Below are 64,838 nucleotides of genomic sequence, written 5' to 3' on the forward strand. Positions count from 1 at the left end.
AGATAGATTTGTTGTGATGCCCATGAGTTATAGGATCCATGCACAACAGGCCTCCTTCTTTCTTGAGAAATGTAAAAGTGCCTGGAGTGCTATACGCCTTCTGCATAACAGTCAACCCGTTCAGGTCTCTTGAGTGACATCCTGGCCACGTGGATCATTTACATGATACTTTACATTCCATGGTCTTTGAGGGGATCCCCAGGCCACGTGGATCACTTATGTGATACTTTACACTCTGTGGTCTTTGAGGGGATACCTAGGCCACGTGGATCACTTATGTGATAGTTTACACTCTGGTCTTTGAGGAGATCCCCGGGCCACGTGGATCACTTACATGATACTTTATATTCTGTGGTCTTTGAGGGGATCCACCCAGGCCACTTTGGATCACTTACGTGATACTTTATACTCTGTGGTCTTTGAGGAGATCCCCGGGCCACGCGGATCACTTACATGATACTTTACACTCTGTAGTCTTTGAGGGGATCCCCGGGCCACGCGGATCACTTACATGATACTTTACACTCTGTAGTCTTTGAGGGGATCCCCGGGCCACGCGGATCACTTACATGATACTTTACACTCTGTAGTCTTTGAGGAGATCCCCAGGCCACGTGGATCTCTTATGTGATACTTTATACTCTGTGGTCTTTGAGGGGATCCACCCAGGCCACTTTGGATCACTTACGTGATACTTTACATTCCATGGTCTTTGAGGAGATCCCCGGGCCATGCGGATCACTTACATGATACTTTACACTCTGTAGTCTTTGAGGAGATCCCCGGGCCACGCGGATCACTTACATGATACTTTACACTCTGTAGTCTTTGAGGGGATCCCCGGGCCACGCGGATCTCTTATGTGATACTTTATACTCGGTGGTCTTTGAGGGGATCCACCCAGGCCACTTTGGATCACTTACGTGATACTTTACACTCTGTAGTCTTTGAGGAGATCCCCGGGCCACGTGGATCACTTACGTGATACTTTATACTCTGTGGTCTTTGAGGGGATCCAATTTATGAATAAGCTAATGTCTCCCTCCAAGTTTCTTCTCCTGACCTAAATCTACCATTTGGGGACTCATGACATCCATTTTTTTTAGAGTGTTTCACTTGTCCCTGGCACAATAAAACTGCTTTGTATTGGGATATTTCTTGTCTTAATAGAGACTGTATACTTTCTCTTTTAAGAAGGAGCTTGAAACTTTTGATTCTAAAAAGCACTACCATTGAAAAGATAGGCCCACAAACACGAATGAGAACTGAGCATTGCTGATTTTCATGTCTTTATGTATAATGCTCTCACATGTGGCACCTTAACACTGTACTTTTAATAACTGTGGACACATGGTCAGAATAATATATGGAAATTATCTGTGATTAACTCTAGAAACCTGTGTGTGCCTGTGAATATGTCATATGTGTATGTACAGGATCATGGGAGCAGACCAAAAATCAATATCAGATGTCTTTCTCTATTGATGTCCATTTATTTATTTATTCATTCATTCATTCATTTATTCATTTATTTATTTACTTATTTTTTGAGTCTCTCACTGAACATGAAGCTCAATTCAACATGAGTAGCTGACCAGTAAACTTAAGGGACCCTCCTGTATTTGCATCCTCGGTCCACAGAACCACACCTAGATTTTTATGTCAGTGTTAGGGATCTGGATTTAAGTTCACGGTTTATTGGCCAAGCCATCTCCCTAGCCCCACATAGTATTATAGACCTACGTTCCTCTTCAGAAAACTTGCCACAACATTTTGCTTTGGGCTGCCTCCTACTGCCATCTACAGGTTACAGGTGGGTTGTGTGGGATACCCTTCACTGCTCTAGTTTAGGTAAGCTGTAGAAATACCAAAGAGTACCAGGAGCAGAGCTGAAATTTTCCTATGAAAAACATGGTCATTTTACAGTTTCAAAAACTGCCATTGGCCAGGAATTATCCTTGGGAATAGTTTGCTTGGCACTAGATAGCTTATTTTCCCAGGATGACCTTAGGATATAATTTGGTAATGAGATCATTTGGCAACTTGGGCTCCAATACAGTGAAATTAAATAATTGAATTGGCAGTGGCTTTTAACTTACTCTTAGTTCTCCGATGTGGACTTTGGCCAAGATTATGAATAAATGTTTGGGCCTTTAAAACTTCTATTTTGTAATTATAATTTGAATAATATGCAAACAAAAAAGCTCTGTAGCACTGAGTGCCTTTATACGGGCAAGTAAATTCCTTCACTGTATCCAGTTTCTGCAGCACAGTTCAGGCCCAAATTTGTTGTGCTCTTTGAATCCATGCATTTCTTACTTCTCGTTTTAACTCCTGAAGCACACATTGTGTTTTTTGGTCATTTGAGGGCACAAAGGCTGATTTCTGCTTCATTTTTCCAACTGAATACAGATTTTTCAGGAAGAAAGGACCATGTTATATTTCTCCTTTGAATCTATTTGACATCAGTTTCAAGTGTAGCAGAGCCATCAGAATCCCAGCCAGTACTGGTTGTCTAACTAGTTGAAAAAATGGCATTGGTTCATACATAACTGTGTCACCAAGTCTAATGCCTGTTCTTGGAGTCCTTTCCACACTGAGCATTCTCCCTTGCTGGAATGTTTGCTTATATGTCAGAGTGTGATCACTGTGCCTTCCACTGGAACCCAGTGGAAGGAAAAAACTGACTCCTATAGGAGCAGAAGCATGCACATGCTTACATACCACACACACATGCACAAAAATACATAAATATACACACATACATACATGTAAGCATGTATGCATGCACACACAAATAAAATAAATTTAAAAGAATTCCATATCGCATGTTTTAATCTAAAATTCAGCCTCCTTCCAGCTAGTGCAGGAACAGGAATATGAAATGTCTACCTTAAAATACTCGGAAACATCAGCTCCAAACAGTTCCTGGGTTTGTCAGTTTCTATTTTTTCATCTAACCATTTGAGCCTATCTCTTTTCTAGGTTTTATTTTTATGTATCTATGTGCAAGTATGTACCTGCAAGCACAGGTGCCTGTGGAGGCCAAGAGAAGAAACTGGATCCCTTGGAGCCAGAGTTAACTGGTGGCTTTAGGCTACTTGACATGGGTACAGGGACCTGAACTTAGATCTTCAGCAAGAACACTACTCATTTGCTCAGCCATCTTTCTCGTCCCCCAAATCTATCTTCACATATTACACACAGAAGCTGACCACTCATACAGTATAACATTACCAGACTACTCATTGTAAGACTGCTCAAGCGGACCTTTTCCTCGGGGGGTCACTGCTCAGTCTTCATATACTCTGTCTGGAGTACTGCCTTCACTTAAAAACTCACCAAAGGGCTGATTAATCAATGTTCAGCTAGTGACTGACTCATGAAGTTTCTCCATGTGTTCTACAAACAACTACAACCAATTTGTGCTTTTTCATGGGAAAAATTAAATCATTTAAAAAATATTTATAGTTGAGGATTGCTCAGTGGTTAAGAGCACATTGTTCTTACAGAAGACCCAAGTTAAACTCCCAGTGCCCAGGTCAGGTGACTTAAACCACCTGTATCTGCAGCACCAGTTAAGCTCCCAGTGCCCAGGTCAGGTGACTTAAACCACCTGTATCTGCAGCACCAGTTAAGCTCCCAGTGCCCAGGTCAGGTGACTTAAACCACCTGTATCTGCAGCACCAGTTAAGCTCCCAGTGCCCAGGTCAGGTGACCTATAACCACCTGTAACTGCAGCACCAGGTGATTCACTCCCTTCTGGCAACTGTGTTGTGGGAAGCTGCTTGTTTGTCCTGGCCGCCCAGAACCTAAATAGCCACACAAAACTGTATTAATTAAATCATTGCTTGGCTCTTTAGCTCTAGCTTCTTATTGGCTAACTCTTATATCTTAATTTAACTCATTTCTATCAATCTGTGTATCGCCACATGGCTGTGGCTTATCAGGTAAAATTCCCAGCTTGTCTCTGGTGGCTCCGTGGCATCTCTTTGGCTCCACCCTTCTTTCTCCCAGCATTCAGTTCAGTCCTCCCCACCTACCTAAGTTCTGTCCTATCAACAGGCCAAGGCAGTTTCTTTATTCATTACTGGTAATCACAGCACACAGAGGGGACTCCCACATCACAGCTATACTCACATGCACATTCCCACATGCATAAACCTCATGAAGATGACATTTAAAATTGGTCATCAGATCCTGTTTCAAAAAAGTTGATAGTATCAAGAACTGATATGTGTTGACATATGTTCATGGACTTTGAAAAGCGAAAGGAAGATGTCAGCAAAGCCAAGGTTTGGACAAAGATTTGCTTGACATGGGTACAGATGAGGTAAAGGAGGGCCAAGTGCACTGTTTCCAGAAAGAAAAGCACACTGTGACAAAGTCAGGCTGGCGTCTTCTCTGGTGTGGCGCATGACTGCTGCTCTTATACTGCATTCCCTTTGTGTCTGTTAAACCCTGCTGGGTTGGCTTGATTTAAAAATCAAATGGAAATGCGAACCACTAACATGTACTATATTTCCCAGGAAAATGTTCTCTCAACTCAGAGAACAGCATGCCAAATTGCATTGCTCATGTCGATAGTCACTAGCTTAATGATGACATTGTCACTATTTAGGAGATCATGCTATTCAGTGCTGAGTCATCCTATGACTGAACCTCGGTTCCGCTTCTGAAACTCTTCATTAATAAGTAAATGAAGGATGATTTTGAACTAAAATGATTCCACCCCAATTTCTTCTCTGTTGCTGTGATAAAATATCCAATGAAGCAACTTAAGGGAGAAAGGGTTTATTCCAAAGTTCGAGATACAGCCCATCATGGCAGCAGTGAAGGCAGCAGGAGCTTGAAGCAGCTGGTCACTGTTGTGTACACTCAGGAAGAAGAAACCAATGAATACTTGGTCTCAGCTCACTTTCTCCTTTTAACTGTTCATGCTCTGAGCATAGGAAATGGTGCCACCCAGAGTGGGCAGGTCTCTCCACCTCAGTTAACTTAATAAGACAACCCCCACAGACACACGTGAGGCTATTTTCCAGGTGACTGAGTCTAATCTTTTGAGGTGACAGCTGAGATCAGCCATCCCATGCCCTCAGCCCACATATCTGTGTTAAGATGGTGACAATGATCATAAAGGAGTCTCCTTTCCTAGTAAAAAAGACAGCTGGAAAAGTTACTCTGAAGTTGTGCTCAAAAGAAAAATAAAGCTATTATGTCCTTTATGATCAGGATCGTAGTCCCTGGTAAGGTGCACAAGTGTCTGTATACAAATGCCACCCGTGCTCCTGTAAACAACCCTAATAAACCATAGGCATCTCTCTCTCTCTCTCTCTCTCTCTCTCTCTCTCTCTCTCTCTCTCTCTCTCTCTCTTTCAATACAGAAAAGTAGAAAGAAGGCTAATTTGGAGAAGTAGAAGTGAACATGATAAAATTACACTACATACATATATGAAAATGTCATAGTAAAATTCCTTGTTACTTTAATTAATATGTGCTAATAAAAACATTCAAAATGCTTTTTAAAAAACTTCTGTGAAGGTTGGAGAGGTTGCTCAATCAGTTAAGAATGTTTCCTGCTTTTCCCAAGGACCCAAGTTCAGATCCCAGCATCAAGTGGTTCACAATGACCTGTAACTCTAGCTCCAGAGGATCCAGCGCCCTTTTCTGCCCACCATGGATACCTGTACACACAAACAGAAAGTTGGAGAAGGTGTTATTGAATAAGGGGGTCATGCTCCAGCCCCAGCAGCAGCAGTACTTACCAGTTTTGGCCACATGGTCCTGGCTTTAGAGTCAAAGAAAGAAGAAAGGGGATATGGAATCTCTGTGTGACGAAGGAAAGCTGCAGAAGCCAGGCACATGTCAGGGGTGTCGCTGAATGCAGGCCTAGAGAATTCATTGCATGAAGCTGTAAAGTTGAAGCCTGGATTGCCTTAGAGATCCCAAAATGTTGGAAATGCCAGATCTGCGGGATACCTGATAAGAAATGCTGCTAACAAGGACTAGAACCAGCCCAGGAGGGAGAAGTGATGCAGTCAACGCAACTGAAAGAAGCTGGAAACCTGAAGAGCTCTTTGATATCAGACATGGAGGTGGAGAGTTTGGAGCTTGCCCAGCTAGTTTTTTGGTATTGCTTTGGTCCTGTATTTTCTTACTGTGCCCCCTTTCCTCCATTTATGAATGGTAATAGATATCCTGTGTCATTATGTTGGAAGTACGCGATCTGCTTTTTTTATTTTATAGGGGATTACAGGACCCAGGTTCAATTCCTAGCACCTACATCTTAACTTCAGTTCTGGGAGATTGGATGCCCTCTTCTGACCTCCACAGGCATCAGGCAAGCATGAAGTACACAGAAATACAAAACACCCAAACACATAAATAAAACAAAAATTTAAAAAGAAGTAAAACAAGTACCCTAAGTTGAAAGGGCTTGGTTTTCACAATACTTTAGTATATTCAGAAAGGTGTGCCTCTCTGAGTGGGCCAGCAGGTTTCTAGCCTGAGAATGTGATGGAGGAAGGTCATTGGTTAAATTAAAAGAAACTGCTTGGCTCTCATTGGTTAGGAGATAGGTGGGAGGAGTAAACAGAACAAAACGCTGGGAGGAAGAGGAAGTGAGGTCAGACTCCGCAGCTCTCCTCTCTGGAGCAGAAGCTTCAGAGAGACACCATGCCCAGCTCCCAGGCAGATGCACGTGATGAAGCTCTGACCCAGGATGGGCTTAGGCTAGAACCTTCCCGGTAAGACCGGTGCTATACAGATGATAAGAAATGGGCTAGTCCAGGTGCGAGAGTTAGCCTAGAAGAGGCTAGGTAGAAATGGGCCAAGCAGTGTTTAAATGAATACAGTGTCTGTGTAATTATTTCAGGGCATAAGCTTGCCGGGAAGGCGGCTGGGGTTTTGGGGACACAGCCCCGCCGCCGCTCCCCATATTACTACAAGAATGCCCATGAGTCACCAGTCACAGGACCAGCCCTGCCAGTACTTGGCCTGCTTATCAGTTGTAGTCCAGGTCATGAGAGAGATGGAAACTCAACAAGTAGAGACCTGACTTGTGGGTATGCATGGGTGGCTGTGCAGGGTACAGAGAAGGTTTTACGACTATGCACTTTAAGTCTTCCACTTAAGACTGAGATGGATTCTGTTTATGAAACTGAATTTCATGGAAAACTCTTTGAAAGGCTGAATCCATAAACACCACCCATAAGATCCTTTCATTTCCAAAATTCCTGAAACCAGAAAGTGGTTCCCTGAAAGGTTTCCCTTGAGGAAGGGAAGCTTCTTTGCTCAATTAACTTTGATTGTGTGAAAACACAATCTGTGGGTGTGTGGCAAGGTAAGGGCAGAGGGAGTTATAAGTCCATGTAAGGTTTAGTGCCCAGGGGATTAGTCTAGGAAGGTGAGGCTTTGGAGATCTACCCCTAGGAAGGAAGGATACTAAGCCAATGAGGGTAACAGATTGTTTTCTTATTCATGATTCACAAGCACTCAGCACACATCTAAGGGGAATTCAAGTTCCAAGGTACAGTGAGAATGAAGAAATTTCCAAGACTTCATGAGTAAGTAACATTGGAACAGACACTTGAAGAATTTCTGTGTGTTTATTTAACAGGCTGAGCTAATCAAAAGCAATTGAAGAAAATGATCTACTATTAGCCAAACCCCATGAGGTAAGAAGTAAGCTTTGTGCCCCAGGAACACAAACAGGGAGTGTCCTGTTGGCTCTATGCCCTCTCTCCTGAAGTGTAGAAGCAAGACATCAGGTACTTTATCCTATTACCTGCTTTCTCTTGATCCATTCTACAAGCGATACTCAGATCCTTCTTCATAAAGCCAATATCCCACCAGTCTAGAAAGACCAACAATGCTAGGCTTTCCCAAATCCTACTGGCTGCAGGGAAAGTCTGACACACAAAGCCTTATGCATCCAGAAGCATCTACTGATTCATTTCTAGCGTCATTTCCTTCTTTTCTTTCTCCAAAGTGCTTCTGCTCCCTGCATGCCAACAGCCCATAAATGTGTTGGATGACTTCCATCTGTGCATTTATTCTATCCTGACTGCTGTCTGAAATGGCCTGGTCTGGGGAAATCAATTTAAGAATTTGATATTCTGTTCAAATGACACTTCTCGTAGGTATCCCTACCCAAGTAATCAGAAATGAGCAGCCTCTCTACTGCCGTGGTGCATTCAATCTCTAGTTACCTGTCAGTTCTCAGATGATATTGTCCCTGAAGACAGGTGACCTGGGTTCACTCTCCAGCTCTGCAAAGTGTCTCCTTGATCACTCAATTAGCTTCTTTATTTATAAAAATTGGACACTTACTATCTTAATTAGGGTCTCTATTGACAACAAATATAATGACCAAAAAGGAAAGTTGAGGAGGAAAGGGCTTCTTGAGCTTACACTTCAGCATTGCTGTTCATCACTGAAGGAAGTCAAGACAGGAACTTCAACAGGGCAGGATCCTGGAGGCAGAAGCTGATGCAGAGGCCATGGAAGGGTACTGCTTACTGGTTTGCTTCCCATGGCCTGCTCAGCCTTTCTTATAGATCCTAGGACAACCAGCACAGAATGGCACTGCCTAACATAGGCTGGGCACTCCCTTATTTATCACTAAGAGCCTTTATTTTATAGAAGTTTGCAAACTTGGTCTTTCTGGTGTCCAACATATTGGAATAATTGGAGAGCCCCGAGTTAGTCAGAGTTAGGTTTTTTTTTCCTTTTTTTTAAATTTATTTATTTATTAAAGATTTCTGTCTCTTCCCCGCCACCACCTCCCATTTCCCTCCCCCTCTCCCAATTAAGTCCCCCCCAGCCCGAAAAGCAATCAGGGTTCCCTGTCCTATGGGAAGTCCAAGGAACCCCCACCACCATCCAGGACTAGTAAGTTGAGCATCCAAACTGCTTAGGCTCCCACAAAGCCAGTGCGTGCAGTAGGATCAGAAACCCATTGCCATTGTTGAGTTCTCAGTAGTCCTCATTGTCCGCTATGTTCAGAGAGTCCGGTTTTATCCCAGGCTTTTCCAGACCCAGGCCAGCTGGTCTTGGTGAGTTCCCAGTGGAACATCCCCATTGTCTCAGTGTGTGGGTGCACCCCTCGCGGTCCTGAGTTCCTTGCTCATGCTCTCTCTCCTTATGCTCCTGAATTGGACCTTGAGATTTCAGTCCTGTGCTCCAATTTGGGTCTCTGTCTCCTTTCATCGCTTGCTGAAGGTTAATATTCAGGAGGATGCCTATATGTTTTTCTTTGGGTTCTCCTCTAGCCATAAACCAAGGACATTGAGCTTATAATTAGTGATCCCAGAGTTAGGTTTTTATAGTAGCAAAGGAGATCTACTCTGTTGCGGGAGGTCCTTCCGTTCCTCCAGCCTATAGCCGCTGAGATACCAGCCCATTGGGCCGTGGTCTCTCTCCCTTTAAAAAAGGGGCTACTTCCCTTTTCGCTTCCTGCTCTGTTTCCGGCGACTAGACTCCTTCCTGATTGTGCAGAGGGCTGTTGTCTGGGACGGTTATCTGTAAGTTTTTTCCCCTTTAAATAAATACCACCCTATTAATCATAATTCCAAACTGGTGTGGCATTGTTTGCGACTTACGCCATCACCTGGTGCCCAACGTTTGATCTTAGGACTTCTCCTTCCCCGGCTCGGCTGCCGGCCATGAGTTCGGCTTGGCGCGAGCCCCTCCCTTCCTCAGCCGCAGCCTGTGCCTTGTGCGTGGAGCCAGCAGTTTAATATAAATTACCATGCAGTGGCTTTTCTTGCTGCAGTTCTTTATATTTTCCCATTAGACACCTCAGATTGACTTCAAGTCCCCACACACCCTATCGTCTGCCTCCCCACATGGATTTAAACTCCACAGGCCCGCGTAATCTCTGCCCGCGTGGTTTGCTCTTTTCTGAGTCCTTTTTAAATCTCCCTTGCAAGCACAGCTCTTAAGTGGCGTGAACCAGAGCACGTGGTTGCCGGTTGCCAAAAGCTGCAACCCCTCAGGGTGACTCTGTCACATGTGGAGGCATAAGCGGCTTCTAGGTTGCTCTTATGGGTTTCTGGTTCCATCTATGAAATTGATTTAATTACATTTACTTTGTTGAGAAACTCGCATTTTCCAGTTTTTAACATCTACTAAGGCACTGAAACAGGATCCCGTTTCATTGAGACTCAGCAACAGCGCCACCTGCTGGATAATAGGTAATATGGCAGTTTTCGTTTCTAATGCAAATTTTACTGCTTTGTTTTCACTAATACAATGGATTAGTAAATTTATATTTACTAATACTATGGATTATGTCATACAAGGTTTATATGATTGTGGGGATACCTTAATTTGCTTGTTACGAGGTTTCAGTTTTCTTTTCCATATTCTATCATTAAGGAAGAATATGGCACTCCTAAGAACTATAGAATCTTTACAAACTAATAATGAACAGAAGAATATGGCACTCCTAAGAACGATAGAATCTTTATGAACTAATAATGAACAACTAATTGACAGGATTAAAATTATTGAAAATCAGAGGTTATCTGAACAAGTGGATACTATGACAGACAAAATTGACTGCATATCCAAGGGTATTAGAAAGTTACCTGAAGGGGTTCAGGCTGTTGAATTTGACGTTCAGACTTTATCACAAAGTTTTGATAAGGTAACAGACAGAATGTACCTCCAAGATGGGAATCTACATGATATACAAGAAAAGTTTAAGGAGGACATGTTATCTTTGAAGGAAAAAAATTAAAGCTTTGGAATCACAGGTGCAGAATGTGGACCAAAAAATTGATACCTCAGTGAAATCACTGGAAACATATACAGGTCAAGAGATTCAGGATTTAAGAGAGACAATGATAAAAAGATTTGAAAAGATTGGAGAAATTATTAGAGCTGGTGAACAGAGTAAGGAGGCACAAGGACAGGATACAATGCCTCCACCAGCTATTAGAACTGGCTTACCCAGGGTTCTAGTGGCATACCCTATACTTAATTCTGACAAAGCATTAACTTCTAAAGGCTCAAAGGGAGTCAAAGAAGCTAGATGGACGCCAATAGCAATGAATGATCTGAAAGAAATTAAGCAAGCTGTTGTTAATTTTGGCTTGCACTCTGCATATGTAAAGGAAATGATAAGGACTTGGGCTTCCAATGCTAGAGCTACCCCCCATTGATTTCCATCAGTTAGTGTCTGCAGTTTTAGATAATGGACTTTCCTTGATGTCTGGAATTTATTTCAGAGAAGAATCCAAACATATGGAACAGCAAGGAAGAGAAAAAGGTGTTGAGGTTTCCCAAGATCAAATTCTTGGTGCAGGAGAATATGCTGATCCACAGGTCCAAGCTCCTTATGACGATGAAGTACTGTGTCTATGTCACCAAGCAGCTTTAAATGCTTGGAATAGGATACAAGATCCAGCAAAAAGGGTTGAATCATATACCAGAATTAGGCAGGGAAAGAGAGAACACTTTATTGACTTTTTGCAAAGATTAATTAAGGCTCTGGATATAGGGGTAACAGACCCAGAAGCTAGACGAGTACTTCTTGAATCTCTAGCTTTTGAGAATGCAAACATAGAATGCAAAAACATAATTGGACCTTTAAAGTCTAGATCAGCACCTAGGGATGAATGGATTCAGCATATGATGAATGTTGAGACGTTTAGCTATAATGATGAATCTTGGGTAGGAGAAGCGATTTCCAAAGCGATGAGGAGACATCAAACTGCCAGGTGTTTTAATTGTGGTAAATTAGGACATTTGCAAAGGGATTTCAGGCAAAGAATTTCTAGGAATAATATCTCTTCTGGGAATGACAAAAATAGGAGACCTTGGCCTTCAGGTATATGTAGGAGATGCGGTAAAGGCTGACATTGGTCCAACGAATGCAAGTCAACAACAGACAGACGGGGCAATCCGATATCATCGGGAAACTCCTTGAGGGGCCTCTCGCAGGCTCCCAAGCCAACAGTGGCCCAGTCATTCCCAGTCACAGTGGAGAACGTACCTCACCAAGAAAATTAAAAGATCCAATTTCTGCTGTAAAAAGTAATACTGGTCTAAATGATGAATTATGCGTGGAGGATGAGTCAAAAAACTCAGTAGGACAGAGTAAACATATATTTTGGCAGACTTCTATTAATGATCAAAGACCAAAGTTAAGAGTCTGTATAAATTGCACTTTTATTGAAGGCTTATTAGACACAGGTGCAGATGTAAGTATCATTACCCCAGAATCTTGGCATCCGAATTGGCCTCTTCAAGAGGTAGATGTTCAGTTCCTAGGAACTGAAACCCTATCTCATGTAAAACAAAGCACAAGATGGGTTGAATGCATAGGGCTCGAAGGGCAAATAGGAAGACTAAGGCCATATATAGCCAATAGTGCCATAAATATATGGGGCCGTGACCTGCTACAGCAATGGAATACCCAGATTAAAATTCCCGTACTTCCAGGAACTCATACTTCTGGGAAAGATATGATGAGGTATTATGGAAAAAGGTCACCAGCCATTCAGGTTGTACAAGAACATACAGCAAATACCAAACCTTTAGAGGTACCAATAGCCCTAGCTTTAAAATGGCTAACTGAGAAGCCAATATGGATCAAACAGTGGCCTCTAGCTGAAGATAAATTACAGGCTTTGGAACAGCTGGTGCAAGAGCAACTAGATGCTCACCATATTGAAGAATCAACCAGCCCTTGGAATTCTCCTGTGTTTGTTGTAAAAAAGAAATCTGGTAAATGGAGAAAGGTGACAGATCTAAGAGCTGTCAACAAAGTAATTCAACCTATGGGCATACTACAATCTGGAATTCCTTTGCCTTCGCTGTTACCAAAAGGATGGCCTCTTATAGTTATTGATTTGAAAGATTGTTTTTTCACTATACCATTACAAGAAAAGGATAGAGAAAAATTTGCCTTCACAGTGTCTACTTATAATAATTCTCAGCCTAATAGGAGATATCAATGGACTGTCCTCCCACAGGGTATGCTCAATAGTCCTACACTGTGCCAATATTTTGTAAGTAAGCCATTGGAAATAATTCGTAAACAATTCCCCAAGTCCATAATTTATCATTACATGGATGACATCTTGTTATCTGATTCAAATAAAGATACTTTAGAAAGGATGTTTGAAGAAGTAAAGAAAGTCTTGCCTAGGTGGGGATTACAAATTGCCCCTGAAAAGATTCAAAGAGGAAATTCTATTAATTACCTAGGTTACAGAATAGGGTTAGAGAAAATTAAAACGCAAAAGGCACAAATTAGGAGAGACCGGTTAAAGACTCTTAATGACTTCCAAAGATTGTTAGGAGACATTTCCAGTGTACGACCAGCTGTTGGGATAACACCTGATCTAATAGTTCATTTAAACAAAACCTTAGATGGTGATAAAGATTTGAATAGTCCAAGAAAACTGACAGCTGAAGCAGAAAAGGAACTGACAATGATTGAGGAAAAATTACAGGAGACACATGTGGATAGGGTGAACCCAAATCTTAGCTGCATCCTAGTCATATTGCCTTCCAGAATTTCTCATACAGAGATTCTAATGCAGAGGGAAGATATTATTTTAGAGTGGATATTTATACTTAATAAACCAAGTAAAAAATTAAAAACTTATGTGGAAAAAGTCTCTGAATTAATTATAAAAGGTAAGCTGAGATTTCGTCAACTAGCAGGTATAGACCCAGCAGAAATTACAGTGCCTTTTACTACTGAAGAAATAAAAAAGTTATGGGAAGACAATGAACCGTGGCAAAGAGCTTGTGCTAATTTTTTTGGAGAAATTAATAGCAACTATCCAAAAAGTGGTAGACTTAACCTCATAAAAAGAACTTCTTGGATTCTTCCTAGAATTGTACGTGATGCTCCAATTAATGGAGCCCGTACATTCTATACTGATGCCAATAAATCAGGGAAGGCAGGTTACAAATCAGATGGATTGAGTAAGGTGGAACAAAGCCCTTATAATTCTGTCCAGAAGGCAGAATTATATGCCATTCTTATGGTGCTAAGGGATTTTAAAGAACCTCTTAATATAGTTACAGATTCACAATATGCAGAAAGAGTTATCTTGCATATTGAAACCGCTGAATTTATACCAGATGACACAGAGTTGACTTCATTGTTTATCCAGGTACAAGACATAATCAGGAACAGGCTTTGTCCAATGTACATAAGACACATCCGGTCCCATACAGGTCTGTCTGGTCCTCTAGCCCAAGGCAACGCTGAGATTGATCAATTATTGATTGGAAGTGTGTTGCAGGCCTCGGAATTTCATAAGAAGCACCATGTCAATAGTAAAGGCCTAAAGAAAGAATTTTCCATTACTTGGCAACAAGCTAAGGACATTATAAAGAGATGTCCTACTTGTTCTTTCTATAATCAAACACCGTTGCCTCCAGGGAGTAACCCAAAGGATACTAAGAGAAATGAAATCTGGCAGATGGATGTGTTCCACTTTATGGAATTTGGTAAATTAAAATATGTACACCACACCATAGACACGTATTCAGGTTTTCAATGGGCTACTGCCCTGAGCTCAGAAAAGGCTGATTCAGTAATCACACATTTATTGGAAGTTATGGCCATCATCGGTATACCTGCACAAATAAAGACAGATAATGGTCCAGCATATGTATCTAAGAAAATGAAATGTTTTTTGATTATTATAATATAAAACACATTACAGGTATACCAAATAATCCTACAGGTCAGGCAGTTATAGAAAGATCAAATCGTACTACAAAGGATATGCTGAACAAACAGAAAGGGACCCAAAAATACCCCCAGAAATAGATTACACAATGCTTTATTAACCTTGAATTTTCTTAACGCTAATGAGAAAGGAACGATAGCAGCAGAGAGACATTGGATAATGGAAAAGTCTGCTGAACTAAATCAACCGATTTATTTCAAAGATGTGCTGACCTCTCAATGGAAGCCAGGAGATGTGCTACGTTGGGGAAGGGGTTTTGCTCTTGTTTCCACAGAAGAAAATTTGTGGATACCATCAAAATTAATAAAGTTTTGATTTGAAGAGGAGAAACCTCTTGGAAAGGAGAAATGACAACTCATCCACAATGATGATATTCATACAGATGGTAAGAAAAACATATAGAATGGGGGCAGGGTTCTGTTCTTATCTCCACAGGAAAACACTCATCTTTGAAAAATTCAAGGGACCCTGGATGTTTGGATACTGACAGATGGAAAAATACCTGCCCAATAGGAAATATCAAGAAAACTGAAAGGGTTGTGTAAGTAATATTAAACCATATTTCTAAATTTATAAAGCTGGTTTTGAAGTTGGACTCTGGCTCAGTCCCTCTCCAATTCCAAGCCTGTTAGTAAGAGAAAAACCCAGAGTTTCTGGAGTTTCTGTCTCATGTCAAGAGCCATGATATGGGACAGAAAGAAATATGAGTTTAGAAAACATCTTTGCTTTTCTTCATATCTATCATACTTTTCATTGGATATATCTATCATGCCTTTCATTGAATATATATATATATATATATATATATATATATATATATATATATATATATGATTAATGTTTAAGTTTTTCACAATGAACAATGAGTTTTTTCCTGAAGTGGCATTTGAAGTTTCCAGGAAGAAGATGGGGCTCCATAACAACAACTCCACCTGGTTGATATGACGTCATGATACTGATAGCGCTACTACAAGACCTGCTTTGGGTACCAGCTGCACAAGACAGTTCCAACTTGGTTAGCTGAAATGGTGCACATCTTATACAACATTTTGGCCAGTCCTGCACAAAATACTCAGAGACTATTTGCAATTTTAAAAGACATTGATCTTGAAATTTAACCATCATTTTACTTTCACAGGATCCCCCAGAAAGAACGTCGCCCCCATGACAGCTGGAAGTAATTCTAGAGGACGACGTCCCCTCTCCCAGTAAAGTTTGCCCTTGGGTTTAGGGACATCATTTAGGGGTTGATTATAATTAGTATATGATTGAGGTTTGGGGAAGGAATTTTATAAGCTCAGGGATCATTTTGAAAAAAAAGGGATGATGGGACAATAGATTTATAATTGTGAGTTACTGTTTTTAGACAAATATATTGGTATTGATTCTTGTATATTGATACAAAGTTAAATTATATTGATTATTGTATGCATGCATGTTTCTACCTCTGTTTAAAACATTTTTTATGTATTGACATATATTGTATTGATATATATATTGTATATATTTACCATATTGCAGTGTACATTTCTACCTATGATTAGGATACTTATATAATATTTCTGTATTGATATATATTTACCTACTGCAATGTATATTTGTACATTGTTTATATTTGGAGGTCATTGTCCTCATTTGTTTCACACTCGTTTATTGTCTTAGTCTTTAAGTTAGATAGATATTGAGAATTATATAGATAAATAGTCATCTAAATTTGTCATTTATAATTAGACTAATCAGGTTCCTTAGATATATAGAGATTATACTCAGTATAGATAGATAATCTTCAACTTCTTCAAAGAGCTGTAGAAAATGGCCTTTAATCTAACTCAGAGTTTTGTGGTAGTGAGACACAATTACTCCTGGCAACACCGCTCTATTCCCGAGAGAATGTTGAGCACCAAAGACACTCCACCTGGAGCCTTTCTTTTTGACAGAACTGGCCTTTGGGCAAAGAAATGCCCATACCTCAACCACTGACAGAGATACAGAGCATGCATCAATGGATAAAACAGGACTGTCATATCCTGCCAAGACAGGGTAAGATAGTTTTGAAAAGTTGCTTGCCTTTGAAAATGGTGTGTCAGTTATGTTCGGCCTTAGCTAAAGTTGGTTGCTTCAACGCTGCTAACGTGATTTTGGGTGATTGCCCAGGTAGCTAGTTGTCTCTGTGATCTGTTGCATGTTTTGGAAGTTGTTTTACTGAACTTCCTAATTACCCAGGTAACATTATTTCCCTTCTCAGATCTTTGATGGGGTTGAAGACTATATAAATGTAGTTACTTTCTCTCATGACTTGGCCAAGTTATTTATTATACAAGACCTAAGCTAGTTAGAATAGGATATTTGTACTTATTGTATATAATTTCATAGTAGGTTTAGAACTCTCTTATTTAAACAAAAGGGGGAGGTGTTGCGGGAGGTCCTCCCGCTCCTCCAACCTATATCTGCTGAGATACCAGCCCATTGGGGCGTGGTCTCTCTCCCTTTAAAAAAGCGGCCACTTCCCTCTTCTCTCCTCTCTTCACTTCCTGCTCCACAGGCGACTAGACTCCTTTCCTGGTTGCATAGAGGGCTGTTGCCTGGGACAGTGATCTGTAAGTTTTTTCCCCTTTAAATAAATACCACCCTATTAATCATAATTCCAAACTGGTGTAGCATTGTTTGTGACTTACTCCTTCAGTGTGTTGATGCCTACTTAGCATTTGTATTTAGTTTCACCAGGTATTTAGGAATTGAAAGGCTGAGGGTACAGTTTATTTATGGAGGGCATGCTTAAGGCAAAGGATTCTTGGAGTCAACCTCCATCAGTGCACAAAAGAAAAATATTTCAGAAATGGAACTGATAGGTAAGTTAGAGTCTGGTCATATTTTCAGGAAAAGCCAAGCTTATTTGGCCATCACTGGGAACCAGTAGCTGATTTTAAGCAACAAATTAAGCAGCTTACTAATTATCAAATGCCCTGCATCCTCAGGTTGGGTTTCCATTGTACTTTATTGGGAAAGGAGAAACCAGAAGCAAGAACTAAGTTGCAGGGCAGAGGGGTGAGCTCTGAGCCTTGAGCCTGAATGAGGCAAGTTTGGTGATACCAAACAGAAAGCAAAGAACAAAACTTGTGGTAGAAGGTAATTAATTTGGCTTTGACACAGCAAATAAAACCCTGTGGATGGATCTTGGGAAGGACATAGCAAATGCAAGGCAGAGGACAGAGTGGGCTTCAAAAATTTGATTTTAAGACATTTCTGTGTCCATACACTTTCAGTAAGAGGATGAATGGAGATGGTGTAGCGGGTAGATATGACTTGAGAAAATTCGGCACCTAGAGGAGGGTGAGTAGGAGCCAATAGAAAATGTAGGAGCAACTATAAAAGAGCAACTTCAAGGGTGGTTGAGCACGATATTAAAGACGGAAAGACAGTCCGTATGATACGAAACGGGTAAGCGCATACAGAAGAAGTACAATTTTGGAGCGATAAACACCTATTCTACTCTGCTCTAAGAAGCCTAGCCAGGAACAAAGGAAGAAAATGGGGATTGTGCAGTGAACTGAGGAAAAGAAATATTTCATTTCTGCTTCTAATCCTGATATGTACACCACTGAGGTCGTTACCCTCTGGAGCCAATAACTTACTTTGTATATTATAACTGGTATTTTATATACTCGGTCTGCAAGACAGGTTTCAGCAGACTGCTTCATCGCCAGATCTAAAGAGCAGAGGCAGTGGCTGCGCAGAACGTTTTCACACAAATCTTCCAAAGCTTCCCGAGCCAACAGCGCGACCAGACCCATCACATCCTCACGACGAATAAAAACATTTAAAAGAAGTTTCACACACCCGTGACTGCATTACCCTGTCACTGCAAGTCGCCCCACCCTTCAGGACTGAACTCGCCCTGAGCTGGCATTCGCCCTCACTTCCGCCAGGCTTGGATTGGCATCTTGACTTCCTGTTCTTATCTCGCGCGAGCTCATCTGTGGCGAGATGCATCCTGGGTGACTAGTTAGCGCGCGTGTGGATGACGAAGCGGAAGTGCCGGCCGGGAGGCGGGACCAGAGCCCAAAGGGGCTCGGGATTGCGGAAGTTCTGTAGGGAGGGTCGGGTGGCTGGCGGAGTCCGTCGTAGATTTACAGCTCCAGAGCCGAGGCTGCTGCTCGGGGTCTCAGAGCCACTGCATCCGGCGGAGTGCGACTGTGACCCGAGCGCGACTCGACGGTACCGCTGCCGGTGGTCCTCGGCCCGCGCTCCTCCCCAGGGACCCGCCTCGGAGCTCCACCATGGCGTCCACGAACACCAACCTCCAGGTACTTCGGCCCTCCTCAGCCTCTCTAAATAGCCGGGCCGGGGGCGGTGCGGGGAGGGTGGAGGCGGGGAGCGGCAAACGGCCGCGCCCCTGTCCCGGGCCCAGGCAGGCGGGGACCCTGCTGCGGAGAAGAGGCACTTCCCAAACGGGATGGCCTTGCTGTCTCCCGTGCCTCACCGTGGTCTGTCTGGAGCACTCTTGATTTGCTGGTGACATTGAAAAACAAACCAGCAGAGTTGGGCCGAACTGGGCAGATCTCTCCAATCAGGAAGAGCTCCAGTTTCTCTACCAGGAAGAAAGGAAATGTATAATTTTGGCAAAGCACTACTCTGGACAGTTTGGAATAGGGTCGTCTTGGTTTCTCATGCTGATAAACACAAAGCTCTTCCAGGTCAATGTAAATACGCAAATAGCCCAAGAACCTGAGGTTGGAGCCACCCCCGTGGATTCGTTAAGAATATGTTTTTATGTATGTTCTCCCAGATTGCATTATTTAAGACCGGGGAGTATTTTAATCTGTATCTTCACTTCCTGCCTTCACTGAAAAAAGAAAAAGTGTTTTGTATGTAAATTTTGGATTCCTAAGATAGCTAATGTTAGGAAAAGATTATTGCTCCTTCGTGGGACGGCATTCATTGACAGATGTTTGCGGCACTGTCTGCCAACATGGGATTGTCAGTGGGATTGAATGTGCCTTGGTATCCAAGACTTCTAGCCCAGGAGGTTAGTTATTTGTCAGAGAGTAGAACGAAATACCCTCCAATCGATCTTTTGGTAGTTTCTCCAATAGTTACTTGTTGAGTGTTTTGTATAAGTAGCAATGATAATGTAAACGGAGAATAATTGATTGTGAAGAAATTCCACCTGAAGGAGGGCCCTTTAAACAGAGATCAGTACACACAAAGAATGGGTGGAGAGGCTTGACTGGTGCTCCTGTTGGGAAGTTCAGCCTAAAAGATTATTAAAATGTTTGCTATCTTTAGTAAACTCTAACTGCAAACATGGTTATTTCTGAGAATTGAGTTCACTGTTGATGTGTGTGTTTATCTTTTCTACCAAGTTTTTGTAAATCTATTTTTTTGTAACCCTATTCAGAAAATGTTGTTTGGATCTAGTTTGATTGGTTTGGGGGTTTAGGGGCTTTTTGTTGTTGGTGGTGGTGGTTTCAGCCGGCTTTTCTCCACCAGCCTTTTCAGCTTTCTAGCTGGGAAATTCAGATGGAGAACTGCTAAATGAGCAACCTTCCCAAGGAACAAAGCAAAACATCTTTGTAGACACTTTCAACCTAGTGCAGGATGCAAAGAACTAAAACAAAAAATGGTTCCATAAGTACAGTAACAGGATTAGAGGTTAGTGTGGGTCAGCATCCAGGGAGGTGCAGCTCACTCTCCCAAGGACAAATGAGAAACGTTTCACAGAGAGGTGGTGTGATCTCAGGTAGAGTGAACTAGCTCCTGTCGTCTCAGTGTTGGATGTGATCTCATTAAATCCTCAGGACAGCTCTTCAAGCTGAATGCTACTCCAGTTTCACGGGATTAGAAACTTGAACTTCTCGATCCTGTGGTGCTGAAAGACATGCAGCTAATTAGTGTTGAGGTTAGTTTTGATCCAGGTCTGTGTGCTTACAAGCATGTGGGGTTTTTTCACTGCAAGATTCTGGTTCTTTGAAGAAGAATGGTGAATGCTTTCCAGGTAGAAAAAAAATGCAGAAACATAATTTTTAAAAAAAGTAAAACAAAACAAAAAACCTTGTAGAGAGATGGAGAAAACTCCAAGTAAAAGAACATGAAGTAAAACTCAAAGATGACCCAGTCCTAAATATTTGTTGTCCATATAAAACTGTTAAGATTTGGGGAATTGTGTGTGTGTGTGTGTGTGTGTGTGTGTGTGTGTGTGTGTGTGCCCACATGTGTGTGCAGAAAGCAACTGACAGAACACAGTGTAATCATTAGAAACATGTACAGGCAGTCATAGGAATCTAAACAAGTTGGTTTTGGGGAGTGTGTTGCACCAGGAGGGCCATACTAGCACTGAAACCTTGAGAAGCTGGGGTTTTACAGGGGGACAATGTCAGGATCCTTTGTATGTATGTCTTGTGCCTTGGTTTGGGTTATACCAGCATAACAGGAACTCAGTGTGCAAGGAAGGAGCCAGAATTCCTAACAGTCACCAGGAGTTTGTGCTGCATCTTATGTTGGGTCCTCATTCTGCTGTATGTGGATGAACAGTGGAGAGGCATTTTCATGCTTTTGTTTCAGAATCAAACTTTAATCTGCATACAGTAACATCTGACTGGTAGCCTGAATGAAAGGAGACCAGTTACAAGACAGGGATCTGTGTGGTGGAAGGTGGTGACTGGCCAAATTAGGGTGGTCCCTATTTTAAATACCCAAGAAAGGCTGATGCAGAGAAAATTTTAAGAAAGAAAATAGTTCAGTCTGTGTCTTAAATTAAAAAGTGAGAGAGGAGGAATTAGAATCTGGGTTTTCTATAAACATTCTGGGCTGACTATTAGAATGGATATAAGTTGGTTCTGAAGATAAAGACAAGCATGCATGGAGAGAAGAAAAAGAAATTGAGTTCTGAACTAAGTTTGAAATGTTTGTTGAGACAGCCAGATGGAAATGCCAAGTGAGCATTTCATATATACGTGCTTGGGGACTGCACCAGCAATAAGGATCTGGAAGTTCAGCAGAAAGGTGGTGGACACAGAGAGTCCCATCTTGGAGAATTTACAGAATGAGAAGAATATAGCGTGTATTCTATAGCATATCAGAGACACTGGAAAATAATCACAGCACAGTAAGTATCTGGTGGTGTAATAAAGACCAAGAAAGGAGATACTGTTCAGTATTTGTTACTAGTGCTGTGTCCTATAGAGAGGAAGTTGGATGAGCAAGTGCATTCACAGTCAAAAGACAGCATTTCAGGAATAGGAGCTAAAGAAACTCAAATGAACTTGGGGCTTCCTCTGGGACTTTGTTGTCGAGGTGCTAAGGTGGCAGCTAGAGAGAAGTCTAGGATCCCAAGAAAGCTGGTGTGTTATAGTGGAATATTGTATCTATTGATCTGAGACAGAACTTAAACATGTTTTTCTACAGGGGAGGCCCCAACCAAAAAGGGAAGGGCTGGGCAGAACAGTCCAGTGGTGTGTCACTAATGGAGTGAGTAAACATCAAAGGGTATGATGGAAACGGACTCTTGAGCATAGAGGAAAGTCAGCCTTTGCAGATGGGGTTGGAACGTCTTTGTCCGGATGCTATTTTCTAGGATAGATACTCCATGGTCTACTCAGAAAAAGCCAATCTCGGATCTTCTGGACCTTTGTACTTTATATTGATGGCTAGGACCTGACTGACCCTGGGGCAGTGAAGTCACTCGGTCATATGCCAGCCCTATGCTGATGCATGAAAAAGTGAAGGCATAACCCCTGACTTTGTGAAGCTTTTCATCTAGTGAGGGAGACAGAGAGCAAAGAGACAAATAATTATAGCAACCTGGAACATTTTATTCATAGGAATGATGTGGACATCGTGATCAAAATGGAATAAATTTGGAAATCAACTTCATAAAGATTGTCAGCCCTGAGTCCTTAAAACATTCCATGTAGAGAGGGCATAAATAGAACCGAGGCTCAGACCAAATTCTGAGGGAGGGATGTCAGTCGCAGATGTCAGGGTACAAATCCTGAAGCCAAGCTGCTTGTGTGCTCTCGGAAATACCCAGAGAAGAGGGATTGTTGTTAGGGATGACAGGAATAACCAAAGAGCAGAGATGCCTGGAGTTTCCCCCTCATTGAGCAACTTAACAGTGCGCCCATCATTTACAGTGCCATTCTGGGCTCCAAGGCTCTCAGCAGAGAAGTCTGTCTTCATGGGATTACTGAGGAGGTTGCCTGTGAGTGCAAACAACAGCCGCTGCATCCATAGTGATGGGAGAAAAGCGGGAAAGAAAGCTGACAGAGGAATAGAACCCAGCCTGAGGTTAGAAGGTTCAGGGAGCCTTTTCTGAGGGGTGGCCAGCTGAAGTAGGACTAGAATGATCCAGTACAGAGCTAGGGACTGTGGCATGTAAGGCCATATATATAGACCATGCTCCAGCGTTTATATTCTGCTGCTTGCAGCAAGGAGCCATCAAAGTGTGGCAAGAGCGGAAGCAGGCTGACTGCCCACACCTATGTGGGAGTCACAGCAAAAACGAGTGTGTTGGGGTGACATGGGGGAAATGCAAAGAACAGCTCCCTCTTCAGAGACATGCAGGACAGTTTCACGTGCAGGATGCCACCAAAACGCAGGGCCAAATGGGGCATTCATCACCGATCAGACTTTAAAAGGATTCAACGTGCAAGAGTGTTTTAGACTATGTTTCCATACACTGTTGGACACCAGATACCTAAATAAGAATTGTGCTGTAAGCTAGGCATGGGTGAATGTTACGGGAGGTCCTCCCACTCCTCCAGCCTATCGCCGCTGAGATACCAGCCCCTTGGGGCGTGGTCTCTCTCCCTTTAAAAAAGCGGCCACTTCCCTCTCCTCTCTCTCTTCACTTCCTGCTCCGCCGGTGACTTGACTTCCTTCCTGGTTACGCAGAGGGCTGACAGTGATCTGTAAGTTTTTTCCCCTTTAAATAAATATCACCCTATTAATCATAATCCCACATTGGTGTGGCATTGTTTGTGACTTACGCCTTCATTTGGCGCCTATTTCTAAATTTATAAAGCTGGTTTTGAAGTTGGACTCTGGCTCAGTCCCTCTCCAATTCCAAGCCTGTTAGTAAGAGAAAAACCCAGAGTTTCTGGAGTTTCTGTCTCATGTCAAGAGCCATGATGTGGGACAGAAAGAAATATGAGTTTAGAAAACATCTTTGCTTTTCTTCATATCTATCATACTTTTCATTGAATATATCTATCATGTCTTTCACTGAATATATATATATATATGTGTGTGTCTATATGATTAATGCTTAAGTTTTTCATAATGAACAATGAGTTTTTCCTGAAGTGACATTTGAAGTTTCCAGGAAGAAGATGGGGCCCCATAACAACAACTCCACCTGGTTGATATGATGTCATGATACTGATAGCGCTACAACAAGACCTGCTTTGGGTACCAGCTGCACAAGACAGTTCCAACTTGGTTAGCTGAAATGGTGCACATCTTATACAACATTTTGGCCAGACCTGCACAAAATACTCAGAGACTATTGGCAATATTAAAAGACTTGATCTTGAAATTTAACCATCATTTTACTTTCACAGGATCCCCCAGAAAGAACGTCGCCCCCATGACAGCTGGAAGTAATTCTAGAGGACGACGTCCCCTCTCCCAGTAAAGTTTGCCCTTGGGTTTAGGGACATCATTTAGGGGTTGATTATAATTAGTATACGATTGAGGGTTGGGGGAGGAATTTTATAAGCTCAGGGATCATTTTGAAAAAAAAAAAAAAAAAAGAGGGATGATGGGATAATAGATTTGTAATTGTGAGTTACTGTTTTTAGACAAATATATTGGTATAGATTCTTGTATATTGATACAAAGTTAAATTATATTGACTATTGTATGCATGCATGTTTCTACCTTGTTTAAAACATTTTTATGTATTGACATATATTGTATTGTATATATTTACCATATTGCTGTGTACATTTCTACCTCTGATTAAGATACTTATATAATGTTTGTGTATTGATATATATTTACCTACTGCAATGTATATTTGTACATTGTTTATATTTGGAGGTCATTGTCCTCATTTGTTTCACAGTTGTTTATTGTCTTAATCTTTAAGTTAGATAGATATTGAGAATTATATAGACTAATAGTCATCTAAGTTTGTCATTTATAATTAGACTAATCAGGTTCTTTAGATATATAGAGATTATACTCAGTATAGATAGTCTTCAACTTCTTCAAAGAGCTGTAGAAAATGGCCTTTAATCTAACTCAGAGTTTTGTGGTAGTGAGACACAATTGCTCCTGGCAACACCACTCTATTCCCGAGAGAATGTTGAGCACCAAAGACACTCCACCTGGAGCCTTTCCTTTTGGCAGAACTGGCCTTGGGGCAAAGAAATGCCCATACCTCAACCACTGACAAAGATACAGAGCATGCATCAATGGATAAAACAGGGCTGTCTTATCCTGCCAAGACAGGGTAAGATAGTTTTGAAAAGTTGCTTGCCTTTGAAAATGGTGTGTCAGTTATGTTAGGCCTTAGCCAAAGTTGGTTGCTTCAACACTGCTAATGTGACTTTGGGTGATTGCCTAGGTAGCTAGTTGTCTCTGTGATTTGTTGCATGTTTTGGAAGTTGTTTTACTGAACTTCCTAATTAACCAGGTAACATTATTTCCCTTCTCAGATCTTCGATGGGGTTGAAGACTATATAGATGTAGTTACTTTTCTCTCATGACTTGGCCAATTTATTTATTATACAAGACCTAAGCTAGTTAGAATAGGATATTTGTACTTATTGTATATAATTTCATAGTAGGTTTAGAACTCTCTTATTTAAACAAAAGGGGGAGGTGTTACGGGAGGTCCTCCCACTCCTCCAGCCTATCGCCGCTGAGATACCAGCCCCTTGGGGCGTGGTCTCTCTCCCTTTAAAAAAGCGGCCACTTCCCTCTCCTCTCTCTCTTCACTTCCTGCTCCGCCGGTGACTTGACTTCCTTCCTGGTTACGCAGAGGGCTGACAGTGATCTGTAAGTTTTTTCCCCTTTAAATAAATATCACCCTATTAATCATAATCCCACATTGGTGTGGCATTGTTTGTGACTTACGCCTTCAGGTGAATGTATGTGTTAATCCCAGCAACTCTGGAGTATAAGACTGGAGGATTGCTTGAGTGCATAAGTTTAAGACCAGCTTGAGCAGCATAGCAAAATCTTGTCTTAAAAAAGTGAAATAAGGTTTTAGCATGTCATACTGGGCTTGTAGCAACCCCCAATTGCCCACTGTGGGCTAAGTGACTTAAATGAGTGACTAAAGAAACATAGCATTTCACGATAATCTGCAGAAAATTTTGTCTGAATAAGGACAATATTTATTTCTGCCTTGTGGCCTAAGCACTAAGCCCTTAGAGCATATGGTTGTGTGCGCTGTTGTCCTGAGCACCTGGTAACCATGTCTATGACTTTTACATTTATATCCTGCCTAGTTAAAACATGGGAAAACTTGCCCTCACATTCTCACTGTTTGACCTGTGAAGCATAAAACTAGTTCCTTTTTGTCAGTTCCAAAACATTGTAAGAGAAATGTAGCCCCACCTGCATCTCTACATCAGCACATGCTTCCAAGTCTAATGATATTCCTGCATGTGAGTGGCTGTGGAGTTTTGAGTGATTTTCATATTATTTATGTTCTTATGTTTAGTGTAGCCTAAGAGTATTATTCATATATTCTCATTCCCCATTTGTTCTTATTTCTGTTAGATACAGTTTACTACCTAATTTAACCAAATTAGAATATTTTACTTTGATTTTTTAATTATGGCTTTTGTGTGTGTGTGCCACACAAACATGTGACTTAGGAAAGGTCAGAGGGTGACTTTGAGGAATTTACTCTCATTTTCTATCGTATGGTTCCCAGGAATCAAACTCAAGTCATTAGTGTTGGTGGTAGGCACCCTACCCACTATGCCAGCTCATCAGTTCCATGCCTACACCCCCCACCCATTGGAGTGTTTTAATAATACAGGCTCTTTATTTTCATATGTCTGCAAATGTTTTACATTAGAATTTATTTTATGTGTATGGGAGTATTGCCTGTATTGTGTCTGTGCTTCCTTTGTGTTATTAATGCCCATGAAGACTAGAAGAGGGCATTGGATTTCCTGAAAATGAAGTTACAGATGGTTGTGAGCTATGGATGGAGGTTCTGGGAACTGAATGCTGGTCCTCTAGAAGAGCAGCGAGTGCTTTAACGTCCCCCCCTATGTTTCTCCAGCCCCTAAATTACAAAGGTTCGTCGGTGTTATTTTGACCTAATGTGCCATTGTAAGAAGTGTGAAGTATTCAGTGTACTCTTCCCCTAGTTGCATGTTATAAACTAGTACAGTCAGGATATTGATGTTGACACATTGAGTAGCTCTTACTCATTCCCCACTTTAACGTGTGCTTCCACTTCTGTGAGGCCAGTTTTAGGCTCTACACTGATCGTGTGGCCAGCATATAAGCAGGCATCGCACTTTAGAGCAGCTCTGTGGGGCCTCATGCTGCTCTCACGTCACTCTCCGTTGTCTCTTCACTCGCGGTCCAGTTCCCTGGCAGAATTCATTCCTGCTCATCTCAGACTTTGACATTTTGAGAACATTAGTTAAATGGAATCATTAATACGGAACCAGTAGCATTGGCTTTTTGTTTTTTGTTTTTTGAGACAGGTTTTCTCTGTGTTGTTTTGGAACCTGTCCTGGAACTAGTTCTCATAGACCAGGCTGGCTTTGAACTCACAGACATCCGCCTGGCTCTGCCTCTCGAGTGCTGGGATTAAAAAAGTGTCACCACTGCCCTGCAGTATTGGCTTTTTGCAGTAAGCATAATAGCCTCAAGATTCATTCAAATCTTATATAGCAATAGTTCATCGCTTCTTATTGCTGCCTAGTGTTCCTTAGTATTTTTATATAACTGTTTAGCTATGATACCATTGAAGGCTATCTGAAACATTCACTCATACGCAGTCTTTTTTGTGAACACAAATCTTCCTTTCTTTGGGCGATTGTCTAAGAGTGTAGTTGCTTTGTTTATATATTAGCTAAATACTTTGTTCTGTAAATAAAAGCCAGTTTTTCAGAATTTCTAAACCATTATACATGCTCAGCATCCCTTCCAGCGTTGATGTTGTGTTTGTTTTTACTTTTAGCCATTGTGATAGATGTTTGGTCTTTTTCATTGCGGTTTTAATTTGCATTGTTCAAATGTCTAATGATGGTATGCCGTCTACAGTCTCATTGGTGAAATTATGTTTCCCCATTAACTAATTGGATTATTTTTCAAGCTCATGCTACACTGTTTTGGGACAGCTTACAAGAATAGTTCGTTCTCTTCTACTGTGTGGGTCTCTCAAATCAACCAAGCTGGGTAGCAGGACCCCTTATTTCCTGAGCCGTCTCACTGGCCCGTTAAGATTCTTTTTGAACTGTTATGTCTTCAGGATCCCTTTGTGCATTCTACTAGATGTTTCTTTGTCAGGTGTTTCACAGTATTTCGTCCAGTCTGTACTGTCTTTTCATCATTTAGTAGAATCTTTTAGAGAACAAATGTTGTTAAATTGATACGTTTGATGTTAACATCTTTTTATTCTATACACTCTTTTTGATGTTAAATATAAGAATTTTTCTTGTTTTTTTTCGAATAAGTTTTATGTTTAAGTCTCTGCTCATTTTGAGTTAGCTTTTCGAGACAAATGGGATTTAAGTTAATATTCCTCTTTGTTCCCGCATAGCTGTCCACTTGCTACAATGCCATTTTAAAAGCCTACTTTCCTGTTGTTGATTTGGTTCTGCATGACTTTAAATATTCCTTGGCTGTGTTTGTATGGCTCTATTTCTGAGAAGGTCTTCCTTTTTAAATCTTTATGGTAGTTCCCATCATAGATGTGAAAAGGTAGAAAATGAATCTTTGTCAAATCATCAGAAAATGCCCATCAGAAATACTTTTCCTGTCATTGTTTTAATGCTCTTTTAATATTTCTTGATGTGACACTATTTTGGTTTATTTTTCATGGCAGGGTTTCTCTGTGTAGCCCTGGCTGTCCTAGCGTGCTCTGTGGACCAAGCTGGCGTTGAACTCAGAGATCTGCCTGCCTCTATCTCCTTAGTGCTAGGATTAAAGGCGTGCACTGCCATGGCCCAGCGCTAGTTGTTTTTTGTTTTGTTTTTTTTGTTTTGTTTTGGTTTTTGTTGTTGTTTTTAAATGTTTTTGCTCAGTATAGTTTTTGGAAACTTTTCAGAGTCTTGATATCTCATTGTTCCATGGGGGTTTTATCTCTGTGCATTAATGTTTCTGCTTTAGGAAACAGCACTAGGCATTTTCAAATTCTTTAAATTTATTTTATGTGTATGGGTGTTCTGTCTACATGTGTATTTGTGTACCTGGTGCCCACGGAGACCAGAAGAGGTCGGATTCTCTAAACTGGAGTTACAGACATTTGTGATCGGACATGTGGGTGCTAAGAATTGAACCCTGGTCACCTAGAAGACTAGCCAGTGCCCTTAACCTCTGAGCCATGTCTCCAGTCCAGCAGTTACTTAATTTTGAGAATTTCCCTAACCACTCCTTTTTAATTAAATCTCTCTGCCTCCCCCATTATGTGTGTTTGGGGGGGGGGGGCATTGTTTGCTTCAAACTTAAGATTTATGCTTCCATATTAAGTTTATTATTTTGCCTCCCTCAAACAGAAAGCAATAGATCTTGCAAGCAAAGCAGCCCAGGAAGACAAGGCTGGGAACTATGAGGAAGCTCTTCAGCTCTACCAGCATGCTGTTCAGTATTTTCTCCATGTCGTTAAGTGTAAGGCTGCTTTATTTTATTTAAACCTGTGCACTAAAAGGGAAAAAATTGTTACATGTATAAAAATCCAAATCCAAAGCCAAGAGAATTTAAAGATCTAAGGCCACCAAATAAAAATAAAGTCCCCTTTCTCCTGACTTTTAAGTCCTGCTCACACAGGTGACAGCTGTTATAGTTGTTACTTCATACAACCAGTATCTTTTTGTGTATTCAGTGGAGAAACCCTTGTTAGATAACCTATACAGATTACATGATTTGAGCTTAATCATTGCCTGAGCATATGCTGGAAATGATTTTGTTGTAAAAATAAATTGGGAGATACTAAGTGTATCTTACAGATGCTCTATTCTGGGAACTGGAGATTCGGCACTGAGAAACAAGTGCATGAAAACCTGTAAGGTCCATCACTAATCCTACACTCAGTGTTTTGGGTTGTTTTAATTTGTACTTTCCCATTTAAGTGGAGGGGAGGGGTTATGCTAAAGAAAAACTGAAAATGAAATAGAACATATAAGAGACATGAGGATAATACTATGCATTGTCTATATTGTTCAAGTCCACATTTCAAAATAGCCTGATAGAGGCCGTTATGTAATACAGTTACCATGTTGTTGGTCCACATAATGTGTGTGATTTCTGTTACTTAGTATACTTTGAATAAAGCAGACAAAGATGTTAATGAGGTTATTACTGCTTTACTTCTGGTTATCTTTTATATCTTAAAATTTTTATTCACTTGTATTAATTTTATTTATCAACATACGCGTGCAGTGAACAGAGAGCAAACCAGCTCCTGGTTTTCTAACTCCACCTTCCAGCCTTTAGTGATCTCCATGCAGAGTTGTGTGTCGTCTCTCTTGTGATTGATTCTGTGGAAGACACACAGCTTTCAGCTATCTGAAAACTGTAAGGGAAGAATTTGAAATGTATAGACTATTAAATACTTTGCTACTATAGAACATTAACTTAAAATATCTACCGTTTTGCTCTGAGGTTTTTTGTTTGCTTTTAAATTCACACTGTTGGCCTCCAGCCCTGAACAGGAAGGAACAGAAAGGGGTGGTAATCATTGGATACAATGAGTAAGAGATGGAGTTCCTAGTTAAAAGAGTATCTCTAAGTGTGAACCTTTCTCCACTGAGTACTATTATTAGCCTCTTTTCTGATGTCCTGATAGAATACCCTGGGGGAAAACAAGTTAGGAATTCCTGAGAGACTGACTTCATTCTGCTTTATGTACAGTTCCAGAGGGAATCCTGCTTGTCATCACAGGAAAGGCGTGGCAGCAGGGGTGTGGCCAGTCTGGGAGTCAGGAAGCTGACTGATCACAGACCGTCAACACATAGGAAACTAGACAACAGAAAGCAGAGCTAGATCCTAAAACCTTAAGTCCACCCCGGTGACACAGTTCCTCTAGCAAGGCTCTACCTCCGAAATGTTCCATAACCTTCCTAGGCAGCACCAGCCACTGGGGTCCAAGTGTTTGGATACCTGAGCCTGTGGGGAACCACAACAAACGCTAATGAAATAGTTTCTCATTCCCTTCACAGATGAAGCACAAGGCGATAAAGCCAAGCAGAGTATCAGGGCCAAGTGTACCGAATATCTTGATAGAGCAGAAAAACTGAAGGAATATCTGAAGAAAAAAGAGAAGAAACCACAGAAGCCTGTGAAAGAGGAACAGTCAAGTCCAGTTGATGAGAAGGGGTATGTATTCTCAAGTGTTAGGTTTTATATCTCATAACCTTTTATTTGTGTCATGGGTTTCTTTGACTAAGCCAGGTATTTTTCAACCCTGAGTCATAGTCCAGAGGGAGCTTGTTGCCTATTTCAGTCATTAAGTTTTATTGAGACACAGCCTTGCACATCTGTTTATATACCGTCATCTCAGGCAGCTCTTGTACTGTAACGGCAGAGTTGAGTGGTTACAGTAGGGATTGTATGGCCACAAAACCTGAAGTAGTACATGAAGCCTTTCAAAGACCAAAGTTTGCCAGTGTGTGCTTACTGCTTTTTACACCTCCCTGACTGTTTTTGAGTAACTGAGAAAATACTGTGAGCATGGCACTAATACACCCCTGTCAGTTCAAGTGATCTATGAATTAAATCTGACCCTCTGGACAAAATGAACACAAATTCCAATAATGTCATTAATTTTTATTTATGCAAAGTTTTTAAATGTGGATTTGCACTATGTCATTGTGAAGAAGGCAACAGCACAATTTTTAAAAACTGAGCTCAGGTTTTCACTGTCTTCCTAGATGCATGAGGTGTCACAAATATAAAGAGCATTTATTGCACTTTAGTGCATTCATTCCCAGCTCTCCTCAGCGGGAGTGTATACTCTAGCTTGATTTGTTTTCAGTGGTTCTATGAATGAATGTCAATGTGGTTCCAGATGACATACTAGAAAAATGACATTCCAGGTTGATGTGGCCAACTGGATTTGAAGCACTGAGAATCTGGTGAACTCTGGAGCCTATGATGCCCACAGTTTGTGTTCTGCAGGGTACAGGTTTCTTGGATGATGCCCAAGGTCATGAGGGAATGAGGGATGGAGCCCAATAGCCAGTGCTCCCCTCCCATGTTTACTCATGAGGAAATTTTGCCTCTTTACTAGGCATTGCCAAATTTAAGGACAGGAGAAGAATAAAATTTACAGTTGACTGCCTTAACCTGTGTGGCAGAGTTTGAAGAATATGATAAGCTCAGAGTATTATGTTCCTTGTTGAGACATGGTTAGGAAACAGTTTCTGTGGCACACCAAGAGCAGTTTATGCCCTGAAATAGTACAGTAGTTCCCAACATGAAGTGCACAATTCATCATGAGCATATAGCTCACACATTTCTGCCAGCCAGGGACTTTGATTGTCCCTGTCTACTGGGACACATGCTGTGTTAGTGAGGACCTGTTCTGCAATGGCTGCCTGACAGGGAGAGTCAGTCTTTCTTCCCTGCTAAATAACAGTCTTGGTTACAAGTAGCAGGAGTCACTTTGGCTGGTTATATTTTATAAGGGATTACCTTACAGAATTTTGAGGACAGAAAATAAACCTTGAGTTCCCATCATTAAGAAAACTACCCAGAGCCGGGCGGTGGTGGTGCACGCCTTTAATCCCAGCACTTGGGAGGCAGAGGCAGGCGGATCTCTGTGAGTTCGAGACCAGCCTGGTCTACAAGAGCTAGTTCCAGGACAGGCTCCAAAACCACAGAGAAACCCTGTCTCGAAAAACCAAAAAAAAAAAAAAAAAAAAAAGAAGAAAAGAAAAAAGAAAAAAAAAGAAAACTACCCAGGATACCATATGGGGACATAGAATGAATTCATCCCTGTGGGATTTTATGTTCAAGTAGAGATCTTATTGCTGCCACCTCCTCCACCAAATATTCCTAGGGCTCAGAAATACACAGCAAGACCTCTGCCTCGGTTTCCACAGGGCAAACCAGTGGTCTTCCCTGAAGATATGTTCTTCATGTAAGCAGCCCTCACCTTGGCGGATTTCAAGTCTGATGAGAATAAAGGTTGTCTGTAGGAAACTTATGAAACACAGTTGGTTTTCAGTGGTTTTTGCAGCACTAGAATCTTGAATAGGAGACTGAGCTATCAGACTCAGCTCATGGAGTTACTTCATCCATAACCCTGCCATTCTACAGATAACCAAGGCTTTCCCACCCTGGCACAAGTCCTATCAAGTTTTTTAAATCCTCTTTGTATCTCTCTTTGTCTTTTTTGTTTGTTTGATTGTTTTGTTTTGAGACAGGGTTTCTCTGTAGCTTTGGAGACTGTCCTGGAACTAGCTCTTGTAGACCTGGCTGGCCTCGAACTCAGTTATCCAACTTTTCTTCTCTGTCACTTTATCACTCAACATTGTATCAGGAACATTTTCCATTAATTGTTTTTACAACATTGTTTTCAGAGGCTGTAACGTATTCTGTCATAAGGCTCATCTCTATAACTGAACATAGATTCTTTTTTCTCAGTGTACTGTAGATGTAGCTGCCCTTGTAGTGAAAATTTAAAATTATCTCTTCAATATAAATCCCTAGATGTGAAATAGTGCTGTTCTAGTTTGTTTCTCTGTTGCTATGCCAAATACCACGAGCTAAAGCAATATGGGGAGAAAGGGTTTAATGTAGGTAAAGGGTATAGTCTGCCACCAAGGGAAGCAGGAGCTTGAAACAGAGACTAATGGAGGGATGCTGCTTACTGATGACTGATGGGGGATGTTGTCCCTTGCTTGCTTAGTTATTTTTCTTGTATAGCCCAAGCTCACCTGCCCACTGAGGCACTGCCTATAGTGGGCTGGGCCCTCCTACATCAATTAGTAGTAATCAAGGTAGCGTCATACACATGTGCCCACAGTCCGAGGCAATTCCTCAGTGAGATTCCTTCCTGGGTAGGCTAGGTTTGTGTCAAGTTGGCAAAAGCTAACCAGCACAAGTGGGTTGGCCTTTTTTCTTGGCATTCAGAAAATACTCACCAGCAAGCTTTGTCTGTTGGGGGACCTTAGGCTAAGGGTTATAGTGTAGATAATTGTGTATTGTACCTTTTCTTCCTAGCAGTGAGTCTTGTTATATTTGGTCCCGACAGTTTTTTCTATAGTTGCATATAACTTTCCAAACCCTTCATTGAATAGTGTGGGCATACAACCTGCAGGTACATACATGCATGGGTGTGTGTTATGAGGATGGAGGTGTATCTGACTTCATCCTGGTTTTGTCCATTTCCAGTGCATAGTTCCCTATTGATTATCTGCCTGCTTCCTGTTTTAATATATTCTTAAAAGCATCATTTGAAAGGCTTAAAGTAATGTTTAATGTCAATGTCTTTTCTTGCTTAAACACTCCAGGTTATCTTTCCTTCACTGTTGCATTGTTTATTGCAGTGAGTGATCTTGTGCATGTATTCATTTCTTTTCATCAGGAATGAAAGTGATGGAGAAGCAGAGTCTGATGACCCTGAGAAAAAGAAACTACAGAATCAACTTCAAGGTTACTCTGGATTTCATTCTTAAATTTACTTATTGAAAAGACTCATTGCTTGAATTGCTTAGTTTCCCTTTATTTCATTGAGTTTCAAAAAATGGCTTTGGTTGCTCATGGATCACATACTGGCTTGTTTCCAGGCTAGGGTTTACTCTCAAGGCTTTCTAATCTTGTGTTGTTTTTAACGGAGTTTTAAAGAAATGGTTTGTTTATCTACCTTTAAAAGTTGCTTTTTCTTTCATTTTCCCTTGTAAAGTAAGTAGCAATGACACTGTTAATACACCGCAAGGCCCAAGGGCCTGAATGATTAGGAACTACACTGATTCTGCTGCCATGACTGCACTTGATGTGTGCTCCATTTTCTCTCTGTTCTTCTCTTCCACTTTCCAGTGTTGACAGATATGTTTATCTCTTTTATCTGCTACACACGGCAAGGCTCTTTGATTCTGCTGTCCTGGAGTACAATGGCATAATGGCGTGTCCGCTATTATAGATCTCAGTTCCGCTCTGAGGTCTGCCACATAAAAGCATTCAGATTTTGGGCAATTTTCCCAGTCTCTCAGAATCTGAGTCCCCATCTTGAAAGTGGTCATTTCTTTCAGGGCAAGATAATGCAAAAAGATCTTAATAAATTCTAGAGGTTTGATTAATGGTAACTCAGCATATCTAAAATGGCATCTACTTAATTGTTGGTTTCTTTAACTGCTGAGATATGATTGCATTTTTATATGTTAGCTAATGGCTTTTCAAATAAAAGGCTCAGTCATTAGTAGTATGTATTTGTACCTTTGAGTCTTACCTAACAAAATATTTAACAAAAAGATTCCCATTTTGTAGGCTCGGTTTGGTTACTGGATAGTGAAAGTGTGTGTGTGTGTGTGTGTGTGTGTGTGTGTGTGTGAGAGAGAGAGAGAGAGAGAGAGAGAGAGAGAGAGAGAGAGAGAGAGAGAGAGAGAGAGATCTTAGACCTCTAACCTTGCTATACTACTTCCTTCATTTTGGTAATATTTCCATTTTACCCACCTCACTGGAATATGTAAAAGAATACTATAAACCTAGTATGTTGAAAACTGTATAATTATGATAAAAGCAGAGGTTTTTCGTTTTTAGATTTATTCTTTTATTTTTATCTATGTGTCTCTCTGTGTGAGTGGATGCGTCATGTGTGTGGATGCCCATAAAGGCCAGAAGAGGGTGTCACATCTCCCTGGAGTTGGTAGTACCAATAGTTGTAAGTTGCATGGTGTGGGTTCTGGGATCCAAACCTGATTTCTTTGGGAGAACAGTGTGCACTCTTAACCACTGAGCCATTCCTCCAGCTATAACAATAGCGTTATTTTTGTTGTTGGTTGGTTTGGCTTTTATTTATATGCCAAGAACTTTTGTAGCAGATTGGTGCAGCCGCCAGGGAAGGTTGAGTTACCCTGCTGTGCTGCACTGCCTGAAGTGGCAGGACACTCACTGTCCAGACTGCCCATCTGTATTAGGTAGACTTCTGAGTTAGAAGGCAAGGAGCTGTTTGCCCTGCACATTCCCGTACCCCAAGTGAAAGGTACACCATATATTTGGTTTTGAAAATTAGAGTTTTTAACAGATGTTTGTAAATTCCTATCAATTCGAAGTCCTAAAACAACATTTCAATGTAGAAACCTTTGTAGTCTCAGAATGAAATAGAGTGAGTGGAGCTCTAGCCTTTCCTGTGAGGGCTTTATCTGTCTTTTTTCTTTCTTTTTTAAAGACTGTCTCACATAGCCCAGACTAGCCTTACATTTTTGTAAGTGAAAATGACCTGGAATTTCTGATCTTTCTGCCTCCATCTCCCTCCCATGTCCTGGAATTAGAGATATGTGCCACCATGCCTAGCTTTTGTCCATTTTTTTTTAAATTAATGGTTGCTAATAGATTAGTATCTTTATTTATTACAACTGGGAAGATAGTTCAGGCAGTAAAATGCTTGCCACGTAAGCACGAGAGTCTGAGTTCCGACCACCAGAACTCACCCTAAAACCAGACACAGCAGCATACATCCACAATCCTAGTGCTGGGAGGTGAAGCTAGGTAGATTGCTCGGGTATGCTGGCCTGCCAGCCTAGCGTGCCAGGTGAGCTCTGGGCCACTGAGCTCTGTCTCATGAACAAGGAATGAACCTGAAGTTGTCCTCTGACCTCCATACAAGACACACGTGTGACTGCATGCCTACACACACAGTCATTATTTTAATTTTTTATTCCTGAAATAATATTTTAATATCTTACTTGTGTTTTAGATTATGGTATTTAATATATGATTATGAGGATTAAAATGGATTATGGCTTGAATTGTCTGTTATTTTGCTAGCTAATTCGGAAACTTGTAAGGTTAAATGTCCGTTTGATTTTAATTTTTTGAACTTATTTTGTGTGTGCATGTTGTGCGCCATAACACATGTGTGAAGGCAGAGATAACTTTCAGGAATCAGTTTTGTTCTTCCATCATGTCATTTCAGGGAATCAAACTTGGATGCCTTTATCTGCTGAGCCATCTTACCAGCCCCAAATAATATTTAAATATAATATACAGTGCATTAAGAAAAATGGTGCATTTATATTCTTGGCAGTACAGTCAACTTATATTTTTCAGTAATCTTACCTTGCCTTTTTAGGTTTTTTGTTGTTGTTGTTGTTTATTTGTTTGTTTTGTTTTGAGACAGAGTTTCTCTCTGTAACAGCCCTGACTGTCCTGGAATCAGTTCTTGTAGACCAGGCTGGCTTCGAACTCACAGAGATTTGCCAGTCTCTGCCTCCCAAGTGCAGTGACTAAAGTCATGCGCCACCACCACCTTTTTAGTTTTATGAACCATTAAGTTTTGGTACTTAATCTTTCACAACTAAATATTGAAAAGTCACCTTTAAACTTTAATAAAAATATTAGTTAAACGTGGAAATAAGCTGAGCATGGTGTTACATGCCTTTTATCCTGTAGCTCTTGAAAGGCTAAGACGGACAGATCTCTGTGAGTTTCATGGCCAGCCTGATCTACATAGTGAGACCTGCCAACAAAAAAAAGAGTGGAATGTGAGTGGATATATTATGCATGCTTGGTGCAAGAGGGTAGGGTGTGTGTGTGTGTCTGTGTCTGTGTGTGTGTAAATGCATGTTCCTGTGTGTTAGAACTCATAGCATGTTGGGAAGGGTATATGTATGTGTGTATTTGTAGAAGCCAGTGATTGTTGTGTTCTTGAGCTTTCTCTGCCTTGTGTGTTGAGGCAGAGTCTCAGCTGAACCCAGAGTTCACTGATTCAGCTAGTCTCGTTGGCCAACTCGTTCCAGAGATCCTCTCTATCCCCCACATGAAGGAATCACGTTCAGGCACACAGACATGTGGATGCTGGGAATCCTAGCTCCAGTTCTCAACACTTGTTTGGCAAGCCCTTTACCAACTGAATTGTTCTAGCTTCTCGTGGTGTTAGATTAAATGAAAATCTTGCATTAGCCAGATGATATACATGGAGAAAGAGAACTTACCTTCATTTAATGAATGAAGCCCTATCATGTGGTATAGACTTTTTTTTGATGTTACTGATGTTAGTGGAACCTATATAATGCACATTGACTTTCTTGTATCACACTGAACTATTATGAAGCAAAATTTACTTTTATTCAATTTTAGCCTAGTAATTAAAGATTTTTGTACTTTGGAAAAGTTACTAAGTATAGGCTTAGATGCGTAGGTAGTAATTTTAACAATAAGAAATTGGGTTTAAAAGTATTTCATGATTAGTGATTCATGTATGTGAAGGTGTCTGTTCTGTTTGAACAACTACCTGCCATCTTGTTTTGTGTATATTTGTGTGTGTGTGTGTGTGTGTGTGTGTGTGTGTGTGTGTGTGTGTGTGTAGGCCAGAGGTTGACCTCAAGCGCCATCCTAGATCATTCTTCTTTAGTTTTTGCAACAAGCTGTTACTAAACCTGGAGCTCATCTGGTGGGCAGTGAACCCATGGATCTCCCCGTGTCTGCACTCCACATCCCAAGAGCTGGAGTTCAGACATGAGTGCTGGGACATGATGTGGACTTGGATGACTGAGCCGTTCCCCAGCAGAGTGACTGAGCCATTCCCCAGCAGAGCTGGAGTTACAGACATGAGTGCTGGGACATGATGTGGACTTGGATGACTGAGCCGTTCCCCTGCAGAGTGACTGAGCCATTCCCCAGCAGAGCTGGAGTTACAGACATGAGTGCTGGGGACATGATGTGGACTTGGATGACTGAGCCATTCCCCAGCAGAGTGGCTACTTCTCGTCTTTTTAGACTGTTTCGTGATTTAAAGTAAAGCAGTTCCTGTGTACTAGAAAGTTGAAAAGGCTTTTCATGAAAATAACTAGAGGTTTCTTCAAATAATTACAGGATATTTTTCTTGGACTCGTACTGGAACAGTTTCTGTAGTTTTTTAATGCACTACTCTGAGAAACGAAACACTCCTTTAAGTAACTTTGTTAATTGCTTTTTTTTTAATGGTCTTGTTTAAAAGCCAGATAGACAGTTTTGCAAATCTCAAGAAATTGCAGGTCTTTAAGGGCATGCTTGTCTTTTCCATTATCTCTTTCTTTCTCGTTTCCATTCCTTCTGTCTTTCCTCTTATTTTGTCTCCTGTCTTTCTATTTTTAGCTAAAATCACTGAAGCATTCTCTCTGGTATTCTAACGGAGAGTGTTAGTTAACAAGAGAAATAGTAAGCTAGACCCACTGGATGAGTCCATTGATGTCCAGAGCCCACACAGCTCTCATACTCAGTGTCACCTGATCCATGTGCTAACCCGTCTGTGTGGTTTGGCCAGGTAGTTCTATTTTCATTTCACTAATAAGGGAGCAGAAATTTAGGCATTGAGTCCTGTCCATAGCTGCCTAGCAAACTACCTAAGTTCTTGCCTCCTGGTGATTTCTAACAATTTCCTCATGACACTACTTCACAGAGAGTCATAGTACTGAAAACATTGAAGTTTACAGTGTACTTTTTAAATGTGGCTTTCTAACTTTGCTGCACTAGTCTTTCTCAATTTAAAGATGACCCATTATTTTGTAGGTGCCATTGTTATAGAGCGACCAAATGTAAAATGGAGTGATGTTGCTGGTCTTGAAGGAGCCAAAGAAGCACTTAAAGAGGCTGTGATTCTGCCTATTAAATTTCCTCATCTATTTACAGGTAAAATGGCTTCTAACAGTTTTATTTCAAACATATTAGTGATTAAGGTAGAGCATTGTGAATTCATGTCTCCAATATGTGAATTATCTTGAATTGACATTTAGATGTAGTAAACTATTTTTACAAAGATGTTCCTTTCTGTGTCTATATTTCAGGTATACATTGCAGAATAATCTGATTGTCAGTGGGGCTTATGACAAATCATTGGAATACTACAAACACAATACAATGTAGTATATATAGCCCTATTAATAAATGTAAATCTATATGATAGTTTACCAAAAGCTGTCCACATCTATTATAATGATCAGAAAGCAAGTTATAAAAACATAGACTGTGATTCCATATTAAGTAAATATGTTGGCTTTAAAATGCGAGTAAGTGCTAGGGAATATATATATATCTTCTGAGTTTTATCTGAGTTTGTACAGTAGTCACCTGTTAGTTTTTTTAAATGGGGACTTAAGAGTTATGTAACTGCCTGGGATGGTGCACATCCGCTAGGAACAGAGAGCACTTCTTACACTGTGAAGAGGGCTTTGCTGACCACAGCTCCTGGAGCTAGCCCAAGCAGCTCTAGTTTCAGCGTAAGTGATATTTGCTGTGCAGGACGGTTTTACATTGTTCTTTTTGTGACTAATGGTCGTGTCTGTGATGTGACTGTACCCACAGTCTAACACACAGAGGTTTTTCACTTTGAAAACAAGCTGCTTTGTGTAGAAAACACATTGTGATGTTGGCTGCAAACTGAGCAGGTTCAAACAGTGATGTCACAGAAAGGAGGTAGATTAAAGAATCTGTGGGCTGCATCTCACTTCCTTAATTCCAGGGCATTGCTTACAGCCCAATCTCAAGGGTATAAAACAGATACTATAAAAGTTAGCATTGTAGTGCTGTGAAGGCTCAGAAATCTGGTTGAACTCTGGGTGTGACATACATACAGTTCATACACAGAGATGTTGCCTGTATTTGAACTTGAAATTTTCTCATTTACTTTTACTTGATTATAATTATTTTTAAAACTACTTATTGTTTACCATGAGTGAAAAAAAATAGCATCTATTTAACATACATTTAAGAGGTAATCACTTAAATAAAAAGTATACACTACCTAATACCATTTCCTATCCTTCCAGTGTTCTGTGTACCAAGTGCCCCACTCAGGGCACTGCTGCCCTACAGGTGTGTGCGTTTAAAAGTGTAAAGCAGAATAGAAGGGAAAGGCAAGCCTTTCATAATCAAGATGGTATTGTTTAGTTTCTGCATCAGCCGTTCAGGGATGGTTCTGCTGCGGACAGGAGGTGCCCATCTGCAGCTTGTATGTGGATTCTTTTAAAATTCATATTATATAATTCTATGTAGCCCGCTATATTTTAGAAAATACTGTAATTGCTGATTAGCCAAATTAAGGCACAGTAAATTAATCCCCCTACTCTTTGTTTCATTTAAGCAGAAGTAGGATCTACAATGATACCTTCTTATATCATTGCCCAATTATTGAAGCCGCTGATTGTCACAGTAGCCTGTTTCTGGTAAATCACGAATTCCTTAGAACTCATAAGTCCTCCAGACTGAGTGTAGCATATTGTCATCCTCCATAGGTGACGGATACTTAGAAGCCAGGCTTTACAGCTGCCCCTGCTCTGTGGTTGTGATTCTCCTGCATTAGTCTAGTGTTGAACAGGACCTTTAACTGAACTTTCTGTGCCCGGGGAGCAGAGATCCTTTTCTCTATCTGTATCATGCATAGTGGATTTCATACTTCGGTTGAACAGATGAGTGAGGACGTAAATGAACTTCCTATTCGGAGGTCAGTGTTTTTGTAAATGTGTTTTAGATTGATGTCTTTATAAAAGACAGGTCATATACACTCAAGACATACCTTAGACTCATCAGGTTTAAACTGCCTTCTTAATCTTACTGATAGCTCTCAAGTGAAAACCTTTTATAAGATTCTTCAGTGTGGGCAATGTCTGCAGTAACTGAAATGAATAGTCTTGAAATTCTCATGTTATTTTTCTAATACAACATATAGGAAAGAGGACACCGTGGAGAGGAATCCTATTATTTGGACCACCAGGAACAGGGAAATCCTATTTAGCCAAAGCTGTTGCAACGGAAGCAAACAACTCAACATTTTTCTCAATATCTTCCTCTGACCTTGTTTCTAAGTGGCTAGGGGAAAGTGAAAAGTAAGTGGTGCATTGCAAGTTTTTGCTCTGGTTCCTGGTGTCAGTCACTCTGTCAGCCTGCATTAGTAGGTTCCGTATACCACTGCTACAGACTCAGGGAAGGAGTATAATGTAGGTGTCCATTTCTCTGTCAAGCTCAGTACCTAGTCACTCTGTCAGCCTGCATTAGTAGGTTCCGTATACCACTGCTACAGACTCAGGGAAGGAGTATAATGTAGGTGTCCATTTCTCTGTCAAGCTCAGTACCTAGCTGGGAATTTATTTTGTAGGAGAAAAGCTAGCATATATATGTATGTACTTGTAAATGGGTGTGCGTGCACGTGTGCATATGTCTGTGTGTATATATAATTCAGTGAATTATCTAGTATCTGGTTGTAATTTGTGTTTTACCCCTGCAATGTGATTAGGCCTTTAGTCTTTGTGGTTCTTATAATATTGGTATATCTCCTTGTTGTGGTCCTTTTGTATTCTTTAGAAACCAAAAGCTTTTTTTACTCTTATTTTTAGATTGGTTAAGAACTTATTCCAGCTTGCCAGAGAGAATAAGCCTTCCATTATCTTCATTGATGAGATTGATTCTCTGTGTGGTTCGAGGAGTGAAAATGAAAGTGAAGCTGCACGGAGAATTAAGACCGAATTCCTGGTTCAAATGCAAGGTAGTATTACTGGTTTTTAAGGTAGCTTCTGATTCTTGTTTAACCACTAGCAGAAATGAATTTAAGCAGAATTTCTCTAAAATACTGTTATTGCCCTTCTTATTTTTGTTTTGAGACAGGCTCTCAGTATGTATCTCTGGCTGGCCTTTTAACTCCTGACATAGACCAAACTAGCCTCATAGATACCCATGCTTGGCTCTGCCTCCCAAGCACTGAGAGTAAAGCTATGCACCACCACTCCCTGCATGAATGTATCACTTTTGTAATTACCCTGCAGGATTCACATTTTATTAGTAAAGAGATTATATCTCTAGGATAACAAATTATAGACTCACTGACCTTTATTTATGGCTAGAACCCAATTATGAGTGAGTATATCCCTTGTTCATCTTCTTGGGTCTGGGTTACCTCACTCAGGATACTATTTTCTATTTCCATCCATTTGCATGCAAAATTTGAGAAGTCATTATTTTTTATATATTCCACACTTTCTTCATCCATTCTTCCATTGAAGGACATCTAGGTTGTTTCCAGGAGGGCTGCTGAGAAGCCAAGGACAATGGCACTGGGTTTTGATCCTACTTCATGTCCTGGCTTTGTAGGAGCCTAGCCAGTTTGGATGTTCTCCTTCCTAGACCAGGATGGACGGGGGAGGACTTTGGACTTTCTACAGGGCAGGGAACCCTGACTGCTCTTCAGACTGGAGAGGGAGGGGGAGGGGAGGGGGGAGGAGGAAGGAGTAGGAGGCTGGGAGGAGGCGGAAATTTTTTTTTCTCAATAAAAAATAAATAAATAAATAAAGAGCTACTCATGTACCAGGAGCTTTATGAAAGAATATTTTGAAAAGAATATTAATAGTATTTGCCCATAATCTAGGAAATTTGCTTTTTTGGACAGTATGGTTGGTACTTGAGTGGTGTGGTTCTTGATTAGTTGTAGTGTTTGTAAAGATGAAGATGAAGTACTTCAGTATTACATAAAGCACTGGATTTCTTAATGGAACATAAATATGTCATGGAAAGTAGATTAAAAACATTTGATTGTGTGCATGCTTGTACACAATGGAATTTTTAGATGCGTTTACATAACAATGGCTATAACTTAAGCAAACTAAGTCTCAGGAAGACTATCATATTTTCTCATATATGTAGTTAGTAGATTTTATGAGAAATATAAACTTATATGTATCTATATGCTGTGAAAGTAGAAGAAACTGCCTCAGGAAACAAAGGGAACTAATGGGAAGGGGAGAGATGGAACATTGGGAGAGTATACACCAGAGACTTTTAAAACAGAAAGCATCAAATGATTATTTAAAATGTTACCTATTTTAATGCAGGAGTTGGTGTGGACAATGATGGCATTTTAGTTCTGGGAGCTACAAACATACCCTGGGTTCTGGATTCTGCAATTAGGCGGAGGTATGATGATAGAATAAAGATCTTATTTCTAATCATTGATGTAACACTAAGTGATAATATCACTTTCCTTTATAGGAATTTATTCTAATAACTTTTAAAAAATATTTTACTTTTGAATCCTTTTTATTAGTTAATCCTAGCCCTCTTTCTCCCCTTGTGTTGGGGGATGAGGAATGGCCTTGACTTATTTTTTTGCTGGCTATAACAAAGAAGCACTCTATACACTGGAGTCTTCCGCTTTGGAAAGTACATTGCTTGGTGACTATGCTAAACTTTAGATTAAATTTTGGAGGAACGATGCTTCAAAATTGACGAAAACAGTTCTGTATCTCAGTGAAAATTTTTCATATAAAGTTCTGCAAAATGATTTCCTTTTCTTTTTCCAAACAAAGTATTTTTATTGATTATTTGAGAACTTCACATAATGTACCCCAATCACACTCACTTCCCAGTTCTTATTTTTTTATTTTTATTTTTTGTTTTTTCAAGACAGGGTTTTGCTGTAGTTTTAGAGCCTGTCCTGGAGCTAGCTCTTGTAGACCAGGCTGGCCTTGAACTCACAGAGATCCCCTGCCTCTGCCTCCTAAGTGCTGGAATTAAAGGTGTGTGCCACCACCACCCTGCTCCTTATCCCTATTTATAAGAGTTCTCTTCTATGGAATCTTGTTTAGGCTGTTACTTTTGGGGGTGGGGGTTTTCATAGAAGCCTTCTATGTCTAATTTCCTTAACAGTGAGTCTGCAGTCATCAATATCACTGCAAAAGGTGCTCCCTTGCCCTTTACAGTAAGCGAGAGCAGGAATCAGAAAGCTTGTTGATGTCTGTGGTCCATGTTACCACCTAAGGCCATGTTGATGTCTGTAGTCTGTACTGCCTTCTGAAGCCATGTTGAAGTCCATGGGCTGGCCTGCCACTGGGGACCATATTGGTGTCCATAGGAAAATGATTTGTTACTGTTACTCATTATTCTGTAGATAAGGCTAGCCTCCACTCATAGCAGCCCTCCTACTTGAGTCTTGTAGGTGCTAAGTTCACAGGCATGAGCTACCATGCTTGGCTAGGAAGACAGTGGTCAGTGGAAAACAAACAAGATTTGTCTGTTACTGGGTGAAGTGGCAGTCATCTGCAATCCTAGCACTTAGAAGAAGGCAGGAGAACTAAGAACTTAAGGTTATCTTCAGCTATGTAGCAAGTTTCAGGCCAGCTTAGACTATATAAACCCTGTTAAAAACAACAGCAAAAGATTTTCTGTCATTTTTTAAAGGTGAAATTGAAACCAGCTCTAGAAACAGTATATAGAGTTTTCACAGCTCTGTAGCTCCCTGTAGCATTCCTTAATTGGTGATTAAAAAGAAGAGCACATGCATGTGTGCTACTGTATCACCTTCATGTGTTGATTTAACAGCATACTAAATTAGCATCCGGTACCACCAGAGGACCTGTGGTAGGCAGGTTTAGAAAGTGGCCTGATTCCAAAAACAAGCCTATGTCAAGGTAAGAGAAACTTTTTAAAACATTGCCACAGTGAGTCTGCAAAAAATTGTCCCTCCTTGCTTCTTCTCTGCTTCCAAATGCCTGAATTTTATGAAGACAAGTGTCTTAGTTAGACTTTTTGTTGCTGTAAAGAGACATCGTGACTTCAGCAACTCTTTATTTTTATTTTATACATTTTTATTGATATTTATTGAGCTCTACATTTTTCTCTGCTCTCTTCCCTGCCTCTCCCCTTCCCTTCAATCCTCCCTAAAGGTCCCCATGCTCCCAATTTATTCAGGAGATTTTTGTCTTTTTCTACTTCCCATGTAGATTAGATCTATGTAAGTCTCTCTTAGTGTCCGCATTGTTGTCTAAGTTCTCTGGGATTGTGCTTTGTAGGCAGGCTTTCTTTGCTTTATGTTTAAAAACCACTTATGAATGAGTATATGTGATAATTGTCTTTTTGTGTCTGGGTTACCTCACTCAAAATTATGTTTTCTAGCTCCATCCATTTTCCTGCAAAATTTAAGATGTCGTTTTTTTTTTTCTGCTATGTAGTATTCCATTGTGTTAATGTACCACATTTTCCTTGTCCATTCTTTGGTCGAGGGGCATTTATGTTGTTTCCAGGTTCTGGCTATGACAAACAATGCTTCTATGAACATAGTTGAGCATATGTCCTTGTGGCATGATTGAGCATCCTTTGAATATATACCTAAAAGTGGTATTACTGGGTCTTGAGGAAGGTTGTTTCCTAATTTTCTGAGAAATCGCCACACTGACATCTAAAGGGGTTGTACCGGCTTGCATTCCCACCAGCAATGCAGAAGTGTTCCCTTTTCCCCCACAACCTCTCCAGCATAAGTTGTCATCAGTGTTTTTGATCTTGGCCATTCTTACAGGTGGAATCTCAGAGTTGTTTTGATTTGCATTTCTCTGATGACTAAGGATTTGAACATTTGCTTAAGTGTCTTTCAGCCATTTTAGATTCCTCTGTTGAAAGTTCTCTGATTAGGTCTGTACTCCATTTTTTTTATTGGATTATGTGATCTTTTGGTGTCTAATTTCTTGAGTTCTTCATAAATTTTGGAGATCAGACCTCTGTCTGTGGGGTTAGTGAAGATCTTTTCCCATTCTGTAGGCTGTCTTTTTGTCTTGTTGACTGTGTCCTTTGCTTTACAGAAGCTTTTCTGTTTCAGGAGGTTCCATTTATTAATTATTTCTCTCAGTGTCTGTGCTGCTGGGGTTATATTTAGGAAGTGGTTCCCTGTGCCAATGTGTTCTAATGTACTTCCCACTTTTTCTTCAATGAGGTTCTGTGTGGCTGGCTTTATGTTGAGGTCTTTGATTCATTTGGACTTGAGTTTTGTGCATGGTGATAGATATGGGTCTATTTTCATTCTTCTACATGTTGATATCCAGTTATGACAGTACCACTTGTTAAATATGCTTTCTTTTTTCCATTTGATATTTTTTGCTACTTTATCAAAGATCAGGTGTTCGAAGATGTCTGGATTGATATCCGGGTCTTCTATTTGGTTCCACTGGTCCTCCTGTCTGTTCTTATGCCATACAGCAACTCTTTAAGGGAAATATTTATTGAGGGAGCTCGCTTACAGTTCAGAGGTTCAGTCCATTGTTATCATGGAGGGACATGGCAGTATGCAGACAGACATGGTGCTAGAGAAATAGCTGAGAGTCCTACATCTTGTAGGCCGCATAAAGTGTGGTCTGTGACACTGGGCAGTATCTTGAGTATATGTGAAACTTCAAAGCCTGCCTCCACAGTGACACACTTCCTCCAACAAGGCCATACCTAATAATGCCACTCCCTCAAGCCACCACAAGTAAAATTATTGACAAACTTCTTATAATGTATAGTACAGGATTATTCAGAATGAACTCATAGTGAAAAGAACATTTTGTGTAATGTTTATGTAATTACATTTATGTAATGTTTAGCCTTAAGATTTTAAGTAGTTTCGTTATTTTGAATTTAGAGAATTATGGTAATCCTTGTTTTATATTATGAATCACTACTCTGTTCATCACAAGTTCAGAGTACAGATCTGTAAGACCTGCCTTTATGCCATAAATTCCATATGCAAGCATTATGGTAATCCTTATTTTATACTATGAATGATTAGTCTGTTTATCACAAGTTCAGAGTACAGATCTGCCTTTATGCCATAAATCCCAGGTGCAAACTGAGCCAGAAATGATCCAAAAGTTGCATGTGAAAGATTAAACCAGTCAAAACATGTTTCCTGATTATTTTGCTTCTAATTTTAGTTTTTGGTATATCATAGTCTCCCCTGACATGTATATACATATGTGTATATATGTACTTGCACTTCAAATACATGGGTATTTCATCCAAGCACTAGGCTAAGCTCTTGGAGTCCAGTTGAAGAGAAGGAGGAGGGATTATATGAGCAAAGAGAGATCAAAATCGTGATGGGGAAACCCACCACAGAGACAGCTGACCTGAGCTTGTGGGAGCTCACAGACTAGACCTAGGCCCTCTGCATCTGAGTGACAGTTTGGTAGGTTGGTCTTTTGTGAGGCCCCGCAGTGGGACTAGGACCTGTCCCTGAGGCATGAGCTGGCTCTTTGGAACCTATTCCCTATAGTGGTATGCCTTGGCCAGCCTTGATACAAGGGAGAGGAACTTGGTCCTGCCTCAACTTGATCTACCAGGCCTTGTGGACTCCCATGGGAGGCCTTACTCCTTCTGAATGGAGACAAAGGAGGAATGGATGGGAGAGTACAAGGGAGGTGGGGGGAGGGGATGGGACAGTGAAGAGAGAGGAGAAACTGTCTGGTATGTAAAAATAAATAATTAATTTTGGAAAGCTTATGGGTGTTTAACTCTGGTGTGGTTTACCCTAACTTGGTACAATTGAGAATATCTAACTAAATGCCTGTGGTTTTTCTAAAAATGCAAATTTTACATTGAAATTAAGCATATATATTTAATGTCACTTGTATAATTTCTTTTAAGATTTGAGAAACGTATTTATATTCCTTTGCCTGAAGCACATGCCCGTGCAGCCATGTTTAAATTGCACTTGGGCAGCACTCAGAACAGCCTCACAGAAGCAGACTTCCAAGAACTTGGAAGGAAGACGGATGGCTATTCAGGAGCAGACATAAGTATCATTGTTCGGGATGCTCTTATGCAGCCTGTTAGAAAAGTTCAGTCAGCCACTCACTTCAAAAAGGTGAGCGACTTCGGTCTACCCTGTCATGTGCTTTGAAAGTAAAGCTCCCAAAGGAGTTGGAATGGCTTCAGTGTTGTATGATAATGTAATAAGTAGGTGTATGTAATACATATATTTCTGATGCATTGAAAATAATTCCTCGCTCTGCGTGGCAGCGTATACACCTCTAATCCCAGCGCTTGGGAGGCAGACAGAGAACTTGTGAGTTCAAGGCCAGCCTGGTCTACAAAGTAAGTTCCAGGACAACCAGGGCTATACACAGAAACCTTGTTTCAAAAGACCAGAGGGGGTGGGGATTTCTCTAGTGGTCCTAAAGTACTGTGTTTTTGTATAGAGCGATTTGAGGCATTTCTAGGTCTTTCAGATGGTTTAGAATCTGCTTTTGTGGTAGCCAGAGCAATCTGGAGAAGAATCTGGTATGTTTGCACCATACCAGATTGTAAACAGAGAAAAACAAACAAAAACTCCTGATCTCATGCAGCTGGGAAGGAAAGATAGGCATAAATACAAATAAACTACGTGTGAGTGTGTTCACAGCAAGCTGAAAAGATGTACTTTACACCTACACCAATCCTGAAATAAAGTTAATAATCATCATGAAATAAATTTGATACAAATGTTTTGCCATTTGAATATTTGTATGCAACTTTGCTGCAAAGGTACTTTTTCTAGAAATTGCTAAAACCTTGTTTTAACTGTGTTATGTTTCATGAAATGACACAGAGATTACTAAGTACTTTATTTTGGTCCTAGTTGACTTTCTGTTGATGTGGTAAACTGTAACTAAAAGCAGTCTGGGGTTGGGAAGGGTGTATTCCTTATGGTTCTGAGTGTAGTCCATGGTGAGAAGTCAGAGCAGGAACCTGAAGAGAGAAATTGATACAGAGGTCATGGAAGAGTGTTGCTTCCTGGCACTCCTTTCTTACATATACCAGGACCATCTGCCCAGAGGTGATACAATCCACTAGGTTCTCCCACACAAATCATTAATCAAGAAAATGGTTGATAGACTTCCTATAAGCCTGTCTGATAAAAGGTTTTTCTCAATTCTTCACAAATGATTCTACCTTGGGTCAAGTTGACAAAAAAAACTACCCAGTGTAGCTCTTACATGTTGTCTTACTTTGTATTACTGTGAACAGACACCATGTCCAAGACCAAAGCAGTTTATAGCAGAGGGCTTGCTCACAGTTTCAGAGGGTGAGTCCATGACCATCATGGCTGCAGGCAAGCCACGTGGCGCTGGGGCAGTAGCTGAGATATTAACATTTCAACTGCAAATTGTAAGCAGAGAGAGACAAACTGGGCTTGTCATGTGCTTTTGAAATCTCAAAGCCCACCCCCAGTGACACACCTCCTCAGCAAGGCCGATCCCCTAACCCTTTCTAAACTGTCTACCATCTGGGAACCACGTACTAAAATGCACAACACTGTGTGGGACAGTCCATTGAAACCACCACACATGAAGTCTTTTTTTTGTTTTAAGTTTTTGTTAAAAGACATAGATACTGAGTAGTTTTAAGGTTAAATAGTCCTGCAAAATGTCACAAGTTTTTCATCCATGGAAAAGAACAATTTAGGGAAATTTTGTAATATGTTTGTTTTGATCTGTAAGGTGACTACTATATAATATGCATTAGATGAAAAGAAGAAAGGGTAGCCAAAAGTAACCGTTTCTCTTTCAGAACTTCTTTTTAATCCCAATAATTGCATAAATTAATGTATAAAATATCAAGCTATAGAAATGCATCAAGAAAAATTGTAAGTCAACCAAAATCTAAAACATTTTAAATCAACTTAATGATAACATCTTTTCCTTATATAGTCTATTTTTCCTGGAGAAAACATTTTAATACAACATAAAAATTAATGTATTTTTAGGTTTTCTGATAATGACCAAACTCTTAATTCTTATTCCATTTATTCAGATAAATTCAAGTTACTGTGATTACAGGTCCGTGGACCCTCAAGAGCTGACCCTAACTGCATTGTAAATGACCTGCTGACCCCCTGCTCTCCAGGAGACGCCGGGGCTGTGGAGATGACGTGGATGGATGTCCCTGGAGATAAACTCTTAGAGCCAGTTGTTTCCATGGTAGGACATTTTAAATCTTTATACACTAATTTGTCAAAGAATAGTTTATTTCTGTAACACCAGCTAAAGATTTTTATCAGGTTCATGTATGTAATACTTGAGGAATTATTAATTGTGCTTAGATATAAAAGTAATAAAGTTGTGAGACTTGTGTTAATTGAAAAGGTATATTTTGAAAGCAAAATTATATGAGTATATAAGTCCACAAAATTCTCATATATATTGAGTAAAATACTATTAGAACTTAAATAAAATTTGAGTTTTGCCCCTGAATCTTACATGTTTAAAAATACCCAAAAATATCAACTCTTGATTGATACTATTCATAAATAGTATTGTGGGTTTTTTTTTTTACTTCTTAAAGCTGCATAGACAGTTTAAATAATGCAGCCCTTAAATTTTTCTGCAGAAATCATTGAACCTTTTTTTCAAATACTATACAAGACTTTTAAAAGATTTTTGGTTTTATGTATGTTTATACTGTAGGAATAAAAGTAACTCACCAAATTTCTTTTTTAAGATATATCTTTAGATTACTGGGGCGCTGGAAAAGTGTTTGGTTGCTGATGAACACTCTGTTTTAAGCTTCTGCTTAAGCTGCCCGTTCAGAGTGTTGGTGGTAGGTTTCCCAGGAGCATCTAGAGAGGAAGCTCTGCATGGCTCCCTAGACAGACAGCAGGCGTAGGTGTGTGTGTATGCCTCTGTTTCATTGCTGCTCATCTGATTATTCAGAAATCTCTTTTGTTGCAGTCCTTGATACATTAGATTATTTTTAAGTTTTTGTGTTATATCCTGCGTTGAAGAATTCACAATAACTTAGAGTGCTTCCTTATTTCATTTGTCATACAATTTTACAGGAACTATTTATTTTTAATGACTTTCTGATATTAGCATATTTTCAGTTTCACTATTAGTTTTAAATTAAAAAATTCTCATTACTCTAAAGCATTGCTTCATTTAAGTAAAACCAAGTGACTTACATAATACATAAATGTGTTTTTTGTAGTAAAAAGGAGTATGGTTAAGTAAGTACAATTCAAAAGGAATATAGTGATGTTACTACAAATGCAGATTTCAGTTTTCATTGGAAGGATTAAAATAATGTAGAGGATTTTCTGTTATTGAAAAGCTAATAGACTTTCAGAATGTGCTGCTTCAGTTACAAATTTCCACAGAGATCATAATAAATTATTAAATTTTTGTACAATTACCATTTTCCTTCTGAGTTGCACTTGATGGGAAACAACCTCTTGTTGAAGGACTGAGGTTATAGCGGGCTGTGAAGGTGTTGGTCCCCAGGCTGCTAGGACTGTGCTTACAGTAGGTAATGAGCGTCAGGAAGGCCACAGGAAGAGTAAGGAAGGGATTTGTTTGCTCTTAGGAATTTGACGCTGCAGACTTTCCTATTCAACTGTAAATTAATAATTAATACTAACAACACAGTCCATTATTAATGCTCTTCTTTTCTCTTAACAGTGGGACATGCTGCGGTCTCTGTCCAGCACGAAACCTACCGTCAATGAGCATGACTTGTTGAAATTAAAAAAGTTTACAGAGGATTTCGGTCAGGAAGGCTAGTGCAAGGCAGCAACAACATGTTTACTCTACACTTCCTCTTTTCTAGGTATTTTGCCTTTCTTGGATAACATTCAGATTATTTCCAGTAAAACTTTCACACAGGAAATCATACATCTCCCTTCAGTGTTTTTTTAGGCTTGTGTTTTACTTTTTCCTACACTACCTGTTAAATTCTCCAGCTAACAAAAACTGTAAGGAAGCGAGCAATGGCATGAAAAACAGCAGAGAACTAAACAGTGAGGAGAGCCTCGAACTTGGCTTGGTGGGCGGCATTTAGGATTTTTAAGAGCGCTCTTTCAAAGAGCAGTGTCTTTCCTTCCTTCCTTCGTTTCTTCCTTTTTTTTCCTTAAGGAAATTGAAATAGGGCTAATGCTAATGATAATTATCTTGAAAAAATCTTTAAGCATTCTTATCAATGTAAAGTTATTGCTTTATTAAAAATTAAAAACGGTAGAATCTTTTCTCTCAGGGATGGGCGGTAAAGCACAGAGCACTATGATGAATTTGGGGGTTTGTGCCACAGCCAGTGCTCCTGTTGACCTTGTGATGGGTTGAGTCTTCCTGTGTAGATAAAGTGATTCCTCTCCAGGCCACAGGCTTTTCTCTCCATGACACCTTTCACTGTGCACTGAGAGACTTTCTAAGCTAGTTATCACCTTCACCTTGAAGCAGAAAGTTCTCTACTTCAATGTCTTTTTGTAGCTAAGATTGACCAAAAGAGGTGGCAAAGAAGTATACTTTTTTTTTTGGAATTGTTATGAAATATTGTAATGGGAACCTTTAATAATAAGAAAATGGCTTCCCTTTGGATTTTAGGATGTTTCCTGTGTATAACGTGTGTGTGTGTATATATATATATATGTAATTTTTTAATATAGGAAAGCAAGAATCTCGTCTTTTACTTTTAAGTTCAGGGAGCAGTTTGTCCTAGCTACACAAACATTATCAGTGTGGTATTTCATGAAACTTTAGCGATAAACTGATGTCTCATTAAACATAGCATCATGTTATTTTAATGTCTTCAAATAAATGATCTGAGTGTATGTGTCACACACTTGTGTACCAACTCTGAGTTGTGCCTTGGACATTTGCATTGACTACATGCAAAAAACTACTAGGATATCTAGAATTGCTATGCAGTTCTACCTTGCGAGTGCTACACAGTAATTGCATTTTAAAGAATATTTGCACATTTTACATGCTATACTATATGATTGCCTTTAGGTTTCCTGTACAGATTTCTTTTTGTTGATATTTGATGAAAATCCTAGGCCTGAGATATACTGTTCTTATGTGAAGTAAATTGCTATAACCTACTTTTGGCTATCTTGTATATTCTTTATTTTGGGGGCCTTCTACATAGGAGACAATGTCTAAATTGGTTAAAAGAATAAATTTATTAAAATAAACACATAGATATCTTTTCGGATAAAAATTTATAATTACTAATAAGTATATGGAAGACTCAAGAGTGGACATGCATACTTACAATCTCATGAGTTCAAAGCCAGCCTGGGCTGCACAGCAAGACCTTGTCTTTAAAAGAAAATTAAAATATGCTCTTCAACAACTACTGTATGAGAGCTGCAATATATTTTGGCAGAAAACACAGAATTCTTTCCAAATGAATTGGTTTGTGTTGTATCTTAGTAGTCTGTTGCTATGAAGAGACACTCTGACTACGGCAACTCTTATAAAGGAAAACATTTGGGACTTGCTTGCAGTTTGAAAAGTTTAGGCCATTGTCATGGTGGGGAGCATGGCTGCATGTTGGTCGATGTGATAGAGAAGTAGCTGAAAGGTCTACATCAGAATCTACGCAGCAGGAAAAGAGAAAGCCACTGGGCATAGTTTAGGGTTTTGAGAACATGAAAGCCCACTCTCAGTGATACACTTCTGCCAGCAAAGCCACACCAACTAATCCTTCTCAAGTAGTGTTACACCCTGATGACTAAGCATTCAAACGTGAGCATTTAGGGGCCATTCTTATTCAAATCACCACATGTAGTTTGTGGGAAAATAATCTATAAATTGTCATGGTCAGTCTCTGAGTAAAAATTAATATAAATTTATTTAAACACTCGAAAGTAAGAAATTTTTTGTGGATCCAAAGTTCAAATTTAAATTCTCTACAAATTCGAATATATCACAAGGTGTTATATACAGTAGTGTTGCTAAGCAGACACTTTAACTGCACTTTACTCTGTATAGGCATCTCACTATGCAGCTCTGGCTGACTTGAAACTCACTCTGTAGACCATGTTGGCCTCGAACTCAGACATCCACCTTCTTCTACTTCCCATGTGCTAAAAGGCATGCACCACTATGCTCAGCCCCTGGCACTGAATTTTTGTATATTCCTTAAGACCTCTGTGTTGCTGTGACTTGGGGTTATTGTTCTATTCCCTAAATCTATTTTTTGGAGTAGATTTATTTGTGAATCTAATTATCTTTACACTTCTGGAATGGTTGGATTTGCTTCATAAACCATTGTCTTGTTTCTGTGTCTGTTCCAATGTGTGGGGCACATATGGGCGTCAGGATGCCTTTGTGGAGCCACTTCTCTCCCTCCACTTACTTTACGTTCAAATTGCCGGGCTTGCCTGGCAAATGCTTCTGTGCACTGAGCTATCTTGCCAGCCCTTCATGTGTTCTTTGTCTAGGAAAGCAAAAGACCTTGTGTGTACCTGCTCTGCTCCAGGTTCTTCACCATTATCTATTTTTAGGTAGACATCATCTGAGCAAATGTGACCCTGTGGCTGCTCATCTTTATGAGCTGCACACCACATGATCAGCAGTGTTTTGCCCAAGTCAGAAGTCAGAGACACTGTGTAATATGCCAACAGAGAATTGACTTCTGAGTTCATTCTCTGCTGGCAGGATGCCAAGATGAATGCAGCTCACACTGAAAAGCACCCTTTGCCACACTGCACCAGGGGCCAAGCATGGGCATAAGTTTCTTTTGGTTGAGCTAAGGCTTGGAAAAAGTAGGACTCTTTATTTTGAGATGAGATCTCATTTCATTGCCCAATCTCAAGTGATCCTCCCATTTCACCTTTTAGGTACCAGAATGATGTGGGATAGCCTTCTGTAAATGTATTGCTTTTATTGGATAGTGAATAAAGTGTTTCGGCCAATGGGTTAGCAGAGTAAAGCTAAGCAGGAAATTAGAACAGAGATATAGAAAGAGAGTAGGTGGAGTCAAGGAGACACCATGTAGCTGCTGAAGGAGAAAGAAGCCAGAACAGAACCTTACCCGGTAAGCCACAGCCTTGGGACAATACACAGAATAATATAAATGGGTTAATTTAAGATGTAAGATTTAGGCCAAACAGTGTTGTAATTAATACAGTTTCTTGTAGTAATATGAGCAGCGGGGCTGTGTCCCCAACACCCCGGCCGCCTGCACGGCTAGCTTTACCCAAAATAATTACCCGGACACTGTATTCTTTTAAAGACTGCTTGGCCCTTTGCTCTAGCCCTTACTGGCTAATTCTGATATCCTGATCAACCCATTTCTAATAAACTGTAGCACCGGTCTTACCGGGAAGATTCTAGCCTAAGTCCATCCTGGGTCAGAGCTTCATGCGTGTATCTTCCCTGGAGCGGGGAGCATGGCGTCTCTCTGAGGTGTCTGCTCCCGAGAGGAGAGCTGTAGAGTCTGAGCTCACTTCCTCTTCCTCCCAGCATTCTGTTCTGTTTACTCCTCCCACCTATCTTCTAACCAATGAGGACCAAGCAGTTTCTTTTTATTTAACCAATGACCTTCCTCCATCAGTTTCTGTGTGATTATTCAGGTCTGGGAAGCCAGGAAATGAAAGAACAGTCTCTGCTTACAAAATGGTACCCATACATTTGGGGTTAAGCCACGTGGCCAGCCACACACTTCAGGTCCAGGTGCTTGTATGCCCACTCTGGGTTATGAGGAAAGTAGCTAAGAGCACACCTGGTGCTTAGCATCCTCACACGGGCAGTGCTGCACAGTACTTCCCAGAGTTGTGGTGAGCACAGCTCCCACTAGCAGTCCAGAACTGGCAGTAAACGTACCTCACCATATTGAAAGACCAGGAGAGGTGGAGTCAGCCTCCAGGGTTTACCACAACCACACTGCTTACAAGTTTAAAATGCTTCTTGTCAGAAAAGAGTTTCAGGTGCACAGTAAGACAGATTAAGACATAAAAGACCTCTAAACAAGACACAGTGTGTTTTAAAATGTACATAGACTTGGGAGAGAGGAAAGAGCATGGATAGTTATAAAAAGAAGCCTTTAAAGAGACAGTAAAAGTAATATAAAAGTAGAGTCATAGATTAAAGAAGTAAAGAAAAATAAGCCACATAAAGCTGGAAAATACAGTCTGGATTATGTATATTCTGTTTTTGAATTATTTGACAACAGTGAAACATTTGTTTCTGGAAACTGCTAAGTTAGATCAACATAAAGTTATCTGACTTCAGAATTTGGGTCTAAGGATATGTTGTTTTGGAAAAGAGGTTCCACTTTTGTTTCCACAGATGAGAATCTGTGGATTCCTTCCAGGTTAATGTGGTTTGATGAAACAAGAACCCCCAAAAGTTCTCCATGAACCCTAAAAAAGCAAGGAGCAGTTTGGAAAATACGACACCCAAATTCCCAAAATGATTGTTAATAAATGTTTGTGTTTTCATTCAAAAGGGTTGGATATAAATTGTTAATGGTCACAGTCAATCTCTTTTTTTAAAAAAAAATAAGGGAGATAAGATATAGAAATGAATACTTTGCATTGGTGTGAATCTTGATCTATTGATACAAATTTAAGGTCAGTTTTGTTACATGTATTTCTGTTATTGTTTAAAGTACTATGGTTAGACAGCTCATTTAAAAATGTAATGGGGAGGGATATGGGAGGTGGTGGCGGGAAAAAGAAATCTTTAATAAATAAAAGAAAATTTTAAAAAATGTAATGTATAATTAAGAATTGCAGATTAATAGGTAGTCATTTATAATAGTCAAACTTGTAGTCATGTTAGTTACACTTTTTAGCTATAGAGAGATATTTTAGTTAATCTTTTACATTTCAAAGACTTATGGAATATGGCATTTAAAATGTTTTAAGAACTTAAAAGTGAGACATTTCTGCTTCTGACAGCACCAATTAGTTCAGAGGTTTATGGGCATTGAAGAAATTTGTTATGGAATTTGCCTTCAGTGTGACAAGGCTAGCCATTTGGGCACTCTTGCCTGGTATGTTGTATGAAATGGACATGCAGGACCTACAGAAAAAAAAAAAATGACTACCGAGCATTGCAAAAGACAGGATGGTCCTTCAGGGTTCTTGCTTCACAGAAGAAACTGCCATACATTCTGTAGGATTCCGAAGAAAATGACTGACATTCCAAAAGACAGGATGGTCCTTCAGAGTTCTTGCTTCACAGAAGAAACTGCCATACATTCTGTAGGATACAGAAGAAAATGACTGACAAACTGCCAAGATAGGCAAAACAGCCTTCAAATTTCTTGCTTCATGAAAAAGTATGCCGGATACTATGGGTTTGTAGGCTGAAGATGGATGCCCCAATGTTACAGAAGAACTTTGGTCCAGGCAGCAAAAGTTCTCTGCCAATTCTAAATTTTTGGAAGTTGTTTACAATGCACTTCCTGTTTACTTAGGTAGTATTATATCCTTCTGGGGTCTTTGAAGAGTTGAAGACAGTAGTTACAATTTTCCTTAGTTATGATAAAAGATAAATTCGATGTGAAACTTTAGTCTCAAAAAGAAAAACGTAGATGATAGTATGTTTCCTTATTTTTTGCCCGATACAAGTAGACTATTGTAACTATAATTATTACTTGATACCTATTATATGTGTTTTTACTATGTTAAAGTTAAAACTTGCTTTTTATTTAGACAGAAAGGGGGAGATGATGTGGGATGTCCTGGAAACGTGTTGCTTTTAGGGATAATAAATAAAGCTGTTTCGGCCAAGGCCTTAGCAGAGTAAAGCCAGGTGGAAAATTGGAACGGAGATAATGAAAGAGAGTAGGTGGAGTAAAGGAGATGCCATCTAGCTGTCGAAGGAGAAAGATGCCAGAACCAGTAACTGCAGCCTTGTGACAATACACAAATGAATAGAAATGGGTTAATTTCAGATATATGAGTTAATAAGAAGCCTGAGCTGATAGGTTAAACAGTGTTATAATTAATATAGTTTCTGTGTGATTATTCATGTCTGGGCACCTGGGAAACAGGTTCTTCTTAGTCTCTGCTTACACTAGAACTGTAGGCACATTGTATCAAGTGCAGCTTATAATGCATGTTGTTCATTGCAGGAGATTTTATTTGTTTTATAAATACTAAATACCAGGTAAAAATATGTGAATTTCAAAAGTAGATAAATAGGGGCTGGAGAGATGGCTCAGTGGTTAAGAGCATTGCCTGCTCTTCCAAAGGTCCTGAGTTCAATTCCCAGCAACCACATGGTGGCTCACAACCATCTGTAATGAGGTCTGGTGCCCTCTTCTAGCCTGCAGACATACACACAGACAGAATATTGTATACATAATAAATAAATAAATATTAAAAAAACAAAAGTAGACAAATAGAATGTTTATTTTGAAATGTATATAAAGTATAAAATGTAGAACATACCACCTGTCTGATAACTCTAGCATACAGCAGACCTAGCTTAAATATAAGCATTTACACACTTGTTCAGTGGAGGAAGAAGCTAACAGTACTTAAGTTTAGTCATAGAAATATCAGGGAGACATATTGAGAGCTGAGAATAGGAATTAGTCTCAAACTCTGAGATATAACTGAAAGTTTTTGTTGTTGTTGTTTTAAGACAGAAAAGCAGAATCACAAAGTTATCAGACAAATGTCCCTTACACAAGTTCTGTCCATCCAAACTGCCTTCCTAGGCTGAGGCAGGTTCTGACCTCCACTTTGAGATCCCAATGGGGAGATCCTGTTTAACTTCATCCATATCCATGATTAGCAGGTACTACCATTCCAGTCCTTCATTTTGAACATCTTAGACAAGTCATTGAAAATAGGATTGCATGTTGGTGGTGGCACACACCTTTAATCCCAGCATTCAGGAAGCAGAAGCAAGTGGATCTCTGAGTTATGCAAGCTGGTCTACAAAGAGTTCCAGAAGTCATGGTCCTAACAACAGGATGTAAACGAGGTGGGAGCCATTTTATTGAAAGTGAATAAATTGTAGGACCAAAGCATAGAGTTGAACCTAAAGACTCAGTTCAAGAGCTTATATGACCAAGTAGTCTGAAGGCTAAGCACGGAAAAGGCTAAGGAAACAGCATGCTGGGTAGAAAGAAGAATGGAGGGCTAGAGAGATGGCTCAGAGGTTAAGAGCACTGACTGCTCTTCCAGAGGTGCTGAGTTCAATTCCCAGAAACCACATGGTGGCTCACAACCATCTGTAATGAGATTGTGTGCCCTTTTCTGGCCTGCAGTTATACATGGAGGCTGAATACTGTGTATATAATAAATAAATAAATCTTTAAAAAAAAGAATGGAGATCCTAATGCATTCATGGTCTACATAATGGCATTGTGATATTTCATAAACAGCATGCCAGATATCTTCAGACATCCATCTTAGAAGTGGTGGTACACACCGGAAACCCACAAACTTAGGCAGAGGCAGGAAGATGGTGTTCTAGACCAGCCTGGGTTAGAAGAAAAATATGTGAAAATATATCACAGAGAGTAAGAAGGAGGGGGAGGGCGAGAAAGAAAAGGAAACACCACACACAAATGTGAAAACTTCATCACCAACTGGGCACCAAGTGTTCAAATACTTTAGCCTATGAGGCACTAATTTATTTAAACCACTTATCATCAAATATGCTTAATTTACCATCAGATATGCTTAATTTAATTACCATCAAAATATACTTAATTTTTTGTTAATTTCTGCAAAGCCAGCTTCCTCCTACCTCAAGGCCTTTGCGCACATGGTCTTACACAGTTCCTTCTGCTGCCACCTTTTCTATCTCCTATGTTAGTCTGACTTCTACAGAGAAATAGAACCTGTGCATTGTTAATATGAGTGTGGGTACCAACAAGCTCAAACTTATAAAGCAAACCAACAGACTAGAAACCTGTGAGAGTTGAGTCTGAAATCTTAAAGGCAAACACTAAAAAGTAAAGTGGAATGTTTATGTTGTAGTCTTAAGAAAAATTCAAATTCCTTCTTTGGTTAGGTAAAAGGATATCTCAGTCTTCGCTCCTAAGGCCATCAGTTTATTGAGGACTAACTACACACTACAGAGAGTAATCTATTTTATTTGAATGAGTCTATTGATTTTATACTAAAGATAGATTTTAAAAATCTCTCTTTTATGGGAATGTCTAGATTGTTTTTGATCCAACTGGGCTTCATAGATTAAACAAATACACACGTAAAAGTGGCCATCACACCTCTTCACATTTCCCCGCCTGTATGCCTGTGGGAGCCCACAGAGGTAGTTCTGTTCCACCTTGACTAAATAAAGGTCAGAGAGCTCAGACCTATTTCTGCTCCTTCAAGGTTGTATGACTGGAACTTTGACCTAAAGGTGTGGCTACTAACAGGATGTTTTGACCTAGGGTGTGGTTACTTAATGTTTGGGGAATTAAGAAGATAATTACTTTCTTTATTCCTTATACCATGGTAAAGAAGTCTTTTACCTTCCTACATTTTGATTTGGGGTCTATAAAGGCTATGAGAAATAAATGTGAGGCTAATCTCAGTATTTACGGGAGTCCCTCCTGACAAGAGACAGACAGACAGACAGAGAGAGAGAGAGAGAGAGAGAGAGAGAGAGAGAGAGAGAGAGAGAGAGATTAGTTAGTTAGTTAGTTAGTTAGTTAGTTAGTTAGTTAGTTAGTTAGTTAGTTCCAGGACAGCCATGGCTGTTGCACAGATGGGAAAGAAGAAAGAAAAATAAGATTGTGGTTGGCAATAGTACTTAATAGGAAACTGGTTAATTGCCAATTTTTGTGTGGAATGAAGTGCTCAGCGAGGGGACATTGAGAAGCTTCTTGGTAGCTGCAATAGAATCAAAATGAAAACTTTTTTAAGAGCAGCTGGTGGCAGTTAAGGCAAGGATAGAAACCCAGGGATCTCCCATGTAAATGTGTTAAACTTTTCTTATAGAAACATTACTAAAGTAATGTAGATAAACTCAGTATTTGATCTTGCAGGTTTTCAGATTGTGTTAGTTGTATATATGTTAAAGGAGGAAAAAGTCGGTAGCAAAAGAACAAGATCCATAAATGTTTGGATATATGTATTTATAACATTTAAAAGAATCTGAGTAAATGCAGATATCAGGAAGATGTGAAAATGGATCATATTGGTGGTCAACCAGGAAGAGGAGTTTCAAATTTCAAATGTAGGGGCACAGAGTTGACTCAGTGGTTGAGATCACTTGCTGTTTTTGCAAAGAAGTGGAGTTTGGCCCCAGCACCCAAATGGTAGCTCATTACCATCAATCCATAGGCACACATGTTGCACATAAATGCATCCATTCAGTATACTCACACAATGCAACAAATCTTCTGAAAAATAAAATTCAAGTGTAATATTTCAAGGTGGGCTAGGTCATCCTGCAGTGTCTGGTGGCTTGAGCTGCTAACAGTTGGAACTGAATTTGGCAGTGGATACTCTAAACTCCAATGACATAATGTAAAAACAAGTACTCAACAACTTTAGGGACTAGAAAGCTGGAGGAAATGTCAATGCCACCCACAAAGGCTTTATGCTCTAGGGAGAAGACTCAGAAACCTAAATCAGAGCTTAGATAGGTAAAAGGAAAAATAAAGTATATGTCTAAGGTCAATAAATCAATTTAGAGTATAAGAAAGTGTATGGTAACTCAGATTATTTCAATATGTATTGTACTTCAAACAGTCCAAAATACTGCAAGCCAGGAACTTCAGACTGGTTTCTCCATGATCACTTGTAGTCCTTATACAGTTGCCTGAAGCAATGGAATAGCCAGAACTGAAATTTGAAGTTGGCTGGACAGCTTTCTCCATGAAGAGATCTCCATGTTGGTGATCTTTCCGAACACTCTGGCCTGAATTTCCACACAGTGGTGGCCCAAGAGAAGTCATTACTAGGTGGTTGCTAGGACTGAAAGTTGCCAAGCAAGTACACCATACAGCAAAGTGGTACTGTACCACCATCACCAGCTAGACTCAAAAGTCACTGTCACCATACTCTTGGTTGAAGTTGTCACAGAAGCTCACCCAGTGTCAAGTGGATAGAATAAGGGTCCCTTCCTCCTATCACCAGAAAGAATCCCAAGGTTACATGAAAAAAATATGGATTGGAAACACTGATGGGCTTCCTAATCACATGTAACATGAAATGTGTTTGTGATGTGTCTTAGCAAAAATATGTAACTGAACCTAATCTTCCAGTAGACCTGATTGCTGAATCTACTGGGAAGAAAACACAAGGAACAAATCAGTCAAAATATGTGGGCTAGTCTACAGAAAATTAGCTTGTTTCTCCAATAAGCCAGTGTTGGGTGTATATGTTGGTGTGGGGTGGGGGGAGTAGTGATTCTTACACTCTTACATTTTAGTTACAATTCAAGACAGCAGAATATTTGAACCTTGAGTGGACCCTAGTTTATAAAATGGGAAGATAGAATTGGAAAGGTCTGAATGTGTTGGTAGGTAACATTACAGAACTGCGAGTTCTGGGATGTGATGATGCTACTGCTCTGGAGGCTGTGCTGGTGAGGGTCCTTTATTTTAAAAGGCTCATGCTGAACTTTGTAGGTGAGGAATGAAACCTGAATTACAATAATATTCTTATTTCAAAGTTTCTATGTAAAAACTACCATCTCAAACATAGACCTCTCTAAAGCAAGTGTGGTTCAACAAGACTGGAAGATTTGAAGAGGGAGCTTGATGCTTGACTGAATGTTGGCATTGCCTATACACTTAGCACCAGGGTGTGAACCATCTGAACAAGTCCATGACTGTCCTCCCCACATGCAACTGAACATCATTCTATTCTGAAAGCCAAGGCTCCGAATACAGAAATTTCTTGGAAGTTGCCATAACTGTAGGATTTAATCTCAATCCAAAGATGTCTGTAAAATTGTCAGTGCATTGTTAAAGGCTTGAGATGGAAATGTGAATACATAAAACATACCCATTTGTGGAAAAGTCTAGAATATTACCAAAAATTCTATAACTGAAAATGTCAAGGCAATAGTTCTATGGGGATGGAGTAATAAAGACACAAGTACAATGGCACTCCTGTCAGCAGCTGTTGATCTCCAAAGGAATGTGTAAACATGCACAAGGAGAAAGTACTAGTTTCCCCAGATTTCTGCTCTATGTTTTTAGTCGAGTACAGAGAATTAACCTTTGACTTTTTTTTTTCTGTAGCTGTTAACTGAATCTTCCATAAGTTGTAGACACTTCTATGGGAAATGCAGGTTCCAATTTTCAAATGGCATAGGGGAAGAATTTACAGTTACATGTAATCACTAAATCCAGGTCTGTTTTGCTGGAGAAAAGTTGTTAGCCTTCTTTAGACCTCTACTCCCTCAAAATACTCTACCAAGTCTGATGTGGGAGGGTCTTCTGTTTTGTGTTGATTTCGTTGGTTAATAAAGAAACTGCCTTGGCCATTTGATAGGCCAGCCCTTAGGTGGGTGGAGTAGACAGAACAGAATGCCGGGAGGAAGAGAGAAGTGAGGCAATCGCCATGCCTCTCCTCTCTGGGTCAGACACAATGGAGCCAGCCACCAGGTCAGACATGCTGAATCTTTACCAGTAAGCCACCACTTCATGGTGCTACACAGATTATTAGAAATCGGTTAAGCAAGATGTGAGAATTAGCCAATAAGAGGCTGAAACTAATGGGCCAGGCAGTGTTTAAATGAATACAATTTGTGTGTTGTTATTTTGGGTGTAAAGCTAACCATGTGGGAACCGGGCAGGACAAAAAGCGGGCCTGCTCGCCCCATCACTACACAAGTCCAAGAGGCAGTGTTAAGAGAAAAACCTCCATCCCTTTTAATACATTGCCACCATTTGAATTGTGTAGATGCACAGATGAAGTTCAGCATTCCTTCACTGTGCCATGAGTAGAGAATAAGTCTTGCTGAGCTGTGTAATCTGCTCACACTTAATCCCAGCACTTGGGAGGTAGAGGCCAGTTTGCTCTACATAGTGAGTTTGGGGCCAGCCAGGGCTACCTTTACTGGGTGGCTCAGTGGCTAAGAATGCTTGCCATGCAAGTATTGAGATCTTAGTTTGAATCCCCAGTATCCACTTAAGTAAACTAGGCGTGGCTGTATATGCCTGTAACCCCAACATTAAGAGGCAAAGGAAGGTGGATTCTGGGAGCTTGCCAGTCAGCCAACCTAGCCAAAATCTATAGCTTTCCGATAATGAGAGACCTTGCTTGAAAGCAATCAGGCAGATAGTGATAGGGGAAGACACTCTTCCTATGGCATTCACTTGTGTGCCTGTGCCCTTGCACACTGCAAA

General features: G+C 40.1%; 1 protein-coding gene across 1 annotated transcript; it reads left to right on the top strand.

Annotated features, from left to right (window-relative positions):
* The first annotated feature begins 18,757 nt into the window (after positions 1-18,757).
* Vps4b (vacuolar protein sorting 4 homolog B) lies at positions 18,758-53,649 on the top strand. Its single transcript, XM_075987623.1, has 11 exons — positions 18,758-19,027; positions 29,420-29,531; positions 31,082-31,238; positions 34,453-34,520; positions 39,573-39,692; positions 41,728-41,884; positions 42,392-42,540; positions 43,880-43,961; positions 48,441-48,660; positions 50,615-50,755; positions 52,232-53,649. The coding sequence occupies exons 1-11, from the start codon at positions 19,001-19,003 to the stop codon at positions 52,331-52,333; spliced, it is 1,335 nt and encodes a 444-aa protein (XP_075843738.1). The 5' UTR covers positions 18,758-19,000; the 3' UTR covers positions 52,334-53,649.
* The last annotated feature ends 11,189 nt before the right edge of the window (positions 53,650-64,838 follow it).

Source organism: Microtus pennsylvanicus, chromosome 10 (genome assembly GCF_037038515.1).
Source record: "Microtus pennsylvanicus isolate mMicPen1 chromosome 10, mMicPen1.hap1, whole genome shotgun sequence".
NCBI classification, from domain to species: domain Eukaryota; kingdom Metazoa; phylum Chordata; class Mammalia; order Rodentia; family Cricetidae; genus Microtus; species Microtus pennsylvanicus.

Excerpts from the sequence above, each read along its gene's own strand:
- Vps4b (XM_075987623.1), top strand. The coding sequence starts at position 19,001 with ATGGCGTCCACGAACACCAACCTCCAG. Across the intron at positions 34,521-39,572 it reads ACTACAGAATCAACTTCAAG|GTGCCATTGTTATAGAGCGA; the intron begins GTTACTCTGGAT and ends ATTATTTTGTAG. Across the intron at positions 42,541-43,879 it reads ATTCCTGGTTCAAATGCAAG|GAGTTGGTGTGGACAATGAT; the intron begins GTAGTATTACTG and ends ATTTTAATGCAG.